General features: G+C 49.1%; 1 long non-coding RNA gene across 1 annotated transcript; it reads right to left on the minus strand.

Annotated features, from left to right (window-relative positions):
* Positions 1-45,287: 45,287 nt before the first annotated feature.
* Positions 45,288-55,498, minus strand: LOC144095161 (uncharacterized). The gene is made up of 3 exons (XR_013306704.1): positions 55,428-55,498; positions 46,326-46,452; positions 45,288-45,357 (listed from the first exon to the last, which is right to left on the minus strand). It is a non-coding gene; the product is annotated as an uncharacterized LOC144095161 (long non-coding RNA).
* Between the last annotated feature and the right edge of the window lie 16,591 nt (positions 55,499-72,089).

Here is a 72,089-nt window from a genome sequence, read left to right on the forward strand (position 1 = left end):
CAAGGGCCCCATCAGCCGTCACCACACGCACCCTGGGGCACCGCTGCGGCGGCGTTCAACCTCTGCAGAGAGGAGAGCGGCTCGCCGCAAGATACAGGCCTCCAAGTTCACAAAGGAGACGTTTATTGACGCCGTCCTCCAGCGGTACACACACACACTCAACAGTCACCCCGTCCCGGGACGCGCTCAGAGCAAGGCTCCGGTGCGCGCTCGGGGCAACAAGAGAAATGCGCGCCGCTAGCACGCCGCTGCAGGAGATTGTCCCTGCGGCAGTGCTGTGATCTCTCTCGTGTCGGCCGATGGGCCGTTTGCGAGAGAGAGTGGGCAGTCAACGCAAGGTGCGCCTGTCAGAGGTCGTTGGAACCCTGGACAGGCTCGAGCCGCGGCGGATCAAGGACCCACGCTGGCGAGCTCGAGTATGAACTGGTCCGAACGGCAGAGGCCGGCTCGGACGAACAGTAACGTACGCACCTTACGCTGTCTCGGAGGGGTCTCCCTCTTCTCGGCCCCGCTCGGAAGGTCGCGCGACCACCCCAAACGGGTCCCGAATTCCCGCCAAAAGTCACCAATGGCAAAGGCCCTTGGGAAGCCGGGGGCGGAGCTGCGGCCGAATGACAGCGATTAGCCACCAGCCGTCTCTCCGCCGCCCGAGGCGGGAGAAAGGGAAAGAGGGCGACGCGGGATGCCGCGCAGACGCCACGGCGGGAATCTAGCAGGCTTCCCACATCCTCCTCTCCTTAAATGCCCTCCTACCCATCGGCGAAAGCATGCGGCAAAAAAAATAAAAAACAAAAAATTAATCCACATAAAACTACCACACTTCAGTTCCAGCCATACACTCAAAAGACAAACAAACAAGAACAGAAAACAAACAACACTTGCATACGTTCCAAGGAGAAAAAAACTAACTACACTGTACACTGTACACAAGGCCAGCTTACAGGTGGCCTGCAGCCTCATAATGTTCGGTGGCGCGGCCCATTGGGCCTGTCGGCGGCCAACTCACGCTTTTGCTGCCTTCCGGGTCCCGGTGGACGATTTATTGACGGCGGTCCCATGCCCTCCACAAGGTCATCAAAGTTGAGCATGAGGAGGTCGACGACGCTCGACGATGCCGAAGAGGACCCGCACGGGAAAGGGTGCTGTCCTTCCTGCCCCCTTCTCGGCGTTGCCTTTGATCTTGGGAACACGCACATCATCCCAGGCACGCAGCGGCACAGAAGCGGACATTGATCAGTCACAACGACCCGCTTGTCGGAATCGTTCCGAGGCGCCGTGGCAGGGGTCAAAGGACACACTCTTCAGACGCACTCTTCACGCTCCCCATAGCCACACAAAGACCATGCCGCGAGACACTCGCTCCTTAACGAGCAAACCACTCCCCAGCCGGAAGGGGAGACTTTCGCCGACCCCTCCGCGAACCAGCCGGTCCCGTGTTCGCGAGGAAGGCCGCACCAGTGGGGTCAGAACGTAAATGAAAAGAAGGCGCGCTGTACAAAAGAAGGCCATCTCTGCGCTACAAGAAAAGTGCAATCGCGAGTAGGCTGAACTTTACATATGTACAAGGCTGGTTTAAAAAAAACTGAACGCCAACGCAAACGTATATTACATATGTACAGATCTCGGAACGTTAGGAGAAACAACGAATAAACTGGAAACAAAAATATGCTACAGACTGACTAAAACAAACAACTAAATAACTGCACAAGGCTGGAACTGAGCATGCGGCAAACAAAAAAAAAAAGAAACCGCCGTGCTTCACCTGGGGTAGGGCCCGGCGAGAAAGCTCGCCAGCTAGCTGAGGCTGCGTGCCTTCGGTTGCGGAAGAGTCCGCCATCCGGCATCAATCACATCGGTGACCGGCGCCTCAGATTGTACCGGTGCTCAGTACGGTTGCGTTCCGCAGCACCAGTTGTGCCTTTGCGCTTGCTTGTGATACCAATGGGTACCGACGCAAACTCGTCAGACCGTGACGCATAGGCCTTCAGGTCTGCGATGTGGGCACGGCTGGTTTTCCCCGTAAGGGGATCCTCCAACAGGTACGCGAGCGGCGACCAGACTCTGACCACTCGGTACGGACCAAGCCACTTAGGAGCGAGCGAGGCTGAGAACCCCTTGCTCGCATCACTAAGAACGTGGTTGCGCTTCAGGACAAGATCACCCGCCTGAAAAGTCAGGCTGCGGTGCTTGCGGTCATACTGAGCCTTCTGCTGGGCTCTGGCTGCCGCCAAACTCTGTCTTGCTCTGTTGAGAGCCCGACTAAGCCGGTCCCGAAGCGTCGACGCATAAGCAGAGCAGTCTGCCCGCGTCTTCTCATCCCCGAGCTGGCTCTGCACGATGTTTGACATCGGATTCGCCAGCTCCCTCCCGAAATTGAGGAAGGCGGGAGAGAAACCAGTTGAGCGATTCTCAGCCGTTCGAATGGCGAACGCAAATTCGCTCAAATGGTCTGCCCAGTCCTTTTGACACCCGGCAAAGGCCGCCAGCATTGGCTTGAGCGTTCGGTTGATTCGCTCGGTCAAGTTGGACTGGGGATGGTAGGGTGAAGTGGTGTAGTGCTCGATTCCGAGGGAACGGCACGTGTTACCGAACACCCGAGCGGTGAAATAGGACGCATTGTCCGAGATCAGTCTTTCCGGAAAGCCGAACCGACAGAACACTTCCTGGAGTTTATCCAGCACCGCTCGTGCTGACACTTTCCGAAGCGGGTACAACTCGACCCATTTGGAAAAATGGTCAGCTACTACCATCAGGTGAATGAACCCCTGCTTACTCCTGGGGAAAGGCCCCATCAGATCGCAGGTGGCCATCTGCCACGGACGCACACTGTCAATTGGTTTCATCATTCCGGGCGGCTTGCCGCCCCTTGACTTCACCGCTTGACAGACATGGCAGGAACGGCAATAGCGGAAAATCTCACGCTTCATGCCGGGCCACGTCACCGATTGACTCAGTTTTGCAAAAACTTTGGAGCCACTCAGGTGACCGGCCAGCGGTTCGTCATGAGAAATTCGCAACAGTGCGCCTCTCAGACTTTTGGGGATAACCACCCTGAACGGGTCAATGGACTCATCATCGGTGGCTATGTATTTCAGCACGAGCCCGTCATGGCCCAGCAAATATGAATCCCCCGGGGCTCGCCGCGACACACGCTGGCTTTCACCCCCTGCGCCCGCTACAATACAAGTAGCGTCCCGGCGCTCCGTCTCCCTGAGACCGTCGCTCATCTCGCGACACATGGGGTCATTTTGCTGGGCTTTCAGCAGCTCTTTCCGGCTGAAAACGATTCCAGTTACCCCAGAGGGGGGCCTGGTCTCGTCCCCCTTCAGGTTTGCAGCCAAAATTTCCGCTCGCGACGGCGTCTCCGAGGCGCTCACGCGGAGCTTTGCCTCTCGCCCGCTTTGCGAAGCGCTGCTTGCCTGGTTAGCGGAATGGGTTAGCCCGTTTGCGGGCTCCCCCTCCTTGCTGCCCGGCGGCTCGTCCGCTTTTTCGCCCGCTCCGCCTGCTGGCGTCAAGGCGCCGCTGGCGAGTGGGGCACGGGATAGCGCGTCAGCTACCACGTTCGTGCTCCCCTTTCGATACTGCACCGAAAAGTCGTAATGCTGTATCAGGAGAGCCCAGCGCGCCAGCCGACCCGCAGGCTCGCGGAGCCGCATCAGCCAACTGAGCGCACTGTGGTCTGTCTGCACCACGAATTGCGTTCCGTCAAGGTAGACGTCGAATTTCCGCAGTGCAAACACGATGGCGAGGCACTCCTTCTCGGTCACGGAATAATTCCTCTCCGAGGGTAGCAAGGAGCGGCTGGCAAAGGCCAGCGGCTGCAGCACGCCATCGAAATCCTGTACGAGAACTGCTCCTAAACCCAGATCGCTCGCGTCAGTCTGGACTACGAACTGTCTGGTCAGGTCGGGTAGCCTGAGCTGCGCTGTCTCGGCAATGGCACTAGACAGGAGGCGAAAGGATCGCTCTTGCTCAGGCCCCCATTGCCACGCGGCAGTCTTTCCCAAGAGCTTGGTCAAGGGTGCCTGCACGCGGGCACAGGACGGGATGAACGACCGATAGAAATTGGCCATTCCCAGAAAACGGCGGAGGCCGCGTACGTCCTTGGGCACGGGAAACTCGAGTATGGCTCGGAGTTTGTCCGCATCGGGCTCAATGGAGCCCTCGCCCAGCGTGAACCCTAGCAACTGAACTCGGGTCCGCGCTATTTGGGCTTTCGCAGGATTCAAAGTCATCCCAGCAGCCCGTACCCTCGCGAGCACGTCGGCAATGTGGCCTAAGTGCTCATCGAAGGTTCGTGAATAAATCACGATATCGTCCAGGTAGCACATGGCATGAGACCATTTAGCTTCCCCTAGGACGCGGTCCATGAGCCTCTGAAAAGTCGCAGGACCATTGCAGAGACCGAAGGGCATGCGAGTGAACTCAAACAGCCCTCTGTGGCACGTGAACGCGGTCTTAGACCAATCAGCGTCCGCCATCTGGACCTGTAGGTAACCTTTGGAGGCATCTAGCGTGGAAAAGTACCGCGCACTGCCCAGGTTTCCTACGATTGAGCTGATCGTCGGGAGCGGATAGGCATCCTTTCGAGTCAGCGCATTCAGACGGCGATAATCCACACACAACCGGTGGCTGCCATCTTTCTTAGGCACCAACACAACCGGAGACGCCCAAGCGCTGGACGAGCGACGGATAATGTCCGCCGACAGCATCTCATCCAGCAACCCATCGATCACCTGCCTTTTCGCAAGGCTGAGGGGTCTGGGGTTGCACTTCAAAGGAAGCGCATCTCCGGTGTGGATCTTGTGGCTCACTAGATTAGTACAGCCAGGTTGATCCGTGAAGAGCTCATCGTACTGACGCAACAGTGCTGTCAAACGAGCCTTCTGAGTGTCATCCAACGTTACCGCAAAGGCGGCCAGCGGATGTGGTGCCTGGTCGTGCCGCGCCGCTCGGTCCCAAAGGGGAGCGTGAACGACGGAACGCTCGACACAAGGGCTTGGCCCTGGTCGCTGAGCGTGGCACTCTCCGAACGCCTTCACTGCGCAGGCAGTTATTGACGCCGGTGGGCAGATGAACGGCTCCAGCTGGGAAAATGGTCCGTCGCGATAGCCGCCATTCGCAATGTCCACCGCGATCCCGGTTTTCAGGAGAAAGTCCCTTCCGAGAATCACGGGCACACTGAGCCCTGGGAGGTGGATGAAACGAGTGCGTCTCGTCCGCTCTCCCCACCTGACAGTCAGCCTCGCGGCGCCAGCCGAATGGGCTACGCCTTTCGCAAGGTTGAATGTCGTACGGCAGTCCCGCAAGCGCACCGAGTGCTTTTGCAAGTGGGACAACACCTCTTCACCGAACAAGGAGGCAGTGGCTCCCGTATCCAGTAACGCCAAAAATTTGCGGCCAGCAATGGTGACCGGAATAAACGGCGCGTGCGCATTAGCAAGGCAGCTTGCTCTGTACGCAGAGGGGATTAGCAAGGATTGGGCCGGTCGTCCCTTTACGACCGACCCGCGCCGCCGTTTCCCTGCCTCAAAGGAGACCTGGTTACGGGGCATTCTCTCGCTAAGTGCCCCGTCTCTTGACAGCGGAAACAGCGCACACCGCCGCGAGCTTGGTCGCGGAACAATGGCGCCTCTCCCTGCCTGGTTCCGCCCGTTGCACGGCCAAAGGGCCGGCTGATTCGGGTTTCCCCCTCCGCTGTGCGTTGGGGCGCTTGGCGTCCCTGGGCAGGCGGTCCAGAAAACGGTGCAGCGCAGGCTGTCCGTCTCCTGTAGGAGTAGGGATCGAGAGCTCTATCGCTCAACTCCCATACTTCGTTTTGCCCGCTAACGGCTGCAGAGGCAGCGTGTGCGGGTGGTCGCCGGTTGGGTAGGGGCATGGCCCCTCTCCATGCACAGCGTTGCTCGAGGGCCTCGCTTGCCGGCGGTGGCGGACGATAGGCGCGCGCGGCGAGAATGTCGCCTTGAATGCGCTTTGCCTCGGCGGCCAGCTCCTCAAAATCTCGGAACCGGCCTCCGCGCAGGTATGCCGAAAAAGTCGGATGTGCCTGCCTGATCGTCCTTTCCACACGTTCCTCGTTCGAGGCTCTGGGCTCGGCGATTGAGAAAAGGTCCTCCATCGCACGTACGTACTCCAGCAGTGACTCATCCGGAGCCTGTGTACGGAGCTCCAACTCTCGCCGCATCCTACGCTCATAGTCAGCGGGCAGGAATTCGCGCAAGAATGCTGCACGGAACTCCTCGAGAGTCGCTGCCCGGTGGCCGGAAAGCCGATGCCACCTAGCTGCGGTATCAGTCAGTGCTGCGGGGATGATGTGTGCAAGCACAACCTGATCAGTGAGACCCAAAGCTCTCTGGTAAAGGGTGAGGGACTCAAGGAAATCCCGGGCACTGAGGAGGTCATCATACCCGCGGTATATATGTTGGCATGGGCAACTTGACCGCGGGGTGAGACACCTTCGGCGCGGCCAAAAGCGTCTCAACCGCCCCTGACAGCGACTGAATCATCTGGGCAGCACTTCTTAGCAGCGACTGCGCCCCGGCCTCAGAGGAGGCTTGGGCGGGCTGCACGAACGCAGGAGGCAAGGCGCCCAGTTCGATGAGCGGCGCGGTTTCCACAGGGAGCCGGGCCGGCGCCTCGCCGTTCCCAGAGCAGAATTGACTGCTCGCGGGGCACGGCTGCTGCTGTGCAGGACGGGCGGTTGCGGCAGCGTCGCACGCACCGCTTTCGCACGGGGTGCAAAGCACGCACAGCGGAGGCATGTTATTGACGGGTGCAGCGCAGGGTGCTCCCGATACAGCTCCAATGGGAGCTGCGTGATCGACGTTGGGGGTTGTAGCGCCGTATGCCCCAATGGGGGCCGCGGCCAACAACGGTGTTTGGCTATTCGAAGGAACAGCAGCCAACGGATCAAAGGACGCTTCGACTCCTAAGGGAGCCGACACGTAGCTGCCGAGTGCCCCGATGGGGGTGGCAGACATGGTGCGCAAGCGTGATCGTCAAGGCGACCTGCTCGGCAAATGTGCTATCAAAGGCTAAGAGCCAGTGACTTAGCACGTTGGGCGCCAGTTGTGGGTTTCTCAGTAGGCACAGGCCACTACCCACCGAGGGTTCGAGCTTCGCGCGAGCCAAGGGCCCCGATCAGCCGTCACCACACGCACCCTGGGGCACCGCTGCGGCGGCGTTCAACCTCTGCAGAGAGGAGAGCGGCTCGCCGCAAGAAACAGGCCTCCAAGTTCACGAAGGAGACGTTTATTGACGCCGTCCTCCAGCGGTACATACACACACTCAACAACACTCAACAGTCACCCCGTCCCGGGGCGCGCTCAGAGCAAGGCTCCGGTGCGCGCTCGGGGCAACAAGAGAAATGCGCGCCGCTAGCACGCCGCTGCAGGAGATTGTCCCTGCGGCAGTGCTGTGATCTCTCTCGTGTCGGCCGATGGGCCGTTTGCGAGAGAGAGTGGGCAGTCAACGCAAGGTGCGCCTGTCAGAGGTCGTTGGAACCCTGGACAGGCTCGAGCCGCGGCGGATCAAGGACCCACGCTGGCGAGCTCGAGTATGAACTGGTCCGAACGGCAGAGGCCGGCTCGGACGAACAGTAACGTACGCACCTTACGCTGTCTCGGAGGGGTCTCCCTCTTCTCGGCCCCGCTCGGAAGGTCGCGCGACCACCCCAAACGGGTCCCGAATTCCCGCCAAAAGTCACCAATGGCAAAGGCCCTTGGGAAGCCGGGGGCGGAGCTGCGGCCGAATGACAGCGATTAGCCACCAGCCGTCTCTCCGCCGCCCGAGGCGGGAGAAAGGGAAAGAGGGCGACGCGGGATGCCGCGCAGACGCCACGGCGGGAATCTAGCAGGCTTCCCACATCCTGCAAAACATTGAAGCAGGAATTCTCCCTGCCAAAACCTTCATTGATTTTAGTAAGGCTTTCGATTCCCCAAACCATCAAATTTTAACTAATAAACTTTGTCAAAACGGAGTTCGTAGAACACCTTTAGACTTCATGAAATCATACCTGCAAAATCGAAAACAATCTGTCTATATCCACAACCATCAGTGTTCTTTTCTGGCGGTACGAAATGGTGTGCCTCGAGGCAGCAATCTGGGCCCGATGCTTTATAACATCTATATAAATGACATTGTGCATATTTATGACAAAGCGAAATTATATACGCCGATGATAGCAGTATACTTATCTCTGGTCACGACATAAACAAGTTAATTGAAGAGTGCAACGTAATCCTTACGAAACTAGAGAACTGGTGCTCCTCTATTTACCTACAAATAAACCCTACAAAGACTAAGGTAATAATTTTCCGTGCATAGAACAAGCCAGTCGAACTACAACGCGATCCTAAATACGCAGGTCAAGAAATTCAAATTGTTGACAGCCACAAAATCCTTGGAGTTACGTTCTCGTCGCATCTCAGCTGGGAACGGCATGTGGAAAATATTTTTAAAAAGCTCTCTTCAGTAGCAGGTGTTCTATCAGAGTGTCGATGGCTCCTTCCCACTCACGTGAAAATTCAAATTTATCATGCTCTTTTCGGTTCCGTTTTGAATTACTGTAACTCTGTTTGGGCAACCACCACAAAAACAAACGTGATGAAAATAAAGGTTCTGCAGAAGAAAATGATCCGCTACATTGCAAACCTTCCTTATCTCTCTCCAACGCAAAGTGCTTTTAGAAATTATAACATAATTCATTTTGAACATATGTACGTTTTTCGCATTTTGAGGTTCTTGTACCACCCTTCTTCTGCTTATAGATTTTTCTTAATACGCGCTGCACATTTAAAAACCGCTTCGAATCGACTCTACACCCGAAACACCTATCTCTGGTATATTCCATATTTTCGAATTAATTATAAACTACAGACGCTTGAACACAATTTACCGACCACTCTTAATAAGTACAAAGTTTTCGCTAGTGTTAAACCAAGCGAGTTAAAAATGTATTTTGTTAATATATAGCCAGGTTGCATTTTATGCGCCTCTGTTGTCTGCCGGTGCCATGTATGCCTATTAAGTGTTTTTTTTTCTCTATTTTTCTCGGGTCCTCTCTTCGTTTTCATGCGTCTGTAAACTATTGTTAGTGAACATACATGCTCATTGTTTTCATTGCATTGACTCTATATGTCACTTGCTTCGTTGTTTTCTTGTGTTTGTTTATATATATATATATATATATATATATATATATATATATATATATATATATATATATATATATATATATATATATATATATATATATATATATATATATATATATATATATATATATATATATATTTCTTGCTTGAAGTCCGTTTGACGTGTACTGCCATTTGAGAGGTGCTTGTGCCCAGTCAAGCTGCTTTTTAGCAGCTTTTAGCCCTTGCATCACTCGAGGATGTAACTTGTATTCTGGAAAAATAAACTGAAATGAAATGAAATGAAATTGCATTTGGAAGAGAAAGACAAGGTTTTATTTTGTAGTGTAAGCTTGCATCTCTAGAATGACAAGAGAAAGTTGCCTCGCACAGCTTGGGCTTGTCGTTTGACCCCTCGTTTACCCCACAGAAAAAAAGGACGTGTCTAGGAAACTATTTGTGGGATCTTTCCCCCGCTTCGGGAGGAGAGGGGGGGGGAGGGGTGATGGCCTCCCCTTTGTCGTGTTCGCCGCGAGAGGCGACCCAAGATGGACAAAACGGCAAAAGGAAGCGGGTAAAGCTTCCTTTTCGAAAATAACCGTGACTTACGGGTGCCTACAGCTGTGTTTGGATTCCAGGGAAGTAGTAGCCGACCTCCTAATCCTCCTCGCCCATTACTTCGGGGCTCCGAGTGCCATGTCGCCATGTGCGGTGAAAAGAGCAGTGTGCAGAGTTTAAATGAAACAAGTATGAAACTATACAATGAATCCAATTACAGACAGCTAGAGGAATTTCAAGAGCATGCTGTGTGATGCTAGTTATCTCAGTAAAAAACTAAAGCAGTCAACTATTATTTCGTATATTTTTTAACCCAGCAGATATGAAATGTCTGAAGGTGAATCTGTACCAAACACATCGGGGCATCAGTTGGGATGCCTGAAAAAAGTTGTACCAACATATAAATGCCCATGTCGTGATAATCAGTAATACCGAAGAATTAAGGAAAATAAAAACATTTTTTTTTGTTCGGGCTCAAACACCTGCTAAAAACATATTTATGCGTAGCGATTTAAATGACTCTGTAGGAAGCTTTTTGGGTAAAAAGTACAGTATGGCAGAAAGGAGTCTTTAGGAAATGCACTGTGTAGAAATAGCCATACCAATTCCATGTCATCGTTCGATAAATGTAACAAATACCGTGCAAAGAAGCTTGCTGCAAAGTATAGTTGCAAGTTACTGGTTGCAGACCGCTCTGCAGTCACTGGACTGTGATTGTGTATGTGCTGCATGACAGTGCGTGGATTGCGGAGCAGTTAGCAAACACAGAGATGCTTGTTCCTATCATTTACCACACATATAAACATCATCAATGAAACAGGATGATATGTGTAACTTTTTGATATGTTCCTTTTTGGCAGCGTCTTAAAATGTTTCCGCATAAATGAGCTAGCTTGGATTGCAGCAATTTAACCATGGGACTGCTGTAACTTGCCACATTTTCAAATTGTGTGAATATCATTGCATGTGAGGGGTCACTCTCATATCCTGTTTCTTGAAGGTCCCGTTGCTTTGTTGGCAATGCTTTGACAGCCATGACTAGCTTTCCGCATTCATGTGCACAGGGTATGCCCATTACGTTTATGCCTTTCTACCATTACTGGCTTACAATGAAAACAGACAAAAAAAAACACAGAGCACAAGTACAGATAGTGTTTGTAGTACACACCCTTCTTCACCTCAGTAAATATGGCGCATACCCACGCGGGCGGATTGGCCAAGGTACTGTGGAGATTGCCAATGAAGTATTTGCACGGGGGAAAATAAAGACGTTATGCAGCGGCGTAGAAGACTGAATCAAGATAAAAATAGGAGAATTCAATTCAATTTAAGAATTATGAATTACCAGGAATAGAATCAAGCATTTTGGACTTGAGACAGAATTTGTATACAGCTAACAAGGTAACCGATCTGTTGCACTTATGTAATAATGAAGGTAGCCACAAACACTGCTTAACGGGAATTCCTTAAATTGGCGCTCGCACCGAACGAGAGAAGAACTGGAAGAGACAGAGGGAGTCCTAACCTCGAAAGAGGGACCTGCAAATACTGCTTTCCTTGAACGGCGAACCGCCGGCAAGAGAGGAGAACATGCGTTAATAATGCGTTGCAAACAGTTTTCGCATGGTGTGAAGCATGGCAAATGTCCTTTAACTTTGAAAAAACTGTACTAATGAGAATCACTCACAAAAAGAAAGTCGTACCCTTCGATTATTGTATTAACGGCATGACAGTGACAGAAGTAACAGAATATAAATATCTAGGGCTCTGGGTCACTAACACTCTTAGCTGGAATAAACATATTTACTTCATAACGTGTAACGCTTTTCGTAAATTGCTTTTCTTGACACGAGAACTGCGGTTGTCTACCCCATCTGTACGCCTACTTGCTTACAATTGTATTGTTCTGCCTACCTTAGATTATGCTGCTATCATATGGGACTCGTTCACCAAGCTAACATGAATAAAATAGGGAAGGTTCAAAAGAGGGCGGCACGCTACATATATAACTATTACCGACGTACATCAGTAACACATCTTTTAATCCAAGCTGGCCTTCCACCAATAACTGAGCGAAATCGTTGTGCACTACTTACATTTATGTATCAGTTAATCAAAAGACACTACAGAACAGAACTCACCGATCTGCTTGTTTTTTCGTCCGGATATGCGACGCGACAACGAAACCAGCTAACTTTAACTCCTTCTCGCGTTCGAATTAACTGCTTTAAAAACTCACTCCTTCCACGAACTATTTCCGATTGGAATAACCTCACTAACAATGAAGTGCTGCAGCCGTCACTGACATTGTTCTCGCAACATATCACCAAGTTCTATTGCATTTGCTATTTCACTGTTCTGTTGTATATGTTTAATTGTTGTATTCGCAATGGTGCAGAAGAGCTTCAACTTGCACTGTTATTTTGTTTACATTTGCCTGTTTTGTTAAACTGCCTAGTTTCTATCCCCGCCCAGCTAAAATCCCAACTACGGGATTGCAGTATCAATAAATAAAATAAAATAATAATAAATAATCTCATGTTTCAGTTTGCCCACATGAGACACAAAGGTTTGTCGCAGTGAACCCGCATTTGCGTAAGTACAAATTTAAGTGAGGGATTCTGCATCGCAGAAGTGTGTGACATTCCGTGTGTGCTACGAGGATCCACGTTCGACGGCGCGGCGTAGACGGAGACCCGTGACAGCGGCATCATCAATTACCCAGCCATGCTCTTTGAGTGACGACCAGAAAAACCGGACCCGCCGCCGCCCCGGGGAAACAGGCTTTATCCTCCCCAATTTCCGGGCACATTCCAGGACAAGGGAGCTGTCAGCGGGCCAGAGCGCGCCGTACCACAGCCGACGCTATGCGCTACCGCGAAGACAACATTCTTCCCCCCCCCCCCCTTTGTCGTGGGCTATCGCCGGGAAGGCACCCACAGCTTCCCAGAAGGGCCGTGACGGACACCTGTCAGACAGACAGGCAGTACTCGCCAAGAATGTGGAAAGACAGGCGCTAGTGAATTAGCTCCGAAGAGAGAGCCTGTGTATACTCTCACTTGAGAGAGAGTGGTGGCGTTTTTGTTGTTTATTTAGTTTGTATTGTTAACAGACTCTGGGTTCGAGGCTAAGCCCAACCCAAGGGGGTTGTCCCCATCTCGCATGTTATTTTGGATTGGAGAATTGATGCTTTGAGCGGGCCACTGGAAATGACCGCCCTTAGTCCTTTGTTAATCAAGTGCTTAAAAGCACATGTAAACGGATGCAGTCCAGTCTGAGCTGGGGCTGTAATGTGATGCTACTTAGGCACTAACCTGCCCGGTCGATGAGTAAAGTAGTGCAAAGTTTGTTCTTTTGTAAATTCAGTTCTGCTTTTTCCAGTTTAACTCTCTGTATATGTATGTTGTAAAATTATGCTCTGCTGTCATCATCTACAAGCTCGCCTCCTGTTCATCTTCCAAGCCGAACGACACTAGAGGAAGGGTTTGTGAACCATCCTAGAAGAAACGGACGACTATTGAAATTCTACTGCTGAGCTGAGGACGACATCGTTCGCCAAGAGGGCCTTCAGCGCCGAAGCCCGACGGCGTGCAGCTTCTGCCAGCAACCACTCGAGCCCAACTCCGGAGCCACTCCATCGCCCCCATGAAGTCGTCGGCACGTAAGCTCGGACGCCCCAGCCTCTGATGTATAACCTTAACCATGTGTAATTATTGAATATACCTGTTTGTTTAAACTGAGCCATACGGTGTCTCTTTGCCTCTCCGTCCCGTGTGGACCTGCGCATTATGGGGGTCATCACACTGGTGTCAGAAATGGGGTCTCAAAAGCAAATGTCCTCTGAATGCTGTGACATTCATGACTTCAAAATTGTAATCAAAAGGGAATCACGGGACTGATTGTGGGACTTTTACCCCCATTTGAGAGGCTTGAGGCACTGGAGGGCTTGAAAAAAAAAATGACTGTATCTGAGGGAGCTCCCACTCCACAGCCGTCGCTCGGAGCAAGCATGCTGGCATTAGGAAGCGTCATTCCGACGTTTACGGGAGATAAGACAGGGGTTCCAATCTGCGATTTCTTTTCCATGCTAGAAGAGATTGGGAAAATGGGGGGATGGTCCGATGTTCAAATGCTGGGAATGGCGAGGTGTAAGATGGCAGGAGCTGCTCATGATTTTGCATGGCGAGACGAAAAAGTAAAATCCACAAAATCATTTGCGGAATTTAAGAAGCTCGCGTTTGAGCATTTTGACACTGAACCACGTCACGTGCGAGTACACAGGTTCCGTGACGCCGGACAGATGGTAGGGGAGGACGTGCGAACGTTTGCGTCGCGGCTTCAGCGCTTAGCGCGCGATACGTTAAGCAGGGAGGAGGAAGGAGACCAGCTTAAGAAGAAATACGCGGAGGATATACTTAAAGAGGAAATGACCGCTTTGTTCGTGGCTGGTCTGCAAGACCCCGTGCGCCGGTTCGTGCTCTCGCGCAAGCCGAGCAATTTCGACCAAGCCGTGGAGGCCGCATTGGATGAGGAACAAAATGAGGCGTTAACGACAGCCGCAGCGAGAGTACGCGTCATAAAGAGAGCGGTGCTCAACCCTGAGGTTGCTCTCTTGACAGAGCGGTTAGATCGCTTAGAACAGCTGCTATCTCAGCAGGTAGAATGCCAGGTTGAAGCGCGCGCTCAACAGCGCCCATTCGCTGGAAACCGGAGACCGCCACAAAGCTACAGGCGCGGTATGCGAGATTTTGAAGAAATCGTATGCTTCGCTTGCCAGGGTCGCGGACACATCGCCAGGTTCTGCCAAAACGTGCGCCGTGGGGAGCCACAAAGAGAAGCAGGCGAGACACGCCCTAAGCAAGCCTACAGCGGGGCTCCAGATACCGAGTCAAAAAACTAGTTAGTCCTCCCCAGCCTGAGGAGCGTGGGGAGGGAGCAGTAGATGATGAGGTGGTGGTAGTTTGTGTGGCCGACGAGGCATGCCCTGTTGTGCGTTGCAAGTTAAATGGTTGTTGTATGGAATTGTTGATAGATACGGGGTCAAAGGTGACATTGCTTAAGGAGAGCAGTTTTAACACGCTTCGAAGGAAGGGGGACCGCGAGGTGTTGGAAGCGTCTGGTGGTATGGCAACCAAATTTGTAGGCATAACGGGGGATCCTCTTGGCATAAGTGGACTCTACCGGTTACACTTCTCTCTCGGCGGAATTGCATTGGAGCACCCCTGCTACGTATGCCCGGACACGGTGTCTCTGCCAAACGGAGTGTCAGGTATATTAGGGAAGGATTTTTTGAGAAAAGGGAAGGTAGTAGTCTCATTCTCTGAGGAAGAGGTTAATGCGGGCGGCTCAAAAGTTCCGTTTTTGAACAGGAGAGGGGCTGAGATTCGCATTACCGATATTGACACCCGTCAAACAGTGGGATCATTGGAGAAGGTATATTCGCGGGTTGCCGTCCGGCTGGTCGAGGAGGCGGTCGTCCTTCCTTGGTCGGAGCACATTTTGTACGCGTTTGTGCCTTCAGATGTAGAGAGCGGCGCCGTGGGAGTGCTTGAGCCGGTCGACTCTCTCAGCAATGGCCTGAAAGCAGCCGCGTGCCTCGTGACAGTTAATGACGCCCACAGAGTGCCCCTACGGGTGGTTAACTGTAGCCAGCAGCCACTGAGCCTTCCCAAGAACAAAACATTGGCTTTCTTCACCTCTGCGATAGAGCAACGTGAGCCCACCGATACGGTACTCGCAACTGTAGAGCATGCTAGTCCTTCGGCTGCTCCAAAGGTGTCGTTCGATCTTTCTCACGTAAAATCCAGGGAGAAGGAGGCTCTGGCTGGTTTGCTGAACGACTACTCGGAGGTATTCGCCGCGTCCAACCTGGATTTGGGCTGCTGTGGCGTTATAAAGCACAGGATAGAAACCGGCACTTCATCGCCCGTTTACCAGCGTGCGTACAGGATTCCTCACTCCCAACGTGAGGAGATGGAGCGGCAGGTGCAGGACCTGATTGATCGCGGCATTGTCGAACACTCAAAGTCACCCTGGGGAGCACCAGCACTATTGGTGGAAAAGCCAGATGGCTCGTATCGATTGGTAGTGGACTACCGCAAACTAAATGCCGTAACTCGCATCGATCCATACCCCATCCCCAATATACAGGAGACGCTTTCTCAGCTGGGCTCTGCCAGGTACTTCACGGTAGTGGACATGGCGGCGGGATTCTGGCAGATAGCAATGGATCCGGCAGATGCCGAGAAAACGGCATTCAACACGCCCTCAGGGCACTATGAATGGAAAAGAATGCCGATGGGTCTGGCCAACAGCCCTGCTGTCTGGCAGAGAACCGCTGATGTTATCCTGGCAGGTCTTCTGGGAAGGCTGTGCTTCATGTATATGGATGACATTATCATATACAGTGACAGTTTTGATAACCATTTGCGCGATATTGAGCAGGTTTTGGTGCGACTAAGAGCAGCGGGTCTCAAGCTGAAGCCCTCTAAGTGCCAATTCCTCAAAAACGAGGTGAAATACCTCGGGCACGTTGTTTCAGCTGACGGCGTGCGACCGGACCCTGAGAAACTAAGGTGTGTCTCGGATTTTCCATCCCCGACTAGCGTCCGCCAGGTCCGGCAGTTTCTCGGCCTGATCGGTTACTACCGAAGGCACATAGAGGAGTTCGCCAAGCTCGCTAAGCCGCTCACCGCCTTAACAGCCAAAAATGTCGCCTTTCGCTGGGACGAAAACGCGGAGAATGCTTTTGGGGCCCTGAAAAGGAAGCTAATGAGTGCACCGCTGTTGCGCCACCCGGATTTTAATTTGCCCTTCGTTATGGCCACAGATGCGTCAAAGTTCGCAGTGGGTGCCGTGCTATCTCAGGTTATCGAGGGCAAAGAACATCCCGTTGCTTTTGCTAGCCGACAGCTGAGCCCCACAGAGCAAAAGTACGGAGCTACGGAAAGGGAGTGCCTCGCCGTTGTCTGGGCAGTAAAGCACTTCAGATGCTACCTTTACGGCCGCAAATTCAAGCTAGTCACAGACTGCCATCCTCTGAAATGGGTGATGAGTGTTAGGGACCCTAGCTCGCGACTCGCTAGATGGAATCTACACCTGCAGGAATACTGCTTTGAAGTTGAGCACAAGTCAGGAAAGACACATCTGAATGCTGATGCACTCAGCCGCACAGCTGCCGTGGCAGCTATAGATGAGTTTGTCCCCGTAGTCGACCCCGCCGAATTACGCACAGAGCAGTGCAAAGATCCTGACCTGAAGCGAATAATCGAAAGCTTAGAGGGCGCACCGTCTCACCCCGAACAGCTAGGTTATTTCATTGGCAAAGACGGCACCCTGTGTCGGCGCACGAGGCCAACCAGGAAAGGGAGACCAGAGAAAACCGCTTGGGAGAGAGTCGTCATACCTCGGTCGTGGACAGAAAGGGTTCTTCGCGCGTTTCACGATGCGCCATGCGCCGGTCATTTTCGCGTAGCGAAGACACGCAGGCGTGTGGAGCGTTTGTACTTTTGGAGTGGCATGCGACGGGATGTTAGAGACTACTGTGCGAAGTGTCATTCCTGTCTCGAAAGAAAAACACCCAAGGGACGAAGACCAGCTCCAATTCAGCCGTTCCCTGAGGTTTCGGCTCCCTTCGAGCGGACAGGTATGGACATAATGGGCCCATTGCCCACGACCACTTCCGGAAACAAGTACATTTTAGTATTTGTCGACCACCTTTCAAAATACGCGGAAGCGGTAGCACTCCCCGATCAGAAGGCAGACACGGTTGCAAGAGCATTTGTCGAACAGATCGTGCTCCGACATGGACCCCCGAGGCAACTCTTGACAGATCGGGGAACGAACTTCGTGTCGCAGCTAATGAGGAGAGTTTGCGAGCTGCTTAAGATCGCTAAGAAGCAGACAACACCGTACCATCCGGCTTGCAACGGCGCGGTGGAGCGACTGAACCAAACCGTGGCCGGGTTCCTGTCGCATTTTGTTTCGCGCGACCAGCGGGACTGGGACTTGTGGCTCCCGTATGCAATGTTTGCCTACAATTCCGCGGCACACGAGAGCACGGGCGAATCGCCATTCTTTCTTCTCTACGGCCGAGACCCGGACCAGCCTAGTGAAGTGCCAGAGGGCCCCCGTCGTGTCCCATACGCTTCACTGGACGACTATAAGGTTGAGCTAGAATCGCGCTTGCAAGTGGCGAGGGACATCGCAAAGGAGTCCTTAAAGAAAGCGGCGAAGCGCAGGAAGGAGGTGCACGATCGCAGTGCTAGAGACGCGCCGTTTGATGTGGGGGACAGCGTGTACATTGAAAACTGCCAAAGGCAGATTGGGCTAGCTCGTAAGTTCCAGACGAAGTGGAGAGGACCGTGCGAGGTTGTCGAGAAGCTTTCTCCGGTAAACTTCAGAGTCCGAGACGTGAACCGGCGTTTGATAAGGATACACGCAAATCGCCTCAAGTCGGCACCGGTTCAGTATTCACGAAATGAGGAAAGGGAAAGCGCGGATTTTGATGTGGACAGAAGTGAAGCGGAGCGCGCAGATAGTTCGCAAGAAACGCCCTCTCCTGCATTTGTTCGGCAGGCGCCCGAGGTGACGGCCGGAATGCCACCGGATTTACTTCATGCATTGCTAGAAGAAGAAGCGCGCGAGGTTGCCGCGCAGATAACGCCAGGAGAGGCTCCTGCCACGAGCCCTCGCGAGTCCCAAAGCAGACAAAGGGGTACAGACTTACTTAGTATGACTCATGAAGGCCGATATCCGCTGCGAAATCGGAAAGCTAAGTCGGACTAATGGCGTAAACAGAGCGGAGTTTTGAACTGGTTAGAATTGTGTAATGCCACAGCTCATAACATTGCTATGTGCTTATGTGTTAAGTTATCGGAGTTGGTAGTAAAACCTTTCTGTCATTAAGTAACACCTTCACAGGAGAGCATGCGGAGCGCATGCAGAACCTGCCCTACTTCCTTTCGTTATCTATATTTTTGTCTGTGCCGTGATCGTGCTAGAAGTGGGAGCTCCTTTGTAACTGTGGTAAATTTATTTCGTCCAGTTTGGACTAGAAAGGAGAGGCTTGGGTGCTGAGTTTCATGTTTATCTGTAAAAGAAGATCAGTGCTGCCCCTGGAGACGCCAGTATTGACAGCGGAGGCATATGGTGTTGTGCAGTGGTGTTGAGTGCAACGAAAAGTGTTTTGTCGGACGCACTGTGCGAGGCGATTCAGAAAGACAAGGGGAGCTGCGTGGACTCAAATGTTCGGAGAACATTCTTCTGGAGGGTGAGCGAGTGTGACATTCCGTGTGTGCTACGAGGATCCACGTTCGACGGCGCGGCGTAGACGGAGACCCGTGACAGCGGCATCATCAATTACCCAGCCATGCTCTTTGAGTGACGACCAGAAAAACCGGACCCGCCGCCGCCCCGGGGAAACAGGCTCTATCCTCCCCAATTTCCGGGCACATTCCAGGACAAGGGAGCTGTCAGCGGGCCAGAGCGCGCCGTACCACAGCCGACGCTATGCGCTACCGCGAAGACAACATTCTTCCCCCCCCCCCCCCCCTTTGTCGTGGGCTATCGCCGGGAAGGCACCCACAGCTTCCCAGAAGGGCCGTGACGGACACCTGTCAGACAGACAGGCAGTACTCGCCAAGAATGTGGAAAGACAGGCGCTAGTGAATTAGCTCCGAAGAGAGAGCCTGTGTATACTCTCACTTGAGAGAGAGTGGTGGCGTTTTTGTTGTTTATTTAGTTTGTATTGTTAACAGACTCTGGGTTCGAGGCTAAGCCCAACCCAAGGGGGTTGTCCCCATCTCGCATGTTATTTTGGATTGGAGAATTGATGCTTTGGGCGGGCCACTGGAAATGACCGCCCTTAGTCCTTTGTTAATCAAGTGCTTAAAAGCACATGTAAACGGATGCAGTCCAGTCTGAGCTGGGGCTCCATGCTTAGCATGTAATGTGATGCTACTTAGGCACTAACCTGCCCGGTCGATGAGTAAAGTAGTGCAAAGTTTGTTCTTTTGTAAATTCAGTTCTGCTTTTTCCAGTTTAACTCTCTGTATATGTATGTTGTAAAATTATGCTCTGCTGTCATCATCTACAAGCTCGCCTCCTGTTCATCTTCCAAGCCGAACGACACTAGAGGAAGGGTTTGTGAACCATCCTAGAAGAAACGGACGACTATTGAAATTCTACTGCTGAGCTGAGGACGACATCGTTCGCCAAGAGGGCCTTCAGCGCCGAAGCCCGACGGCGTGCAGCTTCTGCCAGCAACCACTCGAGCCCAACTCCGGAGCCACTCCATCGCCCCCATGAAGTCGTCGGCACGTAAGCTCGGACGCCCCAGCCTCTGATGTATAACCTTAACCATGTGTAATTATTGAATATACCTGTTTGTTTAAACTGAGCCATACGGTGTCTCTTTGCCTCTCCGTCCCGTGTGGACCTGCGCATTATGGGGGTCATCACAAGTGTCATGGACACTTCACAACGCCTTGATTTAAACCACCGGAGTAATTTAAGTGGTGAAAATCGACGGTATTGAGCAACGGATCACTCAAGCTGGCTGAAATACTTTGGAAAAGCTGGAAACGTGAAGTTTCCAACAGAATGAGGTGAGGGGCGGGATAGATTACAGGAGCGCTGAGAGCTAACCTTGCCAATAAATCAGCCACCTCGTTAAAATAGACACCCGAATGCCTGCAGGTACCCGGACAAAGCGGATCTCGTGCACTGTGCACGGAACAAAAAACCTAAGCGAGCGATTCAATAAAGATTTTCCGGAATTTTGGAGAGAGACTAGAACTGAAAGGCAGTCTGCAAGAATAAGAATCCGTGCTACATACCTGGGAAGGTTGAGAAAAGGCAAACCAATAGCCAAAAACTGTACGAAGAATATAAGAGTATAACCAGGGATACGAACGGAATAGCTCCAAGCCAGATCTTGCGAATATATCCCAATCGCCGCCTTCTCACAGCTGCCGGAGGCATCAGTTGAGAGAACAGTATGATGAGGAAAATTCTGTAGGTGTTCAGAAAGAAGACCGTTTAGCATATTTGCGGGCATATGTTTCGCATGGGACGGGTAAATGTTGTCGTAATAGAAGACGGGGTCAGCCTGCGTATCAGCAACTCGTGGCAAGGAGATCAGATCAACCTGCAGCGGAGCTTGCGTGAACCTAACTTGCGGAAGCTGATAGCGTGGCCAGTGCCTCCCATGCCTACTATCTTTTTCTTCCATGAATCATGGCAGCATTCCGGCTCAACCCTTTCTCCATGCTTACACAGACATTTCTCACAATTAGCCTGAAACCGGCCGTAGTATGGAATGAGTTAGAGAAAATTACCTTTTCAGTCGTTTTATCTGCACAGTTTAGAAATATGTGAAAGCTACTTTGGCTGTGAATGATTTGCCCTTTCTCTCTCATAGTCTTTTTGCGAACTGGAGTGATTAAATATATATTAACTTCTTCATTACATATTGTGCAATCATTGTCGCAATAACAAAAATTGGGCACATAGTAAAGATCTGCAAGCATTGAGGATTTCTCTTTAAATTCTGACATCATTATGTATGGAATCAGTACAAAGTAGAAGAAAAAGTATAGTGCAGCACATGTATGCTTGAAAGTGAAAGACGAATGTTGTTGATATTGTTAGCCTATCAAAAGATGGCACAGGAGCGTAAATTGCTGGGCTAGTTGGTTCATAATGTTGTCAGGGTGGAACCAGCGGAACACAGACGCAGGACAAGAAAAGGAGGTACACACACCACACCGCTGGACTTGCAACTGATTTATTTCGAAGAAAACCACCACATTTAAAGGATTCCCTGCGCAAGCGCACACTCTGGATGAAGGGAACAACTGTATTAAGATAAAAGAAAGTTATATTCTTTATCCGTGATAAAAACCGAGGGATCGCTGACACACTTTTCCTTGTTTTTCCTGATTAGAAACGCTTCAAGAATTTCACGCTCTCGTCTTGTTCTCCCCGACCGATAATGCTCGTGCGGTGAAGCAAAGGAGAACATCCCTCGCATACCTTAACATGCAAGGCTAAATTGCTGCCAGTGCCTGAATTGAACGTTGTTCGGTGCTGCCTCAGACGTTCATTGATGCACCCTCCGGTTTGCCCGATGTAGGTTTTCCCACAGGACAATGGGATGCAATATACCACCCCTACTTCACACGAAGTGAACCTCGTCTGGTGCTTGGTTTTACAGGTCCCCTTTTTCTGCGGACCACCAGACATACGGGCGCACAAACCAGATAGTTTCAGGGGGGCTAGAAAAAACCGCAGTGACACCGAATTTTTGTGCCACTTTTTTTAGACCATGCGATGTCTTGTGGCAGTAAGGAAGCACTTCAATCTTCTTCCTGTTCTCTTGCGATGGACTAGCAGACTTAGCCGACAGTTTCTTCATCTTATTCCCCAGTGATTCAGCCACTGCAAGCAAAACCGACGAGGGAAACCCAGAATCTGACAACAGCGCGACCTGCTCGGCCAGACTTTGCTGCATGACATGTGGGCAACTTTTCTTGAGAGCGTTCGAAAAACACAAATTTGCGATGCTGCGCTTCACCAGCTTCGAATGCGCCGATTCATATGGCAAAAGCGATTTTTTAGTCCTGGGCGAATATTTCCAACACACGTGCCCATCGGGTAAAAGAGTCAATTCTAAATCAAGGAACCTAATGGTCTTGTCAGATGGAATCTCCTTGGTAAAAGCCAAGTTGTTAGAGCATGCGCTAAAAACATTTAAAAGCTGGTCTGCCACAAGAGTGAGCTTGTCAGTTTCGTTTAATTTTAAAATGACTAGAAAATCGTCCACATATCTGAAAACCCTAATAACACGTGTGTCTTGAATGGAATCCTGTAGAATCGAGTCAATTTTTGCTAAAAAAAAATTTCGCACAGAAATGGCGCTACACACGAGCCAATGCAGATACCTCGGTTTTGCACCACGTACTTGCTGTCATATTGAACAATTGTCGAATTTAAATACACCTTCAACAGCTCAAGGAAAGATTCCAGAGATATGCCACACTTGTTCTGGAAGGAAATTGTCCCCGTTTTTTCAATTAATTCGCGTACAGCACAAAAGAGTTCATCATGCGGAACAGAGTAAAACAAGTCCTCAATGTCCAAAGAGAAGGCTGCATTGGCACCGGGAAAACCGGAACAGAGGCACTCGACCAGGTTCAGTGAGCTCTTCACCCTAAAGGGATCCGTCGGCACCAGACCATCGAAGGAAACCTTGAGGTAGTTGGAGACCACTTTTTGCCACGAGCCTTCTTCTGTAACGATGGCCCTGAACGGATAACCAGGCTTATGAGTTTTAGCGCTGAAGAACACCCGCAGGACGTCTTGATCACTCTTCCGAACTTCTTCTTCAAGGCGACGCAAGTTCAGCCGATTTAATAGCCCCAATGCCAGAGCCTTAGCCTTTCGTGGTTTTAAGTCTGAATTCCTGATGTTCTTCTCGATAGCCTCGGTGGCTTTTGTCTTAAAAAGTGAAGAAGGCAAAACCACGAACCCACCTTCCTTATCTGCTTGCAGAAGGCTGAGGCCCTCCTGCTGGAAATGGTTGACCAAGGGGCGAAGATCCTTGCTTCTTTTATGTCGGCTGGGCCAAGTCCGTGCAAGACAGCCGACTCCCTCCGAGACGCAGTAACTCTTCTCCTCAGCAGGTGCCTTTCCAGCAATACTGTGCACAGCTGCCAGAAGTTCATGCTTTCGAACCTGCGGCTCCAGGGCGTACTTAGGGCCAAGCTTCAGTAGGTTGTCGAACTCCGATGGAAGGGAGGCTCCTTCTAGGTACGTCACAGCTGTCCTTGTTTCAGGCTCTCTCTTTTTCTTGGGCAAATGTCGTCGAAGGTCGTTCCAGTAGGTTTCCGTAAGTATGGTTCCGTAAGTAGGTTTCCGTAAGTATGCCCAAGAAAAAGAGAGAGCCTGAAACAAGGACAGCTGTGACGTACCTAGAAGGAGCCTCCCTTCCATCGGAGTTCGACAACCTACTGAAGCTTGGCCCTAAGTACGCCCTGGAGCCGCAGGTTCGAAAGCATGAACTTCTGGCAGCTGTGCACAGTATTGCTGGAAAGGCACCTCCTGAGGAGAAGAGTTACTGCGTCTCGGAGCGAGTCGGCTGTCTTGCACGGACTTGGCCCAGCCGACATAAAAGAAGCAAGGATCTTCGCCCCTTGGTCAACCATTTCCAGCAGGAGGGCCTCAGCCTTCTGCAAGCAGATAAGGAAGGTGGGTTCGTGGTTTTGCCTTCTTCACTTTTTAAGACAAAAGCCACCGAGGCTATCGAGAAGAACTTCAGGAATTCAGACTTAAAACCACGAAAGGCTAAGGCTCTGGCATTGGGGCTATTAAATCGGCTGAATTTGCGTCGCCTTGAAGAAGAAGTTCGGAAGAGTGATCAAGACGTCCTGCGGGTGTTCTTCAGCGCTAAAACTCATAAGCCTGGTTATCCGTTCAGGGCCATCGTTACAGAAGAAGGCTCGTGGCAAAAAGTGGTCTCCAACTACCTCAAGGTTTCCTTCGATGGTCTGGTGCCGACGGATCCCTTTAGGGTGAAGAGCTCACTGAACCTGGTGGAGTGCCTCTGTTCCGGTTTTCCCGGTGCCAATGCAGCCTTCTCTTTGGACATTGAGGACTTGTTTTACTCTGTTCCGCATGATGAACTCTTTTGTGCTGTACGCGAATTAATTGAAAAAACGGGGACAATTTCCTTCCAGAACAAGTGTGGCATATCTCTGGAATCTTTCCTTGAGCTGTTGAAGGTGTATTTAAATTCGACAATTGTTCAATATGACAGCAAGTACGTGGTGCAAAACCGAGGTATCTGCATTGGCTCGTGTGTAGCGCCATTTCTGTGCGAAATTTTTTTTAGCAAAAATTGACTCGATTCTACAGGATTCCATTCAAGACACACGTGTTGTTAGGGTTTTCAGATATGTGGACGATTTTCTAGTCATTTTAAAATTAAACGAAACTGACAAGCTCACTCTTGTGGCAGACCAGCTTTTAAATGTTTTTAGCGCATGCTCTAACAACTTGGCTTTTACCAAAGAGATTCCATCTGACAAGACCATTAGGTTCCTTGATTTAGAATTGACTTTTTTACCCGATGGGCACGTGTGTTGGAAATATTCGCCCAGGACTCAAAAGTCGCTTTTGCCATATGAATCGGCGCATTCGAAGCTGGTGAAGCGCAGCATCGCAAATTTGTGTTTTTCGAACGCTTTCAAGAAAAGTTGCCCACATGTCATGCAGCAAAGTCTGGCCGAGCAGGTCGCGCGGTTGTCAGATTCTGGGTTTCCCTCGTCGGTTTTGCTTGCAGTGGCTGAATCACTGGGGAATAAGATGAAGAAACTGTCGGCTAAGTCTGCTAGTCCATCGCAAGAGAGCAGGAAGAAGATTGAAGTGCTTCCTTACTGCCACAAGACATCGCATGGTCTAAAAAAAGTGGCACAAAAATTCGGTGTCACTGCGGTTTTTTCTGCCCCCCGGAAACTATCTGGTTTGTGCGCCCGTATGTCTGGTGGTCCGCAGAAAAAGGGGACCTGTAAAACCAAGCACCAGACGAGGTTCACTTCGTGTGAAGTAGGGGTGGTATATTGCATCCCATTGTCCTGTGGGAAAACCTACATCGGGCAAACCGGAGGGTGCATCAATGAACGTCTGAGGCAGCACCGAACAACGTTCAATTCAGGCTCTTGCAGCAATTTAGCCTTGCTGGTTAAGGTATGCGAGGGATGTTCTCCTTTGCTTCACCGCACGAGCATTATCGGTCGGGGGAGAACAAGACGAGAGCGTGAAATTCTTGAAGCGTTTCGAATCAGGAAAAACAAGGAAAAGTGTGTCAGCGATCCCTCAGTTTTTATCACGGATAAAGAATATAACTTTCTTTTATCTTAATACAGTTGTTCCCTTCATCCAGAGTGTGCGCTTGCGCAGGGAATCCTTTAAATGTGGTGGTTTTCTTCGAAATAAATCAGTTGCAAGTCCAGCGGTGTGGTGTGTGTACCTCCTTTTCTTGTCCTGCGTCTGTGTTCCGCTGGTTCCACCCTGACAAAAAAAAAAGATGGCACATACCCACACTGGGCGATCGGCCAAGAATCCGGTGGCTATTCACCTGTACTGAATTAATAAAAAAGAAAACCACGGGGAACGCAACACTGGTGGATGTGCTGAATTTCATGAACAAACCGCGCAACAAGTAACAAAAAATATTCCTAAATCAGATTTTACATTGCGTAATGAACCATGACTATACCAAAGCACTGAGATATAAGTGAAGCATTTCATTCCTTTCGTGACAGAAATGAGTTATGAGGTATGTTGAACAACTAAAAAAGTGATTTTTCAAGGCAGCCAGCATGGGTCATTTCAAGTTATAGCTCAAGATTACAATCACATCTGATATAGATGACACGCATGCTATGAAAGCAAGAAATTTTTTCTTTGTTTATGAGAAATGCCCAGGCAGTTTCAAGGCTTGCTTCACAATTTAATTTCTGACGTATACACAAAGGCATGCCTATGAATTATTCGTGCGTTACACCAGAACCAACACTACTTAAGTTGGTAAATCATGTTCATTACCTGGGTGTCTTTAATAGCAAACATATACTAATGCTGCTAATCTTATAGAAGAACAAACAGGGGTTTTATGGAGACGTTAAGTAATACGTGATAGTGTTGTGCCCATCAGGTAACGAACTGTGCGGCAGTTTGAGTTTCTCTTCTCTTATTTTCAAATTCAGTTCTCATACTTTCAGTTTCTCTTCTTCAGTGTTTCAGTTTCAGTCACATGCATGTTGCTTGACACTACGTATACGTGACGCAGGAATAGTAAAGGGGGGGGGGGGGCTCGGCGGAAACTTGGCGTCAGCATGACATCGCTCGCTCCGGTGTGTCGTTCGATCTTGCATCTATACAATACAACAACGTGCCGACGAGGTAGACCTTTACTATGAGTTTCACGGGATCTTAAGCCCCCTCGTGCATTCCTGGAAACCCCGGGCCAGCCACCAATACCATAAAACCAGTGGAAGCACTGTTTTCTACATACTTAGAGGCGTCTGGCGCCTGAGTTCGCTGCATCCCGGCGCAAAGCTATGGTTCTGCATTCGAGTGGCGTCGAAGGTCAGCGTCGTTGCGGAACGCCTCCCGCCATGGGCGCTATATTAAAACGAAGAAGCAGGGACCTCAATTGAATGAAGTTACGAAAAGCGAAGATGCGTTTCTAGCCGCGCTCAACACTTGCGACCGTCTGTTCTCAGCCACGACGGAACGCCACCGCGGTTCGAGATATGTTTACAGAACCCTGGTGAGCCTGTCAGAGGTTCATATTGCTCAGTTACGCGAACTTGCGAAAAATTGCAACTACGGAAATTCCTGCCCGCACACCGCGGCTGCTCGGTGGACAGGGGGCGACAGCGCGTTTTTCTTGTTCTCTTTATTTCTATTTCTCCCTTTTCTAGTATTTTTCTTTTGTTCCCAACTTCTTTCCAGAATCCGATTGCTTGTTGCTCTCTTCATGCGACGGACATGTATATATATCTTCCTTTTCTCCCCCGGACGAAACACCTTTACCAGGAAGGTCACGAGTTTCACAAACTAAATGTTACGCTGCTACAGAGCGGCTTCCAAAATACCCGTGAGCGTGAGCAAAGAGAGTCATACTTTATATATAAGTTTAATACTGTGCAGGCCGGTATGAATGAAAACCCTGGTACTCTCTCCACACTTCACATTACCGAGTCCTAGCCCTACTGAAAATCACAGCACCCCGACTGCATCGCCTTAGGTCACGCCAATTTGAGTGCTTGCTTCCACAGGCCGCCCTTCTCCTCCCCCTGCCATTCTTTCTCGCTCATGACCACGGAAAACAGTTGTGACAGCAAAGCATATTGCCTATTCCCCCCTCAACTTTTTATATTTTTATTTTTCTTTATTTTTTCCTGCTTTGCACCCATTGCAATAACGGACACTTGGGTGATTTCGCGCATTCGTTCCCCATTTTTTCTGTTACTCTCCTCTCTCAGTTTCTAGGAAGTAGCCCTCTTTTTGTCTCCGCGACGAAACGCGGGGCGGAGACGCGAGGCAGAGCGGAGACATTTGGCTTTGCGGCGCCCGGCTGCGGGATCGGGTTTCTGCGGTGCGTTTGGCCGGCCGCACCACCGCCGTAACTTACATTTTAACGGTTAACAGCCGCACCAGCGGGGAGCACATAGCGCTCTGAAGCGAAGATTATCTGATTGGTGGCTAAAAGCAAGAGTAAAATTTCACAAGACATGGCTAGGTGGCTTGAGCCACCGCCCGATTTAAATGATTCAGCCGTATCCATCCGTCCGTCCATCCATCCATCCATCCATCCATCCATATGCCCGCAGTGTGTTTTCCGTTTCTTTGTTCTTTTCTTGCTTTTTCTTGATGATATTTTTTTCCTCGTGCTCGAACCTCTCGCCTCCGCCGAAGGAAGCTTCCCCCAATAATAATTCTTGTCAGCGCCCCCCCCCCCCCCTTTTTATCCTTGCGGACAACTCACCCCTCTCTGCACCCGCTGTCTCTAACCTCTGCTTTCTGCTTCACCCCCCCCCCCCTTTTTTTTTTCGTCTGTTCCTTTCACCACCCTCTCCTTTCCCTCAGTCGAAGAGAGGAGTCTGGTCGTTCGTTGTTCGTCTTTTGTGTGATCTGTTTGTTTGCTCGAAGGAGAGCGTTTTTCAAAGGAGAAAGAGAAATAAAGAGAAAAACACCAACGCGCTGTCACCCCCTGTCGACCGAGCAGCCGCTGGGAGCGGGCAGAAAAAAAAGAGAAATAAAAAAAAGGAAAACGAGGAGCAGGAGGGGAGAATAAGCGCCCCTCAAGGCAGAGCGGCGTCTAGTACAGAAACAGGCGGTGGCGGATTCGCGGAACAGATAAGAATTATAGAGGCATGTACTCGCGTGCCGCTGGCCAAAACGAGTAAACAAATAAACAGAAGAATACCCTAGTTACACGGCCGACTTAACCGCGGTTAACCGTAACCATGGTTAAGCGGAGATAACCTTGGTTATTGCTAACCTCAGTTTGGCGGTGTCACACGCGAAAACTTGTCCCATGGGCGTGTTCGGCGCTAGTCACGTGACTGCTGTTCCAGACACAATTATAAGGCCCATTTTATTCCCGTGATATACAAAACATTTAACGAAAGACTGTGATAAGAAGTTCTTTTTGTGAACTAAGCTTGGTATCGCCTGTGCATCTAAACTTGTTACCCGAGGTTCGAATTCAGACAAAACATGAAGGTAGTCTTTCAACATGGGGCGCAGTCGACACCGTAGCCGATGCTAGAGCCAAGGCAATCCTACTTCGCTGCTTGCCATCGCCTCGGCACTTTGAGCTATTTCGTTTTCTTCTCGCTGTTTTCGTTTTATTCAATTTCAGATTGTTTCTCGTGTCATAATAAGTGCACTTTGCTGTTTTAAGTATATTTTCAATTCTAGTTCATCCTTTTCTTCGTGTTTGAAGTGTATTTTACTACATGAAGTGTTGACAGTGCTGTGCGTCGGCGGGAAGTTGTGCATATAGCGATGACTCAGAGCAAGCCTGTGCCGGGCGGCGAGGAAGAGAGCAAGTTCTTCGCTGTGCTCGCCGCTTATCAAATGGAAATGCAGCAGCTACTTCTGCGACAGCTCGCCATTCTTGGCGAACTTGAAGACAAGCAAGCTGAGCAAGAACGAGCCGAACATACGTGCCGGCGCCTCCAAGTTCTGGCTGAATGTTCTGTGCTCTCGCGAGTGGAGTGTGTGGGCGTATCCGCGCGAAGCTTCATGGTACGAAGCAACGCTTCCGCACTTGCCAGAGGCTGGGTTTAGGGAGAACTGTAGAATGACAAGAGGCACATTTAAATACATTTTAAATGTGTGACACCGCGTGAGGAGGCTGGACAGAAATATGCGGAAAGCAATACCGCTGCATAAACGTGTGGCAATTGCCGTATATCGTCTTGCGACTTCCGCGGTAGAAATAACTGTGGCAAACGTGTTTGGAGTCAGTCGCTCCTCAGTTAACATCATTGTTAAAGAGTTCTGCGATGTTGTTGTGCAACTTCTCGAACCTCGGTGCGTGAGAATGCCGAGGACGCACGAACTGGCCGAACACCTGCAGCAGTTTTCTGCAGTTGCAGGCTTCACTCAAGCTGTTGGAGCACTAGACGGCTGCCACATCGAAGTCTGTCCACCTTCCGAGCATGCAGTGGACTACCATAACTATAAGGGGTGGTACAGTGTAATGCTTTTGGCTGTTGCTGACCACAGGTACAAATTCCTTTACACAAACAGCGGATCTCCTGGGAGGAACCATGACGCAGGCGTGTTTGCAGAATCGAAACTGCCAAAGTTTCTGAGCAGAGAATTGTTTAAGATGGAAGCCAAAACCATCGAAGGAGTGCACGTTTCACCTCTGCTGCTGGCTGATCAAGCCTTCTCACTCCAAAAAAACATCATGAAGCCATACCCGCATTTTGGGACTACTGATTCTGCTACGCAGGCATTTAACATTCATCTTTCAAGTGCCAGGCGTGTGGTAGAAAATGCCTTCGGGCGGCTCAAGGCACGTTTTCGCATACTGCATAAGGGCCTTGAATGCGACATTGTCAATGTGAACAGTCATTCGCTGCCGCTGCGTACTCCACAATATTTGTGAGGAAATGAGTGACAGATGCGACGCCAACTGGCTGGATGTGGTCCGTCTAGAGGATGGACGATCACCACAGCCTTCCTGCACAAGCAGTCAAGAGGAGCCTTCAGGGTGGCAGTGAGAAATGCCCTGGCAAAGCACCTTGCTTCACAGTGAACGGTCTTGCATGTGTAGCAGCAGCATGATCGGGTGATCGAACGCTTCCATCGTTTGCTAAAAACAACCCTCAAAGCCCAACTCGACACCACCCACTGCACCGCCTCCTTACCACTGGTTCTGCTCAGCCTCCGTGCTACGCTGAAACAAGATCGTCGTTGCACTCCGGCAGAACTTGTCTTCAGCTCACCCTGGTGATTTTTTCGAATCTACCGGTTCGTATACAAGTCCAGACCCTACCGATCACGTGACACAGCTCCGCTATTTTTGCCGCCATCTCAGGATGACACATCTCCGACGCCAGTCTCGACGATCCGAACTCACGACTTGCACGCACCTCTTTGTTCGCCGAGACTCTGTCCCCAAGCCGCTTCAGGGCCATTACGACGGCCCCTTCCATGTACTCAAAAGAACATTGAAGTTCTTCATTGTCGACATTCATGGGCACATTGACACCCTTTCAATCGACTGCTTGAAGCCAGCCTTCAGAGAGGACGTGCCGCCCACTGGACCTTCATGTGTGCTTTCTCAAGTTGTATAGCATGATGAAAAGTAGTGTCTTTTGCAGCAGAGTTTATCATGGAATTTTGACGATACACCCATCAATCAAAGCACCTGCCTACTTCATAGTATACCTATTCATTACACCGCATAAAGTATTGAGACGTGGCCTCAGCCTAATGCTTGCAGCATGTATGTGTTTTATGCAGTGCTGCCATTGTGTCATGTTGTGCAAAATGGCATTGTAGGGTACTGGAGGTTTACGACTTGGATCTTGTTCAGTTGCCTACCCATTTTATAATTTTGATAGCTTGTCGTATAGCATGTATATATTGTAACGGAAAACAGGGAGACAGGTCGCTAACCAGCAGAATACAGCAAGCAGCCAGCCAGCCAGCGCGAGACACTTCAACGTCTTCGAAGACACACTTCAGCGCCACCGGAGAACACCAGGTGGCATTACTCCCCCTCCAAAAAAAAGAAAAACAAAAGCGGGGTTGCAGTATGGGCAGTGGAAAGAGGAAAAAAAAACAACACAAGCACACAAAAATGTACAAGGGAGGTGGGCGAAGGTGTCCCACGCGAAAACTAGCAGAACACTGAGCGTACTATCCATTACCGCGTGAAGTAGGGTTTCATGCGGACAACGTGCACAACCTCAGAGCGGGGTGGACGACGCTGAGGCTGCACAGTCCCGTCAGGAAGAACTTCGTAGGTCACTTCGGTGACGGGGCGCAAAACTCGGTACGGTCCAAAGTAACGGCACATCAGTTTTTCAGACAAGCCTGGGCGGCGTACCGGGGTCCACACCCAAACTTGGTCTCCCGGATGGTATTCGACGTGCCGATGACGGAGGTTGTAGCGGCGCGCATCCGTGCCCTGCTGCCGCTGAATGTGAAGACGGGCAAGTTGACGTGCTTCCTCGGCGCGCTGAGCGAACTGCTCGGCGTCTGGCGTGAGTGGGTGGTCATCAGTGCTGCATGGAAGCATTGCATCCAGCATCGTCTGAACGTCACGTCCGTAGACCAGACGAAATGGTGTAAATCGGGTCGTCTCCTGGGTGGCCGTGTTGTAAGCGTATGTGACGTACGGGAGAATCTCGTCCCAGGTTTTGTGCTGCGAGTCTATGTACATTGCGATCATGTCGGCGATCGTTCTGTTGAGTCTCTCTGTGAGCCCGTTCGTCTGTGGGTGATAGGCAGTAGTTTTGCGATGGTTCGTGTGACTGAGCTCGAACACGTCGCGCATGAGCTGTGCCGTAAACGCCGTACCTCGATCAGTGATTACGTGGGACGGTGCGCCATGACGCAGCACGATTTGTTGCATAAAAAACTGGGCGATCTCAGATGACGTACCGCGCTGCACCGCTTTAGTTTCCGCATATCTTGTTAAATAGTCGGTCGCGACTATGATCCATTTATGACCGGCCGATGACACAGGGAATGGGCCCAGAAGATCGATGCCGACTTGATCAAAAGGCGTCCGAGGGGGTTCAATAGGTTGGAGCAAGCCCGCTGGCTTGAGAGGAGGCGCCTTACGACGTTGGCAATCGCGGCAGCCTCTGACGTAACGCTGGACGGCGTGAGAAAGTTTGGGCCAATAATACGCCTGGCGCACGCGTGCAAGTGTGCGGGCAAAGCCCAAGTGGCCGGAGGTCGGCTCATCGTGACAAGCAAGAAGGATATCGGCGCGGAGATCTGCCGGAACGACGAGGAGGTGCGCTCGGTCAACAGTGCTGGAGTTTTTCTTAAACAAAATGCCGTTCCAGAGACAGAAGGCCGGCAGGTTTCTAGAAAATTGTCGGGGTACGACAGAAGCTCGGCCCTCCAGATAATCAATGATAGGTCGCAGGTCTGGGTCAGCTCGCTGGCGGGTCATTAGGTCTAAGGCGCTGACAACTCCAATAAAACCACTCTCGTCCTCTATGCTATCATCCGCTAACCCTACGGGCGCGCGAGAGAGTGCGTCAGCGTCTTCGTGCGTCTGGCCAGATTTGTGCACAATGGTGTAATCGAATTCTTGGAGGCGGAGGCTCCATCGGGCTAGGCGCCCCGATGGGTCGCGAAGATTTGCAAGCCAGCACAACGAATGGTGGTCGGTAACTACTTTGAACGGGCGGCCGTAGAGGTACGGACGAAATTTCATGGTTGCCCACATAACCGCAAGGCATTCTTTTTCTGTGGTCGAATAGTTTGTTTCAGCGCGAGAAAGTGTGCGGCTTGCATACGCGATGACCCTTTCCACGCCACCTTGGTGTTGGACGAGTACGGCGCCGAGGCCGACGTTGCTCGCGTCGGTGTGGACTTCGGTTTCAGCCTCTTCATCAAAGTGCGCAAGAACAGGGGTTGTTAGCAGTCGTCTGCGCAGCTCGGCAAAAGCCTCCTGCTGCTCGGCAGCCCACACGAACTGTGTATCATTGCGCGTGAGGTGGTACAGGGGTGCGGCAATCTTTGAAAAGTCGGCGATGAAGCGGCGGTAATATGCGCACAGACCCAAAAAACGTTGCACACTTTTCTTTGTTGCAGGAACAGGAAAGTTGGCGACGGCAGCAGTTTTCTCGGGGTTGGGCTTAACGCCATCGGCACTCACGAGGTGACCGAGAAACTTCAACTCTTTGTACCCAAAGTGGCACTTCTCGGGCTTTAGCGTTAAGTCGGCCGATCGGAGGGCATCTAATACTGTCCTCAGGCGTTCAAGGTGTTCGGCAAAGGTTTCGGAAAATACGACGACATCATCGAGATAAACCAAACAAGTTTGCCATTTTAGTCCAGCGAGAACGGTATCCATCATCCGCTGGAAAGTTGCCGGCGCTGAACATAGCCCAAAAGGTAGCACTTTAAATTCGTACAGTCCGTCGGGTGTCACGAACGCCGTTTTTTCGCGGTCCCGCTCGTCGACCTCTATCTGCCAGTACCCACTCTTTAAATCAATGGAGGAGAAGTACTGGGCGCGACGAAGTCTGTCGAGCGAGTCGTCGATACGAGGCAGCGGGTAGACGTCTTTTTTGGTGATGTTGTTCAGTTTCCGATAATCCACGCAGAAGCGGAGTGTCCCATCCTTTTCCTTCACCAGCACGACAGGTGAAGACCAGGGGCTGCTGGAAGGTTGAATGATTCCATCTGAAAGCATCTCCTTCACCTGCGTTTGGATCGCCTCACGCTCCTTCGGTGAGATACGGTACGGCTGCTGATGGATGGGGCGGGCATCGTCGGGCGTAATGATGCGGTGCTTGAGAAGAGCCGTTTGCCGGACTTTCGACGAAGAAGCGAAACAGGAGGAGTATTCAAGTAGGAGGGCACGTAGTTCTCGCTGTTGAGTCACCGAAAGGTCCGGGCTGATGTCAAGGGATGGGCGCACAGGTCTAACAGCTTCGAACGCGAAACATTCAGAAACCTCCGCTAAGGGGTCGGCGAATGCGATGGCAGTAGCACGAAAAAGGTGCCGGGGCTCGTTAGAGAAGTTAGTCACCAGGAGCTCAGAGCAGCCGTCGCGGAGATGGATGAGACCTCGCGCTGAGCAGATGCCGTGGGTGAGCAAAAGGGACAGGTTGCCCTCTGCGACCGCTGTCCCTTCACGTAGTCCGTCGCAGTGAACACTCACAAAAACGCTGGCGCGTGGCGGAATCCAAACGCTCTCGGCGGATATTCGAAGGGCGGCGCGGCGTGGACAGTCCTCGGAGTAAACATCAGCTTTCTCGGTAGAAAATGTGACAGTGCGCTTTCGGAGGTCAATAATAGCTCCATACTCTCGGAGAAAATCAACGCCAAGGATACAGTCACGGGAGCAGTTCGGTAGAACTAGGCAGCTGACAACAAATGTGGAGCTGCGAATTTGGACTCTTGCTGTGCATAGGCCAAGCGGAGTTACGACATGTCCGCCAGCCGTGCGAATCTGCGTGCCGGACCATGGTGTCATTACTTTTTTAAGAAGCGCCGCTAGCTTTCCACTTAAAATCGAGAAATCAGCGCCAGTGTCCACCAAAGCACTAACCTTATAGCCATCGAGAAGCACGGGTATATCCAACGAGAATCGATCTCCGAGTTCAGGTACTGCAGTCGTTGCCTTTAAATCGCGGTCGGTCGCTGTTCGCGTTGTCGGGGGGTCTTGTTCGTATCGATTGCCAGCGGCCTCGCCCCCTGAGGTCGCTCTCTTTAGTTTTCCCGGCGGGGACTTGGCGACCGTCTCTGCGCCATCCAGGAGGAGCTTTGGGGCTGTGGCGAAGGTCGGCGTGGTGATGGAGACCGAGACTGCCGCTGGGGAATTGTCGCCATGCGCTGCTGGGCTACGTAGTCCTCGATCTCCCGGGGTCGTTGACCTCTTGGTGGACGGGGCATGTCGATAGGGAACCCCTGCAGCCCAAGCTGTCGATACGGGCACTGGCGATACAGATGACCGGGTTCCCCGCAGTGAAAGCAGAGACGCCGCCGATCCGGAGCACGCCACAGGTCCGTCTTCCGCTGGGGTGATCGTCGATTGTCGATGTAGTACGTGTCGGGGTGTGCGGAAAACAGCGAGCCTTGATTGGACGGAGGAAACTGCGCCGAAGAGGGCGCAGGACGTTGCAAGGCTTCAGCGTACGTTGGACGACGGCACTCCGTTGGTAAAGGCGGCGGGTCCACGGACGGGAACGAAGGTCTCAAGGCTTGAACCTCTTCGCGGACCAGGCTAGCGAGAGAGCCGGCCGTCGGCAGGGGAGCACCGAAAAGCGCCTGGAGCTCTTCGCGCACAACGGAGCGGATCAGGTCGCGGAGAAGACCAGGTTTAGCCCCGAAGGCAGGAAGCGGCTCTGTAAGTGAAGCGGCGAGTACCGGCCGGTCGTAGGTGGTAGACCGCCGCAAGAGCATCTTCTCCATCGTGACCGCCTCCGAGAGAAACTCAGCAACAGTCCCAGGTGGACTGCGCACGAGGCCAGCGAAAAGTTGCTCTTTAACGCCGCGCATGAGATGGCGCACCTTTTTATCTTCGGGCATGGCCGGGTCAGCTCGCCGGAAGAGCCGAGTCATATCCTCCACGTACATGCTTACAGTCTCATTCGGCATCTGAATGCGAGACTGCAAAGCCCGTTCAGCCCGTTCTCGACGATCCGTGCTGGTGTAGGTCTCCAGCAGGCGTCGGCGGAACTCGTGCCATGATGTTAGGGCGTCTTCTCGGTTTTCGTACCAGGTACGTGCACCATCCTCGAGACTAAAGAAGACGTTTCGAAGTTTAGCGGCGTCGTCCCACTGGTTGAATGAGGCCACGCGTTCAAACTCGAGAAGCCAGTCCTCTACGTCTTCGAGCTGACTGCCGTGGAATGGTTTGGGCAGTCGCGGATTCTGCAAGGTGTAGTAGGCAGCAGCTGGCATGACAGGTCGATGGGTGGGTGCTCTGGCAGACTCCAAAAGCCCGTGTTCGGGAGGTAGGCCTTGATTTCTCCGGCTAGCACGGTGCACGGGGGTGTCCACTAGCGAAGGACTGGAGCCCAGGGTATCCGGAGGAGTATGAGACATATACAGGGATCTTTACCCAGCGCCTCCACCAAAATATGTAACGGAAAACAGGGAGACAGGTCGCTAACCAGCAGAATACAGCAAGCAGCCAGCCAGCCAGCGCGAGACACTTCAACGTTTTTGAAGACACACTTCAGCGCCACCGGAGAACACCAGGTGGCAATATTATTAACAATGTTGGCCACAAAATATTTTGCTTTATGTTGGGGAAAGGCTTGTTTAATGTTTGCAGGATAAAAGGATAGTGATAAGCATTCTTAAGTTTAAAATATTTAAGTGAGTGCTGTATCATTATTGATGCGGACAAATTAGACGGTAGTAGTTAAAAAATATTCGGCTTAAGCATTTGACCATGCTGCACTGTCTGTCGCAGTTGGTAATACATCACTTATTTCAGAGGGGACAGATTATTTCATTCCTGATTTTTATTTGCTGTGAAGTACGATTTCATGACATCAAGCATTCCTCTTTGAATCTCGTTGCTTTCCTTCTGCAGTTCCAAGAGCTGCTTTCTCAGCTCGGTACTTTCTCTGGCGGCCTTGGCTGCCCGGTCATCGGCTTGCGGCTGCATTGTCAGCAGCTCCTGCAAAACCTGCCAATACCAAGCAAAAGTTAAAAACTATAAATATGTATGCCACATAGATGCAGGATATGAAACCTAGCTGCTAGGCAAGGCCCAAAATACAGATTTTTGATAACTTATCAAGAAAGCTCAGAGATATGAGCAGGATAAAAAAGGTAGAAATGACGACTTCCAACTCGCAAGCCATTTTATGATGGGAAATGCGGTGTGGATTCTTCCTTTTAGGAAATATTTGACATTATACTTGATTAGACTATACTTTCTCTGGCGGCCTTGGCTGCCCGGTCATCGGCTTGCTGCTGCATTGTCAGCAGCTCCTGCAAAACCTGCCAATACCAAGCAAAAGTTAAAAACTATAAATATGTATGCCACATAGATGCAGGATATGAAACCTAGCTGCTAGGCAAGGCCCAAAATACAGATTTTTGATAACTTATCAAGAAAGCTCAGAGATATGAGCAGGATAAAAAAGGTAGAAATGACGACTTCCAACTCGCAAGCCATTTTATGATGGGAAATGCGGTGTGGATTCTTCCTTTTAGGAAATATTTGACATTATACTTGATTAGACTATACTTTCTCTGGCGGCCTTGGCTGCCCGGTCATCGGCTTGCGGCTGCATTGTCAGCAGCTCCTGCAAAACCTGCCAATACCAAGCAAAAGTTAAAAACTATAAATATGTATGCCACATAGATGCAGGATATGAAACCTAGCTGCTAGGCAAGGCCCAAAATACAGATTTTTGATAACTTATCAAGAAAGCTCAGAGATATGAGCAGGATAAAAAAGGTAGAAATGACGACTTCCAACTCGCAAGCCATTTTATGATGGGAAATGCGGTGTGGATTCTTCCTTTTAGGAAATATTTGACATTATACTTGATTAGACTATACTTTCTCTGGCGGCCTTGGCTGCCCGGTCATCGGCTTGCTGCTGCATTGTCAGCAGCTCCTGCAAAACCTGCCAATACCAAGCAAAAGTTAAAAACTATAAATATGTATGCCACATAGATGCAGGATATGAAACCTAGCTGCTAGGCAAGGCCCAAAATACAGATTTTTGATAACTTATCAAGAAAGCTCAGAGATATGAGCAGGATAAAAAAGGTAGAAATGACGACTTCCAACTCGCAAGCCATTTTATGATGGGAAATGCGGTGTGGATTCTTCCTTTTAGGAAATATTTGACATTATACTTGATTAGACTATACTTTCTCTGGCGGCCTTGGCTGCCCGGTCATCGGCTTGCGGCTGCATTGTCAGCAGCTCCTGCAAAACCTGCCAATACCAAGCAAAAGTTAAAAACTACAAATATGTATGCCACATAGATGCAGGATATGAAACCTAGCTGCTAGGCAAGGCCCAAAATACAGATTTTTGATAACTTATCAAGAAAGCTCAGAGATATGAGCAGGATAAAAAAGGTAGAAATGACGACTTCCAACTCGCAAGCCATTTTATGATGGGAAATGCGGTGTGGATTCTTCCTTTTAGGAAATATTTGATATTATACTTGATTAGACTATACTTTCTCTGGCGGCCTTGGCTGCCCGGTCATCGGCTTGCGGCTGCATTGTCAGCAGCTCCTGCAAAACCTGCCAATACCAAGCAAAAGTTAAAAACTATAAATATGTATGCCACATAGATGCAGGATATGAAACCTAGCTGCTAGGCAAGGCCCAAAATACAGGTTTTTGATAACTTATCAAGAAAGCTCAGAGATATGAGCAGGATAAAAAGGTAGAAATGACGACTTCTAACTCGCAAGCCATTTTATGATGGGAAATGCGGTGTGGATTCTTCCTTTTAGGAAATATTTGACATTATACTTGATTAGACTATACTTTCTCTGGCGGCCTTGGCTGCCCGGTCATCGGCTTGCTGCTGCATTGTCAGCAGCTCCTGCAAAACCTGCCAATACCAAGCAAAAGTTAAAAACTATAAATATGTATGCCACATAGATGCAGGATATGAAACCTAGCTGCTAGGCAAGGCCCAAAATACAGATTTTTGATAACTTATCAAGAAAGCTCAGAGATATGAGCAGGATAAAAAAGGTAGAAATGACGACTTCCAACTCGCAAGCCATTTTATGATGGGAAATGCGGTGTGGATTCTTCCTTTTAGGAAATATTTGACATTATACTTGATTAGACTATACTTTCTCTGGCGGCCTTGGCTGCCCGGTCATCGGCTTGCGGCTGCATTGTCAGCAGCTCCTGCAAAACCTGCCAATACCAAGCAAAAGTTAAAAACTATAAATATGTATGCCACATAGATGCAGGATATGAAACCTAGCTGCTAGGCAAGGCCCAAAATACAGATTTTTGATAACTTATCAAGAAAGCTCAGAGATATGAGCAGGATAAAAAAGGTAGAAATGACGACTTCCAACTCGCAAGCCATTTTATGATGGGAAATGCGGTGTGGATTCTTCCTTTTAGGAAATATTTGACATTATACTTGATTAGACTATACTTTCTCTGGCGGCCTTGGCTGCCCGGTCATCGGCTTGCTGCTGCATTGTCAGCAGCTCCTGCAAAACCTGCCAATACCAAGCAAAAGTTAAAAACTATAAATATGTATGCCACATAGATGCAGGATATGAAACCTAGCTGCTAGGCAAGGCCCAAAATACAGATTTTTGATAACTTATCAAGAAAGCTCAGAGATATGAGCAGGATAAAAAGGTAGAAATGACGACTTCTAACTCGCAAGCCATTTTATGATGGGAAATGCGGTGTGGATTCTTCCTTTTAGGAAATATTTCACATTATACTTGATTAGACTATACTTTCTCTGGCGGCCTTGGCTGCCCGGTCATCGGCTTGCTGCTGCATTGTCAGCAGCTCCTGCAAAACCTGCCAATACCAAGCAAAAGTTAAAAACTATAAATATGTATGCCACATAGATGCAGGATATGAAACCTAGCTGCTAGGCAAGGCCCAAAATACAGATTTTTGATAACTTATCAAGAAAGCTCAGAGATATGAGCAGGATAAAAAAGGTAGAAATGACGACTTCCAACTCGCAAGCCATTTTATGATGGGAAATGCGGTGTGGATTCTTCCTTTTAGGAAATATTTGACATTATAATTGATTAGACTATACTTTCTCTGGCGGCCTTGGCTGCCCGGTCATCGGCTTGCTGCTGCATTGTCAGCAGCTCCTGCAAAACCTGCCAATACCAAGCAAAAGTTAAAAACTATAAATATGTATGCCACATAGATGCATGATATGAAACCTAGCTGCTAGGCAAGGCCCAAAATACAGATTTTTGATAACTTATCAAGAAAGCTCAGAGATATGAGCAGGATAAAAAAGGTAGAAATGACGACTTCCAACTCGCAAGCCATTTTATGATGGGAAATGCGGTGTGGATTCTTCCTTTTAGGAAATATTTGACATTATACTTGATTAGACTATACTTTCTCTGGCGGCCTTGGCTGCCCGGTCATCGGCTTGCTGCTGCATTGTCAGCAGCTCCTGCAAAACCTGCCAATACCAAGCAAAAGTTAAAAACTATAAATATGTATGCCACATAGATGCAGGATATGAAACCTAGCTGCTAGGCAAGGCCCAAAATACAGATTTTTGATAACTTATCAAGAAAGCTCAGAGATATGAGCAGGATAAAAAAGGTAGAAATGACGACTTCCAACTCGCAAGCCATTTTATGATGGGAAATGCGGTGTGGATTCTTCCTTTTAGGAAATATTTGACATTATACTTGATTAGACTATACTTTCTCTGGCGGCCTTGGCTGCCCGGTCATCGGCTTGCTGCTGCATTGTCAGCAGCTCCTGCAAAACCTGCCAATACCAAGCAAAAGTTAAAAACTATAAATATGTATGCCACATAGATGCAGGATATAAAACCTAGCTGCTAGGCAAGGCCCAAAATACAGATTTTTGATAACTTATCAAGAAAGCTCAGAGATATGAGCAGGATAAAAAAGGTAGAAATGACGACTTCCAACTCGCAAGCCATTTTATGATGGGAAATGCGGTGTGGATTCTTCCTTTTAGGAAATATTTGACATTATACTTGATTAGACTATACTTTCTCTGGCGGCCTTGGCTGCCCGGTCATCGGCTTGCTGCTGCATTGTCAGCAGCTCCTGCAAAACCCGCCAATACCAAGCAAAAGTTAAAAACTATAAATATGTATGCCACATAGATGCAGGATATGAAACCTAGCTGCTAGGCAAGGCCCAAAATACAGATTTTTGATAACTTATCAAGAAAGCTCAGAGATATGAGCAGGGTATAAAAGGTAGAAATGACGACTTGCAACTCGCAAGCCATTTTATGATGGGAAATGCGGTGTGAATTCTTCCTTTTAGGAAATATTTGACATTATACTTGATTAGACTATACTTTCTCTGGCGGCCTTGGCTGCCCGGTCATCGGCTTGCTGCTGCATTGTCAGCAGCTCCTGCAAAACCTGCCAATACCAAGCAAAAGTTAAAAACTACAAATATGTATGCCACATAGATGCAGGATATGAAACCTAGCTGCTAGGCAAGGCCCAAAATACAGATTTTTGATAACTTATCAAGAAAGCTCAGAGATATGAGCAGGATAAAAAAGGTAGAAATGACGACTTCCAACTCGCAAGCCATTTTATGATGGGAAATGCGGTGTGGATTCTTCCTTTTAGGAAATATTTGACATTATACTTGATTAGACTATTCTTTCTCTGGCGGCCTTGGCTGCCCGGTCATCGGCTTGCGGCTGCATTGTCAGCAGCTCCTGCAAAACCTGCCAATACCAAGCAAAAGTTAAAAACTATAAATATGTATGCCACATAGATGCAGGATATGAAACCTAGCTGCTAGGCAAGGCCCAAAATACAGGTTTTTGATAACTTATCAAGAAAGCTCAGAGATATGAGCAGGATAAAAAGGTAGAAATGACGACTTCTAACTCGCAAGCCATTTTATGATGGGAAATGCGGTGTGGATTCTTCCTTTTAGGAAATATTTGACATTATACTTGATTAGACTATACTTTCTCTGGCGGCCTTGGCTGCCCGGTCATCGGCTTGCTGCTGCATTGTCAGCAGCTCCTGCAAAACCTGCCAATACCAAGCAAAAGTTAAAAACTATAAATATGTATGCCACATAGATGCAGGATATGAAACCTAGCTGCTAGGCAAGGCCCAAAATACAGATTTTTGAAAACTTATCAAGAAAGCTCAGAGATATGAGCAGGATAAAAAAGGTAGAAATGACGACTTCCAACTCGCAAGCCATTTTATGATGGGAAATGCGGTGTGGATTCTTCCTTTTAGGAAATATTTGACATTATACTTGATTAGACTATACTTTCTCTGGCGGCCTTGGCTGCCCGGTCATCGGCTTGCGGCTGCATTGTCAGCAGCTCCTGCAAAACCTGCCAATACCAAGCAAAAGTTAAAAACTACAAATATGTATGCCACATAGATGCAGGATATGAAACCTAGCTGCTAGGCAAGGCCCAAAATACAGATTTTTGATAACTTATCAAGAAAGCTCAGAGATATGAGCAGGATAAAAAAGGTAGAAATGACGACTTCCAACTCGCAAGCCATTTTATGATGGGAAATGCGGTGTGGATTCTTCCTTTTAGGAAATATTTGACATTATACTTGATTAGACTATACTTTCTCTGGCGGCCTTGGCTGCCCGGTCATCGGCTTGCGGCTGCATTGTCAGCAGCTCCTGCAAAACCTGCCAATACCAAGCAAAAGTTAAAAACTATAAATATGTATGCCACATAGATGCAGGATATGAAACCTAGCTGCTAGGCAAGGCCCAAAATACAGATTTTTGATAACTTATCAAGAAAGCTCAGAGATATGAGCAGGATAAAAAGGTAGAAATGACGACTTCTAACTCGCAAGCCATTTTATGATGGGAAATGCGGTGTGGATTCTTCCTTTTAGGAAATATTTGACATTATACTTGATTAGACTATACTTTCTCTGGCGGCCTTGGCTGCCCGGTCATCGGCTTGCTGCTGCATTGTCAGCAGCTCCTGCAAAACCTGCCAATACCAAGCAAAAGTTAAAAACTATAAATATGTATGCCACATAGATGCAGGATATGAAACCTAGCTGCTAGGCAAGGCCCAAAATACAGATTTTTGATAACTTATCAAGAAAGCTCAGAGATATGAGCAGGATAAAAAAGGTAGAAATGACGACTTCCAACTCGCAAGCCATTTTATGATGGGAAATGCGGTGTGGATTCTTCCTTTTAGGAAATATTTGACATTATACTTGATTAGACTATACTTTCTCTGGCGGCCTTGGCTGCCCGGTCATCGGCTTGCTGCTGCATTGTCAGCAGCTCCTGCAAAACCTGCCAATACCAAGCAAAAGTTAAAAACTATAAATATGTATGCCACATAGATGCATGATATGAAACCTAGCTGCTAGGCAAGGCCCAAAATACAGATTTTTGATAACTTATCAAGAAAGCTCAGAGATATGAGCAGGATAAAAAAGGTAGAAATGACGACTTCCAACTCGCAAGCCATTTTATGATGGGAAATGCGGTGTGGATTCTTCCTTTTAGGAAATATTTGACATTATACTTGATTAGACTATACTTTCTCTGGCGGCCTTGGCTGCCCGGTCATCGGCTTGCTGCTGCATTGTCAGCAGCTCCTGCAAAACCTGCCAATACCAAGCAAAAGTTAAAAACTATAAATATGTATGCCACATAGATGCAGGATATGAAACCTAGCTGCTAGGCAAGGCCCAAAATACAGATTTTTGATAACTTATCAAGAAAGCTCAGAGATATGAGCAGGATAAAAAAGGTAGAAATGACGACTTCCAACTCGCAAGCCATTTTATGATGGGAAATGCGGTGTGGATTCTTCCTTTTAGGAAATATTTGACATTATACTTGATTAGACTATACTTTCTCTGGCGGCCTTGGCTGCCCGGTCATCGGCTTGCTGCTGCATTGTCAGCAGCTCCTGCAAAACCTGCCAATACCAAGCAAAAGTTAAAAACTATAAATATGTATGCCACATAGATGCAGGATATAAAACCTAGCTGCTAGGCAAGGCCCAAAATACAGATTTTTGATAACTTATCAAGAAAGCTCAGAGATATGAGCAGGATAAAAAAGGTAGAAATGACGACTTCCAACTCGCAAGCCATTTTATGATGGGAAATGCGGTGTGGATTCTTCCTTTTAGGAAATATTTGACATTATACTTGATTAGACTATACTTTCTCTGGCGGCCTTGGCTGCCCGGTCATCGGCTTGCTGCTGCATTGTCAGCAGCTCCTGCAAAACCCGCCAATACCAAGCAAAAGTTAAAAACTATAAATATGTATGCCACATAGATGCAGGATATGAAACCTAGCTGCTAGGCAAGGCCCAAAATACAGATTTTTGATAACTTATCAAGAAAGCTCAGAGATATGAGCAGGGTATAAAAGGTAGAAATGACGACTTGCAACTCGCAAGCCATTTTATGATGGGAAATGCGGTGTGGATTCTTCCTTTTAGGAAATATTTGACATTATACTTGATTAGACTATACTTTCTCTGGCGGCCTTGGCTGCCCGGTCATCGGCTTGCTGCTGCATTGTCAGCAGCTCCTGCAAAACCTGCCAATACCAAGCAAAAGTTAAAAACTACAAATATGTATGCCACATAGATGCAGGATATGAAACCTAGCTGCTAGGCAAGGCCCAAAATACAGATTTTTGATAACTTATCAAGAAAGCTCAGAGATATGAGCAGGATAAAAAAGGTAGAAATGACGACTTCCAACTCGCAAGCCATTTTATGATGAGAAATGCGGTGTGGATTCTTCCTTTTAGGAAATATTTGACATTATACTTGATTAGACTATACTTTCTCTGGCGGCCTTGGCTGCCCGGTCATCGGCTTGCTGCTGCATTGTCAGCAGGTCCTGCAAAACCTGCCAATACCAAGCAAAAGTTAAAAACTATAAATATGTATGCCACATAGATGCAGGATATGAAACCTAGCTGCTAGGCAAGGCCCAAAATACAGATTTTTGATAACTTATCAAGAAAGCTCAGAGATATGAGCAGGATAAAAAAGGTAGAAATGACGACTTCCAACTCGCAAGCCATTTTATGATGGGAAATGCGGTGTGGATTCTTCCTTTTAGGAAATATTTGACATTATACTTGATTAGACTATACTTTCTCTGGCGGCCTTGGCTGCCCGGTCATCGGCTTGCTGCTGCATTGTCAGCAGCTCCTGCAAAACCTGCCAATACCAAGCAAAAGTTAAAAACTATAAATATGTATGCCACATAGATGCAGGATATGAAACCTAGCTGCTAGGCAAGGCCCAAAATACAGATTTTTGATAACTTATCAAGAAAGCTCAGAGATATGAGCAGGATAAAAAAGGTAGAAATGACGACTTCCAACTCGCAAGCCATTTTATGATGGGAAATGCGGTGTGGATTCTTCCTTTTAGGAAATATTTGACATTATACTTGATTAGACTAAACTCCTATTAAGGAACACCTATGAAGTAATATAATAGGGTTGCCACATGTTTTGGAAAATACAAATACTCGCACCCTATTCCTTTAACTGCGGCCAGCTTCTGAAAACAGGACACAAGGGCAGATTTAGGATTAACCGGGGTGCAGAAAATGTTATGCAGTCCCATTATGCAATGCATTTCTTGTGCAGCAATTTGTTCGTCTTGGAGAGTATCAGTACAGTCTGACAGCAAAGATCTTTCACAGCGCACAGTGCAGTGTGTTGTAATTGTGTTATGTGTGATGACATTCAAACACAATCAAATCATGTGCAGCTTATTGGAAACACTTCGCAGAGCTATGCATCACTCCATCTTGTTCAATTTGTTGTTTACCACAGGTTTTCTTTGCTTGTTGGCAGTTGAACATGTTCAAATTCTTTCATGTTCTCTTTTCACTGCCTGCTTTGGAGCAAAGTGCATACATGTTAAGATGAGTTTATTCTGTTGTCTGTAATAAAACAAAGTGAATGAGACATGTCCTTTGAATGTTTTAGTCACTTGATTTGTGTTGTGTAGTGTTTTCGAACTACATAGCTGTGATGGCTATAACACGTCATCTTGCCGAGGCAAAAAAACCATTTCCGTTTTGCAGCGTTGCTAGTCATGATGGATTACAATACTTGTGAAGAAAATACACATGCTTCAGGTACTGTCAGATTTTTTTCTGAAGCATTGATTACCTCTACACTTTCTTGCTCCAGGCTACTGTCGTTCACTGGCAGCGCTCCAAGAAAAGAGTGAAGCAGCCAGTAAAATGGCCATTCAATGCCTTTTGATCCAGTGCGTGAGCTAGATCTCCTCAGCTTCCTAGAAACAAATGTAGTTTTATTCCATGAAACTTTGCTTCAGAAAATTTATAGGCGGGTAGTGTTTCGTTTAAAGACAAACAGGAAAGAATCAGCTACCCATATGGAAGAAGTACATATCCCGCCTGTCTTTGTATAGACTGAAAGGCTGCAGAATCGGAGGACAAGCAGGCTGGTCAGCAGATAAAGTAGTACATCTCAAGTGTCAACTGTGCTAGCGCAGGTACCTGATTTAACGTCGAGATTACTTTGCTGTTGCTACGGTTAGTTTGGGACGGAAAATATAAAGTGAATACCAGTTCTATACAGCCTCCGAGCATTGTATAATACCGCGCGACCGCCGACAGGCTGCGAAAAACGTAGCAAGCTGTGACATTCCGTGTGTGCTACGAGGATCCACGTTCGACGACGCGGCGTAGACGGAGACCCGTGACAGCGGCGTCATCAATTACCCAGCCATGCTCTTTGAGTGACGACCAGAACAACCGGACCCGCCGCCGCCGCCGCGGGGAAACAGGCTTTATCCTCCCCAATTTCCGGGCACATTCCAGGACAAGGGAGCTGTCAGCGGGCCAGAGCGCGCCGTACCACAGCCGATGCTATGCGCTACCGCGAAGACAACATTCTTTCCCTCCTTCCCCTTTCGACGTGGGCTATCGCCGGGAAGGCACCCACAGCTTCCCGCCGTGCCTCGTGAACAAAAGCGCATTCCCAGAAGGGCCGCGACGGACACCTGTCATGGCGGACAGGCAGTACTCGCCAAGAATGTGGAAAGACAGGCGCTAGTGAATTAGCTCCGAAGAGAGAGCCTGTGTATACTCTCACTTGAGAGAGAGTGGTGGCGTTTTGTTGTTTATTTAGTTTGTATTGTTAACAGACTCTGGGTTCGAGGCTAAGCCCAACCCAAGGGGTGGTCCCCATCTCGCATGTTATTTTGGATTGGAGAATTGATGCTTTGAGCGGGCCACTGGAAATGACCGCCCTTAGTCCTTTGTTAATCAAGTGCTTAAAAGCACATGTAAACGGATGCAGTCCAGTCTGAGCTGGGGCTCCATGCTTAGCATGAAATGTGATGCTACTTAGGCACTAACCTGCCCGGACGATGAGTAAAGTAGTGCAAAGTTTGTTCTTTTGTAAATTCAGTTCTGCTTTTTCCAGTTTAACTCTCTGTATATGTATGTTGTAAAACTATGCTCTGCTGTCATCATCTACAAGCTCGCCTCCTGTTCATCTTCCAAGCCGAACGACACTAGAGGAAGGGTTTGTGAACCATCCTCGAAGAAACGGACGACTATTGAAATTCTACTGCATACACGCTCAGGACGACATCGTTCGCCAAGAGGGCCTTCAGCGCCGAAACCCGACGGCGTGCAGCTTCTGCCAGCAACCGCTCGAGCCCAACTCCGGAGCCACTCCATCGCCCCCATGAAGTCGTCGGCACGTAAGCTCGGACGCCCCAGCCTCTGATGTATAATCTTAATCATGTGTAATTATTGAATATACCTGTTTGTTTAAACTGAGCCATACGGTGTCTCTTTGCCTCTCCGTCCCGTGTGGACCTGCGCATTATGGGGGTCATCACACTGGTGTCAGAAGTGGGGTCTCAAAAGCAAATGTCCTCTGAATGCTGTGACATTCATGACTTCAAAATTGTAATCAAAAGGGAATCACGGGACTGATTGTGGGACTTTTACCCCCATTTGAGAGGCTTGAGGCACTGGAGGGCTTGAAAAAAAAATGACTGTATCTGAGGGAGCTCCCACTCCACAGCCGTCGCTCGGAGCAAGCATGCTGGCATTAGGAAGCGTCATTCCGACGTTTACGGGAGATAAGACAGGGGTTCCAATCTGCGATTTCTTTTCCATGCTAGAAGAGATTGGGAAAATGGGGGGATGGTCCGATGCTCAAATGCTGGGAATGGCGAGGTGTAAGATGGCAGGAGCTGCTCATGATTTTGCATGGCGAGACGAAAAAGTAAAATCCACAAAATCATTTGCGGAATTTAAGAAGCTCGCGTTTGAGCATTTTGACACTGAACCACGTCACGTGCGAGTACAGAGGTTCCGTGACGCCGGACAGATGGTAGGGGAGGACGTGCGAACGTTTGCGTCGCGGCTTCAGCGCTTAGCGCGCGATACGTTAAGCAGGGAGGAGGAAGGAGACCAGCTTAAGAAGAAATACGCGGAGGATATACTTAAAGAGGAAATGACCGCTTTGTTCGTGGCTGGTCTGCAAGACCCCGTGCGCCGGTTCGTGCTCTCGCGCAAGCCGAGCAATTTCGACCAAGCCGTGGAGGCCACATTGGATGAGGAACAAAATGAGGCGTTAACGACAGCCGCAGCGAGAGTACGCGTCATAGAGAGAGCGGTGCTCAACCCTGAGGTTGCTCTCTTGACTGAGCGGTTAGATCGCTTAGAACAGCTGCTATCTCAGCAGGTAGAATGCCAGGTTGAAGCGCGCGCTCAACAGCGCCCATTCGCTGGAAACCGGAGACCGCCACAAAGCTACAGGCGCGGTATGCGAGATTTTGAAGAAATCGTATGCTTCGCTTGCCAGGGTCGCGGACACATCGCCAGGTTCTGCCAAAACGTGCGCCGTGGGGAGCCACAAAGAGATGCAGGCGAGACACGCCCTAAGCAAGCCTACAGCGGGGCTCCAGATACCGAGTCAAAAAAACTAGTTAGTCCTCCCCAGCCTGAGGAGCGTGGGGAGGGAGCAGTAGATGATGAGGTGGTGGTAGTTTGTTTGGCCGACGAGGCATGCCCTGTTGTGCGTTGCAAGTTAAATGGTTGTTGTATGGAATTGTTGATAGATACGGGGTCAAAGGTGACATTGCTTAAGGAGAGCAGTTTTAACACGCTTCGAAGGAAGGGGGACCGCGAGGTGTTGGAAGCGTCTGGTGGTATGGCAACCAAATTTGTAGGCATAACGGGGGATCCTCTTGGCATAAGTGGACTCTACAGGTTACACTTCTCTCTCGGCGGAATTGCATTGGAGCACCCCTGCTACGTATGCCCGGACACGGTGTCTCTGCCAAACGGAGTGTCAGATATATTAGGGCAGGATTTTTTGAGAAAAGGGAAGGTAGTAGTCTTATTCTCTGAGGAAGAGGTTAATGCGGGCGGCTCAAAAGTTCCGTTTTTGAACAGGAGAGGGGCTGAGATTCGCATTACCGATATTGACACCCGTCAAACAGTGGGATCATTGGAGAAGGTATATTCGCGGGTTGCCGTCCGGCTGGTCGAGGAGGCGGTCGTCCTTCCTTGGTCGGAGCACATTTTGTACGCGTTTGTGCCTTCAGATGTAGAGAGCGGCGCCGTGGGAGTGCTTGAGCCGGTCGACTCTCTCAGCAATGGCCTGAAGGCAGCCGCGTGCCTCGTGACAGTTAATGACGCCCACAGAGTGCCCCTACGGGTGGTTAACTGTAGCCAGCAGCCACTGAGCCTTCCCAAGAACAAAACATTGGCTTTCTTCACCTCTGCGATAGAGCAACGTGAGCCCACCGATACGGTACTCGCAACTGTAGAGCATGCTAGTCCTTCGGCTGCTCCAAAGGTTTCGTTCGATCTTTCTCACGTAAAATCCAGGGAGAGGGAGGCTCTGGCTGGTTTGCTGAACGACTACTCGGAGGTATTCGCCGCGTCCAACCTGGATTTGGGCTGCTGTGGCGTTATAAAGCACAGGATAGAAACCGGCACTTCATCGCCCGTTTACCAGCGTGCGTACAGGATTCCTTACTCCCAACGTGAGGAGATGGAGCGGCAGGTGCAGGACCTGATTGATCGCGGCATTGTCGAACACTCAAAGTCACCCTGGGGAGCACCAGCACTATTGGTGGAAAAGCCAGATGGCTCGTATCGATTGGTAGTGGACTACCGCAAACTAAATGCCGTAACTCGCATCGATCCATACCCCATCCCCAATATACAGGAGACGCTTTCTCAGCTGGGCTCTGCCAGGTACTTCACGGTAGTGGACATGGCGGCGGGATTCTGGCAGATAGCAATGGATCCGGCAGATGCCGAGAAAACGGCATTCAACACGCCCTCAGGGCACTATGAATGGAAAAGAATGCCGATGGGTCTGGCCAACAGCCCTGCTGTCTGGCAGAGAACCGCTGATGTTATCTTGGCAGGTCTTCTGGGGAGGCTGTGCTTCGTGTATATAGATGACATTATCATATACAGTGACAGTTTTGATAACCATTTGCGCGATATTGAGCAGGTTTTGGTGCGACTAAGAGGAGCGGGTCTCAAGCTGAAGCCCTCTAAGTGCCAATTCCTCAAAAACGAGGTGAAATACCTCGGGCACGTTGTTTCAGCTGACGGCGTGCGACCGGACCCTGAGAAACTAAGGTGTGTCTCGGATTTTCCATCCCCGACTAGCGTCCGCCAGGTCCGGCAGTTTCTCGGCCTGATCGGTTACTACCGAAGGCACATAGAGGAGTTCGCCAAGCTCGCTAAGCCGCTCACCGCCTTAACAGCCAAAAATGTCGCCTTTCGCTGGGACGAAAACGCGGAGAATGCTTTTGGGGCCCTGAAAGGGAAGCTAATGAGTGCACCGCTGTTGCGCCACCCGGATTTTAATTTGCCCTTCGTTATGGCCACAGATGCGTCAAAGTTCGCAGTTGGTGCCGTGCTATCTCAGATTATCGAGGGCAAAGAACATCCCGTTGCTTTTGCTAGCCGACAGCTGAGCCCCACAGAGCAAAAGTACGGAGCTACGGAAAGGGAGTGCCTCGCCGTTGTCTGGGCAGTAAAGCACTTCAGATGCTACCTTTACGGCCGCAAATTCAAGCTAGTCACAGACTGCCATCCTCTGAAATGGGTGATGAGTGTCAGGGACCCTAGCTCGCGACTCGCTAGATGGAATCTACACCTGCAGGAATACTGCTTTGAAGTTGAGCACAAGTCAGGAAAGACACATCTGAATGCTGATGCACTCAGCCGCACAGCTGCCGTGGCAGCTATAGAAGAGTTTGTCCCCGTAGTCGACCCCGCCGAATTACGCACAGAGCAGTGCAAAGATCCTGACCTGAAGCGAATAATCGAAAGCTTAGAGGGCGCACCGTCTCACCCCGAACAGCTAGGTTATTTCATTGACAAAGACGGCACCCTGTGTCGGCGCACGAGGCCAACCAGGAAAGGGAGACCAGAGAAAACCGCTTGGGAGAGAGTCGTCATACCTCGGTCGTGGACAGAAAGGGTTCTTCGCGCGTTTCACGATGCGCCATGCGCCGGTCATTTTGGCGTAGCGAAGACACGCAGGCGTGTGGAGCGTTTGTACTTTTGGAGTGGCATGCGACAGGATGTTAGAGACTACTGTGCGAAGTGTCATTCCTGTCTCGAAAGAAAAACACCCAAGGGACGAAGACCAGCTCCAATTCAGCCGTTCCCTGAGGTTTCGGCTCCCTTCGAGCGGACAGGTATGGACATAATGGGCCCATTGCCCACGACCACTTCCGGAAACAAGTACATTTTAGTATTTGTCGACCACCTTTCAAAATACGCGGAAGCGGTAGCACTCCCAGATCAGAAGGCAGACACGGTTGCAAGAGCATTTGTCGAACAGATCGTGCTCCGACATGGACCCCCGAGGCAACTCTTGACAGATCGGGGAACGAACTTCGTGTCGCAGCTAATGAGGAGAGTTTGCGAGCTGCTTAAGATCGCTAAGAAGCAGACAACACCGTACCATCCGGCTTGCAACGGCGCGGTGGAGCGACTGAACCAAACCGTGGCCGGGTTCCTGTCGCATTTTGTTTCGCGCGACCAGCGGGACTGGGACTTGTGGCTCCCGTATGCAATGTTTGCCTACAATTCCGCAGCACACGAGAGCACGGGCGAATCGCCATTCTTTCTTCTCTACGGCCGAGACCCGGACCAGCCTAGTGAAGTGCCAGAGGGCCCCCGTCGTGTCCCATACGCTTCACTGGACGACTATAAGGTTGAGCTAGAATCGCGCTTGCAAGTGGCGAGGGACATCGCAAAGGAGTCCTTAAAGAAAGCGGCGAAGCGCAGGAAGGAGGTGCACGATCGCAGTGCTAGAGACGCGCCGTTTGATGTGGGGGACAGCGTGTACATTGAAAACTGCCAAAGGCAGATTGGGCTAGCTCGTAAGTTCCAGACGAAGTGGAGAGGACCGTGCGAGGTTGTCGAGAAGCTTTCTCCGGTAAACTTCAGAGTCCGAGACGTGAACCGGCGTTTGATAAGGATACACGCAAATCGCCTCAAGTCGGCACCGGTTCAGTATTCACGAAATGAGGAAAGGGAAAGCGCGGATTTTGATGGGGACAGAAGTGAAGCGGAGCGCGCAGATAGTTCGCAAGAAACGCCCTCTCCTGCATTTGTTCGGCAGGCGCCCGAGGTGACGGCCGGAATGCCACCGGATTTACTTCATGCATTGCTAGAAGAAGAAGCGCGCGAGGTTGCCGCGCAGATAACGCCAGGAGAGGCTCCTGCCACGAGCCCTCGCGAGTCCCAAAGCAGACAAAGGGGCACAGACTTACTTAGTATGACTCATGAAGGCCGATATCCGCTGCGAAATCGGAAAGCTAAGTCGGACTAATGGCGTAAACAGAGCGGAGTTGTGAACTGGTTAGAATTGTGTAATGCCGCAGCTCATAACATTGCTATGTGCTTATGTGTTAAGTTATCGGAGTTGGTAGTTAAACCTTTTTGTCATTAAGTAACACCTTCACAGGAGAGCATGCGGAGCGCATGCAGAACCTGCCCTACTTCCTTTCGTTATCTATATTTTTGTCTGTGCCGTGATCGTGCTAGAAGTGGGAGCTCCTTTGTAACTGTGGTAAATTTATTTCGTCCAGTTTGGATTAGAAAGGAGAGGCTTGGGTGCTGAGTTTCATGTTTATCTGTAAAAGAAGATCAGTGCTGCCCCTGGAGACGCCAGTATTGACAGCGGAGGCATATGGTGTTGTGCAGTGGTGTTGAGTGCAGCGAAAAGTGTTTTGTCGGACGCACTGTGCGAGGCGATTCAGAAAGACAAGGGGAGCTGCGTGGACTCAAATGTTCGGAGAACATTCTTCTGGAGGGTGAGCGAGTGTGACATTCCGTGTGTGCTACGAGGATCCACGTTCGACGACGCGGCGTAGACGGAGACCCGTGACAGCGGCATCATCAATTACCCAGCCATGCTCTTTGAGTGACGACCAGAACAACCGGACCCGCCGCCGCCGCCGCGGGGAAACAGGCTTTATCCTCCCCAATTTCCGGGCACATTCCAGGACAAGGGAGCTGTCAGCGGGCCAGAGCGCGCCGTACCACAGCCGACGCTATGCGCTACCGCGAAGACAACATTCTTTCCCTCCTTTCCCTTTCGACGTGGGCTATCGCCGGGAAGGCACCCACAGCTTCCCGCCGTGCCTCGTGAACAAAAGCGCATTCCCAGAAGGGCCGCGACGGACACCTGTCATGGCGGACAGGAAGTACTCGCCAAGAATGTGGAAAGACAGGCGCTAGTGAATTAGCTCCGAAGAGAGAGCCTGTGTATACTCTCACTTGAGAGAGAGTGGTGGCGTTTTGTTGTTTATTTAGTTTGTATTGTTAACAGACTCTGGGTTCGAGGCTAAGCCCAACCAAAGGGGTGGTCCCCATCTCGCATGTTATTTTGGATTGGAGAATTGATGCTTTGGGCGGGCCACTGGAAATGACCGCCTTTAGTCCTTTGTTAATCAAGTGCTTAAAAGCACATGTAAACGGATGCAGTCCAGTCTGAGCTGGGGCTCCATGCTTAGCATGAAATGTGATGCTACTTAGGCACTAACCTGCCCGGTCGATGAGTAAAGTAGTGCAAAGTTTGTTCTTTTGTAAATTCAGTTCTGCTTTTTCCAGTTTAACTCTCTGTATATGTATGTTGTAAAACTATGCCCTGCTGTCATCATCTACAAGCTCGCCTCCTGTTCATCTTCCAAGCCGAACGACACTAGAGGAAGGGTTTGTGAACCATCCTCGAAGAAACGGACGACTATTGAAATTCTACTGCATACACGCTCAGGACGACATCGTTCGCCAAGAGGGCCTTCAGCGCCGAAACCCGACGGCGTGCAGCTTCTGCCAGCAACCGCTCGAGCCCAACTCCGGAGCCACTCCATCGCCCATATGAAGTCGTCGGCACGTAAGCTCGGACGCCCCAGCCTCTGATGTATAATCTTAATCATGTGTAATTATTGAATATACCTGTTTGTTTAAACTGAGCCATACGGTGTCTCTTTGCCTCTCCGTCCCGTGTGGACCTGCGCATTATGGGGGTCATCACAAAGCTAAGCTAGCTCGAGGCAGGACCTTCTCCTGTTGCGCGAACTCTCACCATTAACCCCGCTTATCGTCATTATACGGCGCGTGCAAACTACGTCAGTGACGTTCGCACTGCCAGGCGGGTGGTGCATGCGATGCTATGCGCTAAAAAGAGCATCAAGAACGAAACACCTGCGTGCTGCTGGCGCACATCACTTTGGACGATATAGGAGCCAATTCAGGAGACGCTGCCGAAAAACAATGCACTTGACGCGGTTACAGTTAGTAGACATACAAGTGGTCAGTTCAAATGAGCCGAGTTCAGGGCAGTAACGATCCGCGCACATCGCAGGTCAGCCGAAAAAACAGTAATGTACTCTATTTACAACAAAGTAGTTGTCATGCCGGACGAAGCACCGTGCAGCACGGCGAATGTTTGTGCGTACGTGCAGCGCACCGGATACCAGCGTTAAGAAACACTAAATTAGCTTGTAAACTACACCATTATATGAAATGGCTTTCGTACTTACCGGTAGTGCTTATTGAGATTTTCCAGCTTCTGCCGGATCTGTTTTGCTGAATACGGCCCTTCGCCTGCCGGCAGGCCTGCGTTCAGGGAGTCTCGCATTGCGCGTATTTGACCGCAGAGCCGAGAGATTGTCCTCCCAGATGCGTATGAGTGCTTCTGTCGTGGCAACAGACCAGTTCACACGCTTCTGCTCACTTGATGTGGCAGCGGGCATCGCGAGCTCAGCCGACATGGTGGCAGCCATTTTGTCAGTTAGCCGCTTGACTGAGGTAGCCAACCTCAGTTACCGATAACGATGGTTAGTGGCATAACTGCGGTTAGGCTCTCCGTCTAACAGCGCACAACTGTGGTTAATATGAACTGAGGCAAACTTAACCGCGGTTAAGTCGGCCGTGTAACTAGGGTAAAAAACGCAGACAGGGAAGACTTCCCTGCAGCCTCTTCGGCAAGAATAGTCAATGCGGAATCAGCGGCGCAGTTAGCTTAACACGTACACACTTTCAAGATACGCTTTTTTTTTATCCCGCGCGCGTTGTCAAAAACGTGGGGAATTCCGAGAAAAACCTAGGGATAACGTCTGTCCCCAACCAGACATGACGTCATTAAATGTCACGTGACCATGACGTTAAAAATGTGACGTCACATTTTTTTTACCAATCAGCGTTTCCAGCCTACCGACCCGCAAACGCTTGTATCGAGGCCCCCTATCCCTCAGGCACACGTAGCGCCATCTAGTGATAAGACGTTAAAGCACATCAACGCTCGGCTGAAGAAAATTTCATCCGTGATTACTTATATCTAGTGTGAGTACATTGGGAGCCTTTTTTTGTTCCAAGAAGAAAAACTATGCAAACCGAAGAAAATGTAAGAACTGGCTAAAAGGTAGAAAACTGGTTCGCCAGGTGTCGTTGCTACGAGGAAAACACACTGCATTTAGTTAGGCCTAGGATCTTGAAAATCGCCAAATTATCTGAAAAACAGGGGTTAGTTATTGCTTATACTGCTACTTGTAGGCAAGAGTAGGCGAAATAAAAGCTAACCGCTACCATTTGAGCGAGCTATTGCGTCGGAGAATCCAGCGGCGACATGTATTTATTCCGAAGTGAGCGAGCTGGGCGCCGCCATCTTGTCAACGTTAGCGCACGCAAGCCACGCAAGTGCCGCAACGCATGCGCACTACCATCCTCGCAAACTCCTTGCGTACGCTAAGCCGTTGCGTACGCACAGCTAAAACTGTCTATTGACGCCGCTTTCGGAACACCGCGGAAGTCGGCGTGAACGCTGTCGGAGTGACCTCAGCGCAAGACATGCCTCAGATGCATGAAAACCAAGAGACTCCTCTATATACTGTGTAGGGTGTGTTGCTGGGCGAGTTGGTTTGACATTCTGAACACTGAAGCGCTGGCAGACGACGGACGAAGGGAGGACGAGACACACAGTGCGCTGAACTAACAACTTTAATACCAAAGACGGGCGATGCGCACTTATTTGCAGCTACCAAAGTCTAGCCAGTGATTACAGGGTGCATGCGCGATCCAAAGCAAAAAAGCCGAAAAAGCAGGGGAAGCCCGCAGGCGCATTTTGAACCCACATTATACAGGAACAAAAGACACAAGGGGGTCCTACCCACTCCGGTTGGCCAGACACCAGGCACATCACCAATCACGCCAAAATCAATACGGGGCAGTGAATGGGAGAGGGGAAAAAGACGCAATAAAAACTCTTGGTAAAAGAATATCTACACGCACCGGCAGTCCTGTGCGGCTGGGGATGACAGAGATAAAAAAACGAAGACAATAAAAGGCAAAGACGCAAAATAGACATTACAATCTTGGAAAGCGGCGTGAAGACATGCATAATGAGAATGAAGTGAAAGGGAGGTTGGAATGGGAAAACAATTGACATCCTAGAAGGCAGCGATGAAAGCCAACGAAGAACACGGCCTAAAATGATGCGATAATAGCCAACCATGAAGACAGCCTAAAAAGGGGGGGGGGGGAGGGGGGGTGAGGGCTAACCATAAAACCGACCTAAAAGAGAAATGATGGCTAAAGTTAAGAGGCGGATGAGAACTAGAAGAAAAGAATAGAAGTAGCGTCCCAAAAGTATTTAAAGTGGGCAGTGGCGCAAGGAATGGTTTGTGGAAAGGAGCCGCGTGAGGAACCACGGCGTCATGATTTTAAAGTGAATTGGAGAGAAGCTCGAACTCAATAGGGCTACTGAGGGTGTACTGACGCAGACGTCTGTTGCTTGTTAATGAAACCTGCCTCAATTATCTCCCTAGTGAGTTGGTCGCTGCTCTTTGCTAGAATTTTTGTTGCCTTGTATATCGGAGGGCGCCTGCGACAAGGACTACAGTCACGAACGTGGACGGCTAAGTTGCTAGAATTAGAGTTGTGTTCGAGCAGTCTCTTATTAATACATCGACCCGTCTGGCTGAAGTATTCCTTGCCGCAAGACAAAGGGATGGAGTACACAACTCCTGTGCTGCAACATACGAAAGGATCACGATGCTGAACTGTGCATTCGCGAACTTTCTCCTCGGCACTGTTCACTCTCCTGCAGAGTCTAGAGAGGCGGTGAGAGGCTGAAAAAACAACGTTCGCTCCTGCTTTTCGTCCAATACTTTTAAGGTTATGAGAAACCTGGTGTACATAAGGAATAATGGCGAGTTTCATTTTGCGTTCCCTTGCATGCGACGGGAGTGCACGATTGGAATAAATTGCCAGAAGAAGTTGTCTTAGCCCTGCAATCTTCTTTTAAAATGCTCTGTCGCGCCTTTTATTGAGTTTACTTTTTTTGTGTGTGTTGTGTTGCTGTGCGTTTTCGGAATTTTGTATACGCTTGTTCATATTACAATATGCCCTTTACGTCTCTCTTGCTTTCATGATTCTTTGTTATCGGTTTGCTCAGTATTGGAACGCGTTGTATTTTTATTGTTTGTTTGTTTTTTACAGAGTGTGATCTGCATGACGATTTAAGCTTCGCAACTGTATCCCCCCTACAAAAATGCCCTTAGCGGGTGCCGTAGGTACCTGAATAAATGAATGAATAAATAAAATGCATTGACACACACCCTTCTTCCTTCCTAATAATGTGGAACGCCTCAGCAAGTTCGCTTGTGTGACTGTCTGCAAGTCGATACATCACTTCTGTATCTACAAAAAACAAAACAAAAACGGACTACATTCTCAGGATTAAACAGAGCTTGGTTAGATTAGTTTCCATCTTTTCTAAAGAGTTAGCATGCTCCATTAGCCTCACATTAAAAGATCGGCCAGTCTGACCTACGTACGTACCACCACAAGAAAGAGGAATTTGATGCACCACACTCTTTCTACATAGAACATATCCATTTAGATGATTAGCATGACATCTGTTCCTCCTGCGTCCTTCATCGTTCCTTTGCATTGCCGCGCCTATTTTTCTGGTTTGTTAGGGGGGAAAAGAACATTAACACCGTGCTTAGCACCCACTTTCTTCAATGTCTTTGATAGAGCACGCACATATGGTATGATCGACCACCACTTGCTTGCGTTCTTTTGACGCCCCTCGCCGTTCCCAATCACGCTCCGATGACTTCAATGTACGGATAACTTTGTTCGCACTGGACACAAGAACGGAGTCTGGGTACCCCGCTTCTTTGCACCTCTTAACTTGTGTTTCCAGGATACCGCCCATTTGATGACGAGGGGACCTCTTCACTGTCATGTTTAAACAACTTCTAACTATCCCTGCTTTTACCAGCCCAGACGAAAGGACTTACAGTTCTATAGCAGCTTTCCGCTTCTAGGGGAGTACTGCCAACAAATATGGGTCGCATGGACTGTCAGTTTGAAATCAAAGAACTGCAAGGCATCTTCTTACGGGACTTCAAGGGTGAATTTTAGTCCAGAACTATTCCTTCCAAAAACTTCAAAGACCCTCGTCACGTATTCATCCTTCAGGGACTCAGCAATCACTTTAATATCTTCTACACAACGTAAAATGCATGAAACAGTTGCAACTAGATCACATTCAATCATCTTATCAACCTGGCTTAAGAAAATGTTGCTGAGAATTGGGGCACACACCGGACTTTTGCATGGAAATGTTATCGTCCCACACGACTTTAGTGTTGCGGAGGTAAAACGACAGCAATTCTAAAAAAGAAACAGTTGTGATCCCACAGTTATTTTGAAGCTGGCATTCGTCATTGTTGTCCTAAATATACATCCTTACATTCTTCACGAGCTGGCTATGTGGGAGTGAATGATACATATCCAACCCATCCACGCTGAAGCATGTAAGTAATGCAGGTCCATTATCTAGGAAGAACTTTGTCACAACTTCTGAGTTTTGTATCTGGAAAGGGTCTGGGATCGGTAGGGTGGACAAAAGTTTAGATGAGGTGTTTAGATGTGTGGTGATTTTATTCGTGATAATTGCTTCTGGGTGTGATGCGTTGACTGACGATGAGCCTGTGCGTAGATTTTTGGATTGTATAAATTGACACGTGTTTTTTTCAATAAAACACAGCTTTATGTTCAGCGCCGTCTCTGTGCCACTTCTCGCTCTTGTCCTCGTGTTGCGCTGTTGGAAAATTATGAACCGTATTTTTGGAATATGATACAGATCTGCTTTTATTCCCAAGCACAATGCTGCGAACGCTGTGCATGCGAGAGTGCACAGAGCTGTTGCTCGAAGGCCCCCTCGATTTCTCGGTAGAGTTCTTAGCTGCTCCGTTCACTCAGTGGCCATGACAGCCGCATTCTTCTTTTCGGGCCGTCTTAACGCATTTCCAAAGCTCCTTTGGATTTTCTTTGACTTTATGCCCTAGCAAGGCGCAAGCTTAGCGTCTTTTATTTTTGTCTTAATTTCCTGCCCAAGTGTTCATAAACACTGCAAAGTGGCGGGGGAGCTTAAAGTGTCCTTTCCAATTTGCGGTATGCCTTGCACATCAGAACTGCTGTCGCATGGTCGTCATGTCCATTGTCACGTTGACCTCACCTGCAACCCCCTCTGCCATGCAGATCAGCCTCTATGGCAGCAGAGTGTGTTCCAAGGGAGGGCAAACATAAAGGGGTGGCAAAGAGTCAGTTGTGCAGTCGAATCAGGAAGTTAATGGTCACTGCTGGCACAGGATAGGGTCAGCTAGAGAGTTCAAGAAAAGGCTTTCATCATGCCGTGAATACTACACGGTCTTCTGTTGTTGATGATGAGATAGCGTGTTTAAGCTTCTTTTATTTATTTTTTTCCTGTGCTGCTGAATTGGTCAATCGGCTCACAGATTCTTAATGCTGTCCGTCACAAAGAAACAGCTGCATCAACACCTGAGGCTCAGGTTAGTTACATTAGTTTACTGTTTCTCTCGAATTGTTTCCTTTCTCACCAAAATTTCTCAAAGGGTTACAAAGGAACTTGACCTTAAATTTATGATAGCATTGTTGTGCCAGGGCGGGGTGGTAGCGACGACCCAATGCATAAAGAAGCGAAGAGCGCCATCGCCTTTTTATTCATTGAGTCTTCGCTTTCAAAGTCCTGTACACAGCAAATGCACGCCAGCCTAGAAAATCATATTGGCCGCTTTTTGGCTGCTGGCTTCCTCTCGGTAGCGGTGACTGCCATCGCTGAAACACTCCTCCAAAAAACAAACCAGTCCAAAGAGTCTTGAAGTAGGGGGCCCCGCGTAAAATTCCAAGTTACACCTTATTAGCACACATGGGAACGCTGTTTTTTTCAGCCCCAAACAAGTTGAGAAACTTATACCCCGGATTTGTGGCACTGAGCGCCCTGGATGCAGGGTAAAAACCAGCCTACTTTCATCGGATGTGTTGAAGGAGTGGTGTATGAGATACCGCGGACCTTTAGAATGTCCTATCTCGGGCAAACGGGAGGTGCATCAACAAACGCCTTGGGGAAGATTAAAAAAGGTAGAAAATAATAAAGATACATTCGCCAAATTGGTCAGCCATGTTAACACGTGCAAGTGCGAACCTTGACTGGAAAAGGCGAGAATGCCTGCCAGAAGCAAGATCAAGCAGGCGATGCTAGTTTTGGAAGCCTTTCACATAAAGAAAAAGGCAGCCGTTAGTGATACGTCAGCCAATTTGTATGCGTCGCAGTAGAATTTTCTGGGCAAAGATGATAGCACAAGGCGATAAGTGACGGCTTTCGTAAGGTACGTGGATTGAAAGTGGGACTAGCTTGAGGCTATGAATGTATTTGCTTTTCTCGTGCAATAAACAGTTGGCAATTGGCGCCTGCCCACCGTATCCTGATTTCTATTCTGTGTGTGAATTTTTTACGCCAAGGTGTTTTTAATTTACAAAATGCTAAACCATCTAGCCCGGCAACATGCTTTACTGAGCTGGGGCCGGTATGTCGGTCCCAATTCTGCCTGTCCAGGCCAAGTGCAGCGTGTGGCGCGCATAGGGTACGTGTACAGTTCAAGAGCTAGATCAGATAATTCTCATTTGCCTGTCACTGAATGCAGCCGTTTTGAAAACGAAAAGCGTATCCACTCAAGTTGAAGTGCCTGCGACGCTGGCGGTGGCGGCCGATAGGCGCGGTATGTTAGTACGTCCGCCTGTATGCGCCTGGCGGCCGAGGCGAGCTCGTCCAAATCCATGAACTGGGCGCCTCTTATATAGGCAGCGAAGGTAGAATGAGCTTGTCAATTGCTCGCTCTACGTTCTTCTCATTCGGAGCCGAGGGGGATGCGATACGATAAAGTTTGCTCATCGCCCTTACGTACGGAAGCAAGAATTCGTCTGGATGCTGACTACGCAGCTCCAACTCGCGCCGCAGACGACGCTCGCAATCTGCGGGCCAGAACTCCCCGCGAACAACAATAACTGATGGGCACGTTGGTCTGACATGATTTCCAGTGAAACAGCGCAACGGCACAAGGCCAGAGGACAAGAAAGCGCTGTGTATCGTCCTTTCTTGTCCTCTGGCCTTGTGCCGTTGCGCTGTTTCACTGGAAATCCCAGCGAAAGCTCGCTCGGAACTCCTCCACTGTGCGTGAAAGGTGGGCAGTGAGGTGGAACCTGTGGGCAGCTTGGTTGGACAGAGACAGAGATTAGATTGGGCAGAGAAAATAAAGAAAAATAAAGTGCCCGGCCCACACCGCCAGTGAGACTGTCACGACAGGCGCCAGAATCGCGCCCCGTACGTCGCCTGCTGGCAAGTCAGGACGGCTAGTAGACGGAAAGGCATGGCCGAAGTCATTAACAACTCAAAGGGGCAACGGTGCTTGTCCAATTCGTTTAGGGGAGTGTCCCAAGTAGAGCAAACCAGCTCCACCTCGAGGGTTGTCCCTAAACACATTGTGCTTGTTCGCTGTAAACTTCGGAAACTTCGGTTGCGAAGACGAAATGTCGAGATTAACATTGCATGGTATATTTTATGGGGATTAGTGCCCGAGAGATCGGCATTTTGACTCATTGTTAACTTGAAACTGCGCGCGCAAAAAAAGAGCCTGCTGGGATGGTTTGAGACGATTGAACTCAGGTCATAAGACCGCGAGAGCGTTTGGCTGCCTTCGTGGGGCGAAAGAAAAACGCGATCACTCATTAGTGCCGGCCTGGTCAAACATAGAGTTATGGGCATATGCGGTCGCTTTAAGCTTTAATAGCAGCGCGGCCGCTGCCTGCCGCTAAAGATCGCAGTTCAGCTGCCTGTGAGAACCAATAGTTTGTCGGCTGCGCTCAAAGGCACAGCTGAAATCACACGCGGAAATGAGCGTGGACGGCTTCAAACGCCCCTCCCCCTCCAAACTTTATTCGAAAAAATTTTTAAGCCTGCACGCAGGAGCTCCTTTCTCTATTGCGGCTTCCACTCCGTCCTTCATTCCTTCCCTCGGGGATAAGAAGACGAGGCGCCAATTTCTGGAATCCCCACCCGGTCGCGAAGACGGAGGATGCCTATCGCCACTGGGATGAAGGTGGCTCTGAGCGGCCTTCACCGGCTGGGAATGATTCGTAAGCCTGTGTGCAAAGTCTCACAGGTGGGCGGGCGATGCGTGCTGGCGATGGCGAAGAGGTTTCTCTTCCTGTTGTCGCTGCTGATGTGGCAAGCGGGACCCACAAGTGGTGCGACCTTCAACGTCTGTGGTGAGTGCATGTTCTTCCTGTGCTGGTCATGGGGGGGTCCTCTTGTTGCCCCCGTAATCGCTTAACTATGGCGATTGTGAAGACGCCTGCTGCTATCTTGTGCAGTGCACATGCCTAAACTTAGCATGAAATGGTTGAAACATTTAGGGCCTAATGTGACGCATTCAGTTTCATCTCCTTAAGATCGATTCATACAGGGTGGAATTTAATTTCAGGAGAGCGGAGCGAGCTATGGAACGGAACATGATAAGCGTAATTTGAAGCGGCAAGAAAAGAGCAGAGGGCATCAGGAAACTGATTCTGTTTAGCGGTGTCTGAAGAAATGTAGAACCGCAATGCAACATGTTGGGAGAGTTGGTTTTTGACTTCCATAACTACAGCGGATCTGACGGAACAGAGAGTGCTTTGTTGTGTGTCTTCTCTGTTTCGTCAAATGCGCTGTAGTTGGCGAAATGCAGAAAATGAACGCAGGTATGGCATGCAGCGCAACAGTACGGCGTATTGGGGTGTTGAGCGACACGAAGGAGAAGCAACCCATTGGCCCGGAAGGTAGCGGATGGGATCGGCAAGCTGAACATTGGGCGGCAGAGGAGACTGAGATGGACGGACGAGATCGGGAAGTTTGCAGGGATGAGGTGGCGTACTATATATGGTTGATTGGAGGTAACTGGAAGCACCCTGCTGTGGACGTAATTGGTCCGGTGATGATGACTGGTTGAATGAAAGTTAGGAGTCATTATTTTCTTTAATTGCCCTCCTTAGTGTGCGGGAGGGAGTGGTAAGGAAAGCGATGCGTTTTACATGATCAGTTATGCGCCTGGCTTCGAGCGCATTACTGCAGAGCTCAGTGGCTCTCTCCAGTGGATATACGAAGCGGTATTCATAACCTAGATTACTGTCGTTGTACGCCTGAACAACTTTTGTTTTTCTGCCAGAACAAGCTTAAATTAAGCCATTTGGCTGTAAGGTTAACCACGCCAGCGGCGCCTCATACGATTTCAGTAGTGTGTGTTTTCAGCACTGTTAAACTGTTGAAAGGTGACTGATCGTGAATGGTGGCTGAAAGGAGGTCACTGCCTTTGTCATCTAGGCTGTTGCGTGTGTTAACATGAAATAATTTATGTTGAGACGGAACTCCTTGTGGCTGCGCTCTCACTACAGTCTTTTATTGTTCGCATTAGCTGAGTACCTTCGCACGTGTTAGGTTGATATATTTACAACCCGTATTACCGGCAAGAAAAAAAATTTACGCCAATACATTTGAATCTGTAATTTCAGACGTTGTAGTAGACGGGCGGTGAACGGATATCGGCTGCTAGTGAAACCCATACCACGATTTCTATGTACCTTGCGTACATATTTTCCGACACACGAAAGACACATGGGGCATGTGGACAACGCGTACGCTAAAGTCGGACTGCGTATGACGGCATGCGAGTAATATGAAACCCACATGGAAGGAACATGGAAACCACTCGGAAGTGTTTCAAATGTTCTTTCTTTATTGATTTGAAATACTGCAGGCCTCTTTACAAGGCCTTGAAGGTGGGCATACACAGTTTGCGCACTCGGACCTGAAGCCACGTCAAGAGAAGAGTAAGAAAGAATAACATGCGCAAGGAACAGAGAAATGATTACAGCAGAATTATTAATAAGAGTCTGCATATGGCAAAGGGGAAGCAGACAAATATGCTAAACGCAAGCAAAATTAATAAGCCGAGTAAGAACATTACCAAAAATAAAAAATGCAAAATTTTGTACAGACCTAATCAATGAGAATGAAGGCTGAAAAAAAAACGCAAGTGTTGCGTCTGTTCCAAAAAGTGATAGACCAATGTTCACAAAGAAACGTACATGACAGAGAGCACTACTCGCCTGCGGTAGTGCCTACTCGCCTACTCGCCTACACGGCCTCTACATTCGCAGTAAATGTGGCCAAAGTCTGCGCATGTGTAATAAAGGCGTCCAGTTGATTCCATTATCGGATGGGACAGGAGAAAATGAGCTCTTAAATACATCTGTATTGGAAAAATATTCAGTCAATGTTTGTGCGTGTTGGTAGAGCCTGAGAAAGAGGTATTTATTTGGAAAAATGTTACTATTACGACTGTTGTATAAGAGCTAATGCAAAAATATTGATCGAGCGTTCTTAGCTGTACGCGTAGTAGAGAGGGTTGCGAGGTCTGCGATAACTGCAAAGGTTGGCTGGGGATTCAGTGCGCATATACTTGTTATGAATGAATCACAGTGCTTTTTTGAGTATCCATGTTAGTTTCTTAATGTTAGTCAGTGATTGAGGAAACCAGATTGTGCGAGCATATTCTGTTATGCGCTTTATGAATGTTTTATACGATAATAGTTTGGTTGGTAGTAGTGCAAACCGGAAACATCTTCCTAAGCATTTTCGTATTGCTGCTTCTGATAGCAATGTGCGCATCCCATCAGAGGTGAGCGGTTACTGTGACACTAAGCATTTACGCTGATAAACTTTATGAATTCGATAAACCTTCTTTCTGGCCGAGTTCGTACATCTTGATTCTAAAAATATAGCAGCGCTAACAAATGCATCAATAGAACGAGAAAAGACGAATCAGCACTTGTGCCTAGTATTTCTTCTCTCTTTCTGTGGATGCATGCGTTAGCGCTGTTAATTTTAAATCATTCGCGTGCCGTGAATACCATGAAGGAAGCGTGATGGTTATCTTTACCGCGTTACGGACATGCACTAATTTTTTTCAGATTATTTATCATCTACCATCAATATAAGAAGCAGGCACGAGAACAGTCAGTGGGCGACTATGGCGTAGGCTCAGAGAATAGCCGGGCAAGTTATTTGTAGAGTTCGTGGACAGAAAACAATTACGGATCATGAATACCTCCTTCCACAAACGGGAGAAAATGAAGTGGACGTGGGAGAGCCCAGAAGACAGACTAAAACAAAATAGTCTTCATGATGTGCGCTAACCCTGAGATAATGCACAATTTGGATGTCCTCTTAAAGGTGCGTTGTAGCGACCACACGATGGTACGGACTCAAGTCAGCCTTCACTTAAAGAGGGAAGCGGAAGCCCATTAATCAGTTAGCGGGTAGAGGAAAAGCAAATGAATTAAGGATATCGTTGCAGAACAGATATTCGCCTTTAATTGAGTACGACAACCTTAATGTTCAAGCAATGAACAATAATCTGACAGCAATCATTACGGAGTGCGCAGCCGTGGTAGGCGGTAGAATGGTTCGACCGGATGCCGACAAGCTCTCCCAGGAGACGGAAGATCTGATTAAGAAACGCGAAAGCATGAGTTCGTCTAACCCTACAGACAGAATAGAGCTACCAAAGATAATAGCGCAGCATAGCCGGCATATCGAAGTTTAATATGGAGTGATTCGGGCATGCTGTGGAGGAAAAGGCAGCCTAAGAGGGGTGAAAAGTGGGTATAGGTAAAAGCCAGATGTATGCGTTTAGAGACAAAGAGGGCACTGTCATTAACAATGTGGATAAGATAAATAAAGTAGCCGAAGATTTCTACACCAATTATACAGCCGCCAATGTAATCAGGACGTTATTGAGATAGACAGTAGCACAGCACTGGAACATCCCGCCAATAATGAAAAAGGAAGTAAAGGAAGATTTACGAGCAATGGAAAGGGGGAAAGCAGCTGGCGAGGATCAGATGACAGCAGATCTGTTGAAGGATGGAGGGGAGATTGTGTTAGAAAATGTTTTGTAAAACAGCGCGAATAACGTCGGACAAGGGCAAGAAGGACACCGGACGAGCGCGGACTCTAAACTAAGGTTTTATTAGCAACACCTGGTGCTTATAAAGGGAGAAAAATACACAAAGTACATAATATATGATACGCCAAAAGAGATAAAACATGAGGCAGCGATGCATGCGACGCTCAAAGGTCACCGAGAAAGCTATTTGTCATTGAGAGTGACAGACGGTTTGCTGACACACTTTGGCTCTTGACTGATATAAAATGCTTCCATTATTTCTCGCGTGGTTTGATCACAGTGCATGTACAGCACCTTTGTGCTACGCCACATGGCTGTGCATTTTTTCTTCTTCTTTTTCATTATTTCACACTTTTAACAGTGGATCACCAAATATGAAAGTTCATTGTTGTTTTCTAGATTATTTCTGTGCTCTTGCAACCTATTACTTAAACACCGTCCTGTCTACCCAATGTACCGGGCTCCGCAGCAGAGTGGGATCTGGTACACAACCCCTTTGCGACAAGCGACGATCTTGTCTCTGTGCGCGGTGCCACAACCTTTCGTTTTTTCCGACGGCTCCCTCTTCCTTTGGACCGCCGGACATAACTGCTTTTGTTTGATGGGAGCTTATATAGCCACATTAACTTCATAATGACTTGCCACATTTTTCAGCCCATGGGTGATGCGATGTAGGCAAGGATAAACAGCAACTTTTTTCTTCTCTTTTTCTTTTTGGTTCTCACGAGTCTTCTGGGTGTCCTACTGTTTGACCCACTTGAGCAAACGAGAGCAGGCCTCTGTTATCGTGCAACTTTGGTACCCGGCAAGCCTAATCCTAGAGAGCTGAGACTGGAAACTGTCGCTGAGAGCATAGTGACAGGATTTTGTCATACAATTACGAAGGCAGGAACTGACAATGCCGTGTTTAACAATTTTTGAATGGCTTGAAATGGAACTAAGGAGCGGTTTGGTTGATCTAGGGTTATATTTCCAGCAGACATGATCGGGACCGAACCGCAGGCGCAAATTCAAGAACTGCAACTCATCATCGGGTGGTGCCTTAAAGGTGAAATCCATCCCTACTCCACATTCTCTGAATACCATCAAAATGTCAGGCATGCGCGATGCTAAACGTTCACGGTCGGTAAACACCTGCTAGTCGTCCACATACCCCACGGTCTTGAGGTGCAGTGCCGATAGTTCCCTCTCGAGGGCCCTATCTACGTACATCAGGAAAATTTCGCTAAGGAGCGGGGCGACTCTTGGCCCGATACGCACTTCTGCCTTCTGTGAATGAAGTTTGCCCTGCCAACCCACAACAGTCGAACACAGGTAAAACCGCAGTAGCTCTAGGAAACTTTCAACTGTCAGACCACACTTCGTGACGAAAGCTAGCTCATCATTATCTTCTGTAATACATAATTTTACGATTCATCAGTTTGTCAGGCGGTAGGCTGTAATACTAGTCTTTCACGTCGCTACTAAAGGCGACACGGCTTCCTGGGTTACGATCCTTCAGGAAAGAAACAAGCGCAGCGGAATTTGGAATCCTTAAGGGGTCATTCAAGCACAGGGATGAAAGGTGTTGCAAGAAGATTGACACATGCTGTTGCCACGTGCTCTTCTCCGAGACGATTGCCCGAAACGGGACGTCGACCTTATGCGTTTCTGCACTGAAGAATATCTCCAGGTGAAGTTTCTAGCACTTGCCAACCTGTGTGCACAAACGTTCAAGGCCAAGGATGTTGAGAAGCGCCACGGCTTGATTCTAGGTCTCAGCTTCCTTCTAGGATGAAACCTCGAAATTCCTGAAAATCGCTGCTAACGCTTTTTCTTCGAACTGCTTTTCAGAAAAGTTAACAAAGCCGCCTTCTTTATCTGATAGAATCACCCTCAAGTCATGCGAGCACATCCACTTTGCAATGGCAGGTACCGGACTAGGCTTCTTCTTTTCCTCCTTTGTGCGGTCAAGGACTTGCGCACTCTATAATACACCGGTGTATTTCATTATCCTCCACCTTTCTTGCAAATGATCTTGACATTGAAAGTTTTTCCGCCCTGTCTAGTCTAGGCTCGAAAGCATGCTTGGGGCCGAGCTTGAAAACGTCCCTTATGTCCGGCTTGACCTGTTCATCGGAAAAGATGAAAACCTTGCCTTCTTGGCGGTAGTTCCTTTTCTTCTTGGGCGGCAGACGGGGACGCACTGTGTTCCAAAAGAACTCGGTGAGCTGGTCCGACGTTGCGCACCATGCACGGAACGATCTCCCTGCTCTTTCTCCGTCCGTAAGCTCGCAAGCTACCCGCAGGCAATCCTTGAAATGTAGAGCCTGTCGCCAGTACTCAGAGGTCATGATACTGCACAACCTTCTGCTGTGCCCGGCGGACGGTTGCAAAAACCCACAAGCGGCAAGGGCTTCCGGAGGAGCCACTCCTAGCTTTCCGGTACCAAGATGCTTTCCTTGGCTTGGCAGACACAAATGGCGATGAGCGGCGCCATCACTGCCGCGTTGTAGAAAGGTAAGTTACGACGAAAAACAGAGCCCGTTTCGCAAGAAATATGGCTACGCAGAACGTTCAGTTGGGCGAGTTGGTATGTATGCATCTTTTGTAAAACAGCGCGAACAACGTCGGAGAAGAACAAGAAGGACACGGGACGAGCGCTGACTCTCAACTTAGGTTTTATTAGCAACACCTGGTGCTTATAAATCAGCGTATCATGTGATGTACAATGTGTATGTTTCTCCCTTTATAAGCACCACGTGTTGCTAATAAAACCTAAGTTGAGAGTCAGCGCTCGTCCCGTGTCCTTCTTGTTCTTCTCCGACGTTGTTCGCGCTGTTTTACAAAAGATGCATACATACCAACTCGCCCAACTGAACGTTCTGCGTAGCCATATTTCTTGCGCAACGGGCTCTGTTTTTTGTCGTAACTTACCTTTCTACAACCCGGCAGTGATCGCGCCGCTCATCGCCATTTGTGTCTGCCAAGCCAGGAAAGCATCTTGGTACGGGTAAGCTAGGAGTGGCTCCCCCGGAAGCCCTTGCCGCCTGTGGGTTTTTGCAACCGTCCGCCGGGCACAGCAGAAGGTTGTGCCGCATCATGACCTCTGAGTACTGGCGACAGGATCGACATTTCAAGGATCGCCTGCCGGTAGCTTGCGAGCTTACGGACGGAGAAAGAGCAGGGAGATCGTTCCGTGCATGGTGCGCAACGTCGGACCAGCTCACCGAGTTCCTTTGGAACACAGTGCGTCCCCGTATGCCGCCCAAGAAGAAACGAAACTACCGCCAAGAAAGCAAGGTTTTCATCTTTTCCGATGAACAGGTCCCGCCGGACATAAGGGACGTTCTGAAGCTCGGCCCCAAGCATGGTTTCGAGCCTAGACTAGACAGGGCGGAAAAACTTTCAATGTCAAGATCAATTGCAAGAAAGGTGGAGGATAATGAAACACACCGGTGTATTATAGAGTGTGCAAGTCCTTGACCGCACAAAGGAGGAAAAAAAGAAGCCTAGTCCGGTACTTGCCATTGCAAAGTGGATGTTCTCGCATGAATTGAGTGTGATTATATCAGATAAAGAAGGCGGCTCCGCTATCTTTTCTGAAAAGCAGTTCGAAGAAAAAGCGTTAGCAGCGATTTTCAGGAATTTCGAGGTTTCATCCTTGAAGGAAGCTGAGACCTAGAATCAAGTCGTGGCGCTTCTCAACATCCTTGGCCTTGAACGTTTGTGCAGACAGGTTGGCAAGTGCTAGAAACTTCACCTGGAGATATTCTTTAGTGCAGAAACGCATAAGGTCGACGTCCCGTTTCGGGCAATCGTCTCGGAGAAGAGCACGTGGCAACAGCATGTGTCAATCTTCTTGCAACACCTTTCATCCCTGTGCTTGAATGACCCCTTAAGGATTCCAAATTCCGCTGCGCTTGTTTCTTTCCTGAAGGTTCGTAACCCAGGAAGCCGTGTCGCCTTTAGTAGCGACGTGAAAGACTTGTATTACAGCCTACCGCATGACAAACTGATGAATCGTGTAAAATTATGTATTACAGAAGATAATGATGAGCTAGCTTTCGTCACGAAGTGTGGTCTGACAGTTGAAAGTTTCCTAGAGCTACTCCGGTTTTACCTGTGTTCGACTGTTGTGGGTTGGCAGGGCAAACTTCATTCACAGAAGGCAGGAGTGCGTATCGGGCCAAGAGTCGCCCCGCTCCTTAGCGAAATTTTCCTGATGTACGTAGATACGGACCTCGAGAGGGAACTATCGGCACTGCACCTCAAGACCGTGAGGTATGTGGACGACTAGCTGGTGTTTACCGACCGTGAACGTTTAGCATCGCGCATGCCTGACATTTTGATGGTATTCAGAGAATGTGGAGTAGGGCTGGATTTCACCTTTAAGGCACCATCCGATGATGAGTTGCAGTTCTTGGATTTGCGCCTGCGGTTCGGTGCCGATGATGTCTGCTGGAAATACAACCCAGATCAACCAAACCGCTCCTTAGTACCCATTCAAGTCATTCAAAAATTGTTAAAAACGGCATTGTCAGTTCCTGCCTTCGTAATTTTATGACAAAATCCTGTCACCTTGTTCTCAGCGACAGTTTCCAGTCTCAGCTCTCCAGGATTAGGCTTGCCGGGTACCAAAGTTGCACGATAACAGAGGCCTGCTCTCGTTTGCTCAAGTGGGTCAAACAGTAGGACACCCAGAAGACTCGTGAGAACCAAAAAGAAAAAGAGAAGAAAAAAGTTGCTGTTTATCCTTGCCTACATCGCATCACCCATGGGCTGAAAAATGTGGCAAGTCATTATGAAGTTAATGTGGCTATATCAGCTCCCAACAAACAAAAGCAGTTATGTCCGGCGATCCAAAGGGAGAGGGAACCGTCGGAGAAACGAAAGGTTGTGGCACCGCGCACAGAGACAAGATCGTCGCTTGTCGCAACGGGGTTGTGTACCAGATTCCACTCTGCTGCGGAGCCCGGTACATTGGACAGACAGGACGGTGCTTAAACAATAGGTTGCAAGAGCACAGAAATAATCTGGACAAC

This window comes from Amblyomma americanum, chromosome 6 (genome assembly GCF_052857255.1).
Source record: "Amblyomma americanum isolate KBUSLIRL-KWMA chromosome 6, ASM5285725v1, whole genome shotgun sequence".
NCBI lineage: Eukaryota > Metazoa > Arthropoda > Arachnida > Ixodida > Ixodidae > Amblyomma > Amblyomma americanum.